Here is a 72,089-nt window from a genome sequence, read left to right as displayed (position 1 = left end):
ATCTCATAGATGTAGTTCCATTCATCTTTCTTTTATTTCCATTTGGTGTATGTTTAAATTGTTTAGTATTTTTAAATTAAAAAAAAGATGAACAAATGTTGAGGCATTTTATTGACCTTCTAGTCCTCCAAGAAGAATAGCTTCAAAATCACTGATTTCAATTATGGTGATGGATTATTTGGATGCAGGGGATATGCCTCACCTTTAAAGCTCCAAGCTACTGAAAAATGTCTGCCATGTGGTATCAAATTAAATATTTGTGAGAAAATGAAATAATGAATGACTAACATCTATAAATATATACTATAAAAATGCTTTCTTTTTGATTGCCATGTCTAGACAAGGATCTGGGTAAATATAACAAGCTATAAAAAGTCAGTAACAGGTATTTATTTAGAATACCAATATGCAGTGACCTCTGAAGTAGTATTAGTTGCTCTCAGTAGCACACGCTTATTGGGCAGAGGCCAAGTCTCTGGGAGCAGAACTTCCAGGTATTGGCAATCGAAAGTTAGCCAGCATTCTGAGGCCTATGCTCCACGAGATAAGGTACAACTGGGCTTGACTTAAGCTGAAAATGATATTCCAGATGTGTGTGGAGGCATGGTATTATATTAGTTATCTTCAAACAGTAGCACTCCATGAGCCTCTACTGTACCAGTATGCGAGAATGAAGCAGCAGCTTACCTTATCCATGATCTCCATACCACTTTTTTCCTTTATTCTCATTCAAATAAACATACCACTTTTGGAGTCTGGGGACTAGTTCAAACTTAAATGTTGGCATAGGTAAATTAGCTATGTCTTATTTCCTTCCTCCATATCCCAGGGTTATTGGGAAGATTATATGATATGGTATCTATGAGGCATCTGGCACAATTCAAAGGAGCAGGGAGGTACATAATGAATTTTAGTTTCTGACCCTCCCCTCATCTTCGAGTTGATGACATTTAGCTTAAATAATTTAAAGAGATTGAATTTTATTTAAAACAAAGAAAATAACAACAACAAACTGCTTGAATCTCTGAGAGTCGACATTATAGGGCCATTAAAATTTGTGAGCTGGGAAATTCCATGATACAATATGATACTGTAGGAGAAATATTTTGTCAGCATTATAAAAGGTAGATTGGAAGTGGACAAGGGGATTGAACATGAAGATATAGCAGTTGTAGAAATATTTGTAAGAATACTTTATCAAAAGAATACAAGTTTCTTAATTTCCAGTATTAAGAGGAAAGACACCATGAAGTTGTACATGTTTATTACTTAGACTGTTTTCATTAGTATTTATTCCAAGAAAGAAAGTACTTTGTCCTTAGATCAAATAAAGGAAAAGGAAATAAAACATTTTATTTTGGGGTAAATGCACTAACTACATTCAGAATAAGATGGAACATAGGTAAAAGCCAAGTATATAAGATTAGTCACTTCTAACATGTTAAGCCTTACAACCTAAAAATATTGAGAAGACACAAAAGAGTCAATGCATTGTACCTTCTTTAAGAGTCTAACTTAATACCCTTTTCCTTTGATGTAAGAATAATCAGATCCAAAAACCATTCTCAAAAGGATGTTACATGAAACTAAATAATTTTACCTTCATTTAATCACACTTATTATGGCTTTGCCATTTATATGGAATACACTCTACTATCTTTACAAATACCTTATTAATACTACGATAGTCTATAGTTCCCTCCGCTGTAGTGGAGTGGGTTGGGTTGGTGAAGAGAAAGGTACTACTGTTTCTTATTGGAGTACCGTTACATAAAGAGATAATTATATTTTCTCCTGACATTTATTACTGACATTAACAGTTGGTACTCATTTTTTTTTTGTAAAGAAACTTGAGTGCCACCACTTCCCTAAGGTTATTATATGCACAATGAATAGTAAAACATAATACAGCTGAACTGGAATACATATGCTATCTATACCTACCAAGTGACTGGCTCCCACACACTGGCTTCTTTGTCTGAGATTAAAATTCCTGTAAAATCATAAATCAATTTAGTTCATGGAGTTCTTGATTGCTCACAATGGAAGATGTTCAATTCATGATCCTCAAGGGTTTGCAAGTGCCCTTAATTGAAATGCTTTAAGTTGTACATAGAACAGGAACAGAGAATTCAGGTGCAATTGAAATGTTTCTGTATAAGTTCAGCTGAAATGGGAGCACATAGCATAATTGCATTATGATAGCAAAACATTATTTCATATCAATAACTAGATTTTGTTTAGGGAATAAAATTAATTGCTCTGCACTTCATTTGGTCTGGAAACATGAGCAAGTAACTTCGTTTTGATTGCTCCTTGGAAGGTGATTAAAAGTAGATAATCATTTGGTCACAAAGGCCAGTGTACAAGCACAACTGAATAAGCCATGAGTGGCGAATGTGAACTCCATTCTGATTGGGGGTTTCAACTATGAAATCCATTAGATTTGCTGCTCTTGTTTGAGCAGCTGTTGATCTGCAAATATATTCAGTGTAAATGTTTATATTAAACATTTAGACACAGTGTACAGTTTGCATTGTTTTAATCCCATAAAAAGGTATCCACAGGCACCCAGTTTTGTATCTATTTGCTCTATAATGGATCCAAACACATTGTCGGGAAGTTTTGTGTCCCCTCCCCCTGAAATGAGCATTGCATGCCCATATGCAAAAAACAATGACTCAAGTATCTTGGAGAATTGTTGGCAAGTTATCTTTCTGAAATTAAATTAAACCTTAGAATATATCCCTAGACATTAAATTCAGAGCTAGTCACTGTTCTCAGTGGTGCCTCCAAGTGTGGGGAAAGTGAAAATTATCTGGAATTTACTCCTAAAAGGCATACTTAATGGTAATTCCCTAAATAATATGTCATTGGGTGGTAAACTGATGTTCATGGTTTGAGTGTAATTTAGCTATTTTTGTCAGTAGAATGTAATATGTTAGCTCCATATTGGTGACTCCTTTAATATCTAAGATGTATATGGCAGTGGATCAGAAAAGAAATACACAGCCTGGGACTCCTGTTAATCACTTATTTTGTTTTGTTTTGTTTTGTTTTGTTCTGTTTTGTTTATTTGTTTGAGAGGTAGGGAGAGAGGTTTAGGGATAGGAAGAAGCAGGCTCTCCATTGAACAGGGAGCCAGACTTAGGGCTCAATCCTAGGACCTTGGGATCATGACCTGAATTGAAGACAGATGCTTAACCAACTGAGCCACCCAGATGCCTCAATCACCTTTTTAGTTTAAAAGTCTTGCTATAAAAAAAAAAAGTCTTACTATCACCTTAAGTATCCATAATACTTTTTCAGTATAATAATCTTAAAATTTGTTCAACATTGGGCAACCCGGGTGACTCAGCGGTTTAGCGCTGCCTTCAGCCCAGGGTGTGATAGTAGAGACCCAGGATCGAGTCCCACGCTGGGCTCCCTGCATGGAGCCTGCTTCTCCCTCTGCCTGTGTCTCTGCCTCTCTGTCGGTGTCTCTCATGAATAAGTAAAATCTTAAAAAAAAAAAAAAAAAGAAATTGTTCAACATTTATTAAGACTTTATTTCACTATAGCATGCTTGGGAGTTAGATGGAGGCTGTAAGTGTTTTTTTTGTTTGTTTGTTTTTTTGTTTTTTTTTTTTTAACAACCAATGCACTATGTTTGTTCTTGTTTTCTTTGAGGCATTTTTTTTCTTAATTTTTATTTATTTACGATAGTCACAGAGAGAGAGAGAGAGAGAGAGAGGCAGAGACACAGGCAGAGGGAGAAGCAGGCTCCATGCACCGGGAGCCCGACGTGAGATTCGATCCCAGGTCTCCAGGATTGCGCCCTGGGCCAAAGGCAGGCGCTAAACCGCTGCACCACCCAGGGATCCCCTAGAAGCTGTAAGTCTTATACTGTTATATCCTCTCTAGGGTTCACTGTAAACACTCATGAAAATTGTGTGATTTGTACCATACAGGCTTATTGTGAAGTTTGAACGGAACATTGTAACTGACATCACCAATTGGTGATGTGATACAGCAAGTGATACTGCATACTTCTTTAGGCAGTTTGAGTATAATCCAGGAGAAAGGGTTGGCCTGCTTGAGTTCCTGTAATTTTCTTCATTCGTCATTACTGGCAGGTAGCACTGTTTGTCTTGATAAATGAATAGACTAGAAGTAAACTATCATTAAAAATAATACTATAAAATAGAAATTAAAAAAATAATAATAAACCTGGAATCAATTGCATAAAGAGCAAAAACATAGGATCCTTAGGGTTTTTTGTTTGTTTGTTTGTTTTTATAACCTTCTAATGCACCATGTGACAGCTGGGGACAGCAATAGCCAGGACAGGGGCAAATGATTTTTGAAATGCCACCAGGTCTGTAGAAGAACAACTTGATGCAGTTTTCTGTCTGAAAGTGACTTTGACCCCATTCCCTATTGCTGCTGATAGAGACTTAAGGCACCTAATAGAGGAGGGAAGGGATGGTGAACTGAATGTACCACTTGGGTCTTCTTTGTCTATCTTCAGGTTATTACTTCCCATACCCTTGGTATAAGGCTTTTATTATTTGCTTTATAGTTTCTGTATTTCTTATTGTGTTTATCAGAAGGATCCCATAAGTTAAATGAATGACTTCCTAGACAAAACTAAGTGTTTTTCCAAAGCTATTTGAATGGTATCACTGATATACTAAACCTTTAACTCTGTCTTCAATAACTACACTTTCCTTCTCATTTCTTTTTAGAAGCCTCCATAAATACTTGGTGATAGGTTTAATAGAGGTCAAATGAATAGAAATTAGGATTTTAACCTTATTACTGAATTAATGGTATATCCCCAATACTACCATTGGAGAGACTCTACCCTTACTATATACTTGCAAAGAATAATTAGATGAATGGAGTCAGGAGATAATGATTGTAAAACCTAGCATTTGTATTTCACCTCACTCCTTTGCAGAGCACACATGAGGTGCATTAGATCATTTGAGTATTGTTTTATTTCAGTATATCAAGTGTTGTGCTCTGGATCCCACAACCCATTTGCCTTATGGGGAGAAAACTGTGTAGCTCTTTGCAATTTTTCTGCAGTCTAACTTCCAGAGTTTTCTCAAGAGAGGATCTTAAAAATAAGTTGAATTGATGCAGAACTATGAGAGAGAATATAAGAAGGAAATTAATTTTGTCTAAGGTTTCAAGAGAGGCACCCCTGAGGTAGCACATGTTGAGCTGTTCAGGATGCTACAGTCAACTGTGTAAGAGGTGGGAAGGCTTTTTTAGTTTAGGAAATAGCAGTAGGGGAGAATAGAGGAATAAGGGCCATTGGTGGAACTAAAAGAAACGGAGGGTATGTTGACAAAAGCATGAGAGAGACAGAACCACTGAGTGAGGTGACAAGAATGGGTGATGGCAGGCTGAGAGATAAGAGATGAGAGGAAAGGGGAAGAATGGAAAGTTAGGAGAGAGAAAAAGAAAGAAGGTGAGGGAAAAAATGGGAATTGAGTAAATGTAGAAGAGGATTAGGGACTCAGGGCTAGAACAGTCAGAGCATATTAAGTCACGTTCAGATCTTGGACAACCTCTAAGTGATATATAAACACTTGGAGTGCTAAAGATGAGCATGACTTGCTCAAATTTGGGAAGTATGATTCCTTAAAGGAAAGAAGATGATATTTCCGTTTAGAAGTTTAAGATCAAGGGACGCCTAGGTGGCTCAGTGGTGGAGCGTCTACCTTTGGCTCAGGGTGTGATCCCAAGGTCCAGGATCAAGTCCCACATCAGGCTCCCTGCGAGAAGCCTGCTTCTCTTCATGTCTTTTGCCCATTTCCTGATTGGATTGTTTGTTTCTTTGCTGTTGAGTTTAATAAGTTCTTTATAGATCTTGGATATTAGCCCTTTATCTGATACGTCATTTGCAAATCTCTTCTCCCATTCTGTAGGTTGGCTTTGAGTTTTGTTGACTGTTTCTTTTGCTGTGCAGAAGCTCTTTATCTCGATTAAGTACCAACAGTTCATTTTTGCTTTTGTTTCCCTTGCCTTCATGGATGTATCTTGCAAGAAGTTGCTGTGGCCAAGTTCAAAAAGGGTGTTGCCTGTGTTCTCCTCGAGGATTTGGATGGAATCTTGTCTCACATTTAGATCTTTCTCCATGTTGAGTGTTTGTGTCTGGTGTAAGAGTGGTCTAGTTTCATTCTTCTGCACGTGGCTCTCAAATTTTCCCAGCACCATTTATTGAAGAGACTGTCCTTTTCCGGGGGATAATCTTTCCTGCTTTGTAGAATATTAGTTGACCATAGAGTTGAGGGCCCATTTCTGGGTTCTCTATTCTGTTCCACTGATCTATGTGTCTGTTTTTGTGCCAGTACCACACTGTCTTGATGACCACAGCTTTGTAGTACAACCTGAAATCCAGCATTGTGATGCTCCCAGCTCTGGTTTTCTTTTTTCAATATCCCTCTGGCTATTCAGGGTCTTTTCTGATTCCACAGAAATATTAAGATTATTTGTTTAAAAAAAAAAAGATTATTTGTTCCAACTCTCTGAAGAAAAAGTCCATGGTATTTTGATAGGGATTGCATTGAACATGTAAATTTCCCTGGATAGCATAGACATTTTGACCAAAGAAGACATAGACATGGCCACAAGCACATGAGAAAATGCTCCGCATCACTGACCATCAGGGAAATACAAATCAAAACCACAATGAGATCCCACCTCACCCCAGTGAGAATGGGGAAAATTAACAAGGCAGGAAATCACAAATGTTGGAGAGGATGTGGAGAGAGGGGAACCCTCCTGCACTGTTGGTGGGAATGGGAACTGGTGCAGCCACTCTGGAAAACTGTGTGGAGGTTCCTCAAAGAGTTCAAAATAGACCTGCCCTACGACCCAGCAATTGCACTGCTGGGTATTTACCCCAAAGATACAGATGCAGTGAAACGCCGGGACACCTGCACCCTGATGTTTATAGCAGCAATGTCCACAATAGCCAAACTGTGGAAGGAGCCTCAGGGTCCACCAACACCGATAAAGAAGATGTGCTTTCTATATAATGGAGTATTCCTCAGCCATTAGAAACAACAAATACCCACCATTTGCTTTGACGTGGATGGAACTGGAGGGTATGATGCTGAGCGAAGTAAGTCAATCGGAGATGGACAGACATTATATGGTCTCATTCGTATGGGGAATATAAGAAATAGTAAAAGGGATTTTAGGGGAAAGGAGAAAAAATGAGTGAAATATCAGTGAGGGAGACATAACATGAGAGACTCCTAACTCTGGGAAACAAACAAGGTGTGGTGGAAAGGGAGGTGGGTGGGGGGTGGGGTGACTGGGTGATGGGCACTGAGGCGGCACTTGATGGGATGAACAATGGGTGTTACACTATATGTTGGCAAATCGGGGGATCCCTGGGTGGCACAGCGGTTTGGCGCCTGCCTTTGGCCCAGGGCGCGATCCTGGACACCCGGGATCGAATCCCACATCGGGCTCCCGGTGCTTGGAGCCTGCTTCTCCCTCTGCCTGTGTCTCTGCCTCTCTCTCTCTCTGTGTGACTATCATAAATAAATAAAAATTAAAAAAAATTTATGTTGGCAAATCGAACTTCAATTAAAAAATATATATATATATAAATAAATAAAAAGCCTGCTTCTCCCTCTGCATGTGTCTCTGCCTCTTTCTCTATGTCTCTCATGAATAAATAAATAAAATCTTAAAAAGAAAGAAGTTTAAGATCTAGGGGCACCTGAGTGGCTCATTCTATTGAATGTGTGACTCTTGGTTTCAGCTCAGGTCATGGTCTTACGGTCATGGGATCAAGCACCCTGTCTGACACCCTGCTCAGCAAGGAGTCTACTTGAGATTCTCTCCCTCTCCCCACCCCCTCCTCATGCACTCTCCCCCTTACTCTTATAAATGAATGGATGAGTTAATGAAAAATAAATAAATCTTTAAACAGTTTAAATTTTAACGGAGAGAAGAAGTAGAAAAAAGTATAACAAAAATACTGCAGACTGGGATAAGCATCATGATATGATTAAGTAAAGGGGAATATCATCATTTATAGAAAGAAAACCAATTCATACTTGAAGAGAAGATTGAATATAAATTGATATCTAAGATGAATCTTAAAGAATTAATAACTTTCTGGGATACCTGGGTGGCTCAGCGCTTTAGTGCCTGCCTTCAGCCCAACATGTGATCCTGGAATCCCAGGATTGAGTCCTGCATTGGGCTCCCTACACAGAGCCTGCTTCTCCCTCTGCCTGTGTCTCTGTCTTTCTCTTTCTATCTGTGTCTCTCACAAATAAATAAATAAAATCTTTAAAAAGAAAAGAATTAATACCTTTCAGAGGAAAATTAAACAAATATGTCGTAGGCAGAGGAAACAGCCTAGGATGGTCATACTAGAAGAAAGAAATAGACAAAGAAAAAGAAGTAAAAAAAGGAAGAAAAAAGAAAGCAAGCAAGAGAAAATAAAGGGATGAAGGAAAACAAAATAACAAGTGTTGGGGAGGATGTGGAACAAAGAGAACACCTGTGCTTTGCTGGTGGGGATAGAAAATGGTTCATAAGCTTTGGGAAACAGTCCCTCAAAAAGATAAACATAAAATTACCACATAATCCAGCAATTCCAGTCCTAGGTGTACGCTCAAAATAACTGAAAACAGATACTCAAATAGGAGCATACACATGTTCATAGCAGTGCTATTCATAATGGTCAACATGTGGGAACAACCCAAATGTCCATCACAGATGATTGGGTGAACAAATTGTAGTATGTACATGCAGAGGAATATTATTCAGCCATACAAAGAGAGCAAAGTACAGATACATGCTACAGTAGAGATAAACCTCAAAAATATGCTGAGTAAGAGAAATCAGACACTTAAGGTCCTATAGAATGTGATTCCACCCACATGAAAGATCTAGAATAGGTAAATCCATAGAAAAACAGATTGCTATTTGCTAAGGGCTGGAGTGAGAGGAAAAATGGCAATAATAGCCAAACGGTTTCCTTTTCAAGTGATGGAAAGATTTTGGAACTAGATTTAGTGTTTGCACAATATCATCAATGTACTAAATGCCACTAAATTGGTCACTTAAAGTGAATAATTGTGTATTTTGTTGATTTCTCCTCAATAAAAATAAAACTGAGAAGTTTAAGCTTCATGCTTAAGGTCATAGGGAGCACTGAAAGGAGAAATAATTTTTAAAAATGGAAGATAAAGAGGAGGAGAGGGAGGAAAGAAGAAAGAAAAGGAAGATGACATATGTGTATTTCTGAAAGATGACTGTGCCAAAAAAAAAATTAAAAAATAAAATGAATAAAGTCCTGAAGGGGAGGCAGTATCTTCTGTGTATTGAAGTTTAGATTTCTTGGAGACAGGTCCGGGAAGAAGTCTGAATCTGAAATGTGTATTTGGCTGCACTGTTTAAACCTTGTATACTAAAGAGCTGTTCCTTTAAAAATGATCTTATGAAGAACAGTTCAAGTCCACATTTTCTAACTAGCCATAGGTCTTATATTATTTTTAGGCTGAGAAGTTTTGGAGAAACTATAAGAGCAAAACTCAGAGAAATATCCTCAGGGAGGTCACATTGTATAAAGCATCTCTGCAGAGAGCTGGTTTCATGGAGTTAGGACACAGCAGAGCCAATTATCCAAAGATTTATGAGCAAATTGTTCTGACTGATAAAGACAGAATGTAATCCAATAACAATTTTTTTTTTAATTCCCAGACCTTAAAGTGTGTGTGTATATGTGTGTGTGGGTGTGTGCGCACGCATGCATGTGTCAAACCCTTAAAGATATCAATTCTAAGCCTAACCAAGTAATTATAAAATGCTGAATTCTGTGATTGACTTGACATCCTAGGAAAGAATAAATAAGAAGTCTTTCCTGATATTTGGGGTACAGACCATATTATCTGACAGATCAACTCACACTAAACAATTGACATGACAGAGTGGAACGATTTTGTGATTCCTTTTGGCCAAGTTCTATCCAAATAGTGCCGGGGATATAAATTGGTACAGCCACTATGATAAGTAGTATGGAGTTTCTTCAAGTAGCTAAAAATAGGAATATCATATGATCTAGCAATGCCACTGCTGAATATTGACCCTAAATAAGAAAACACTGAATTCGAAAAGATATATGCATCCCTATGTTTATTGCAGCATTATTTATAACAGCCAAGATATGGAGGCAGCCCAAGTATCCATCTATAGATGGGTAGATAAAGAAAATGTGGTATGTATATATATATATATATATATATATATATATATATATATGGTGTGTATATATATATATTTGAATATTATATAATGTGGTGTGTGTATATATATATATATATATATATATATATATATATATATAATTGAATATTATTCAAGCATAAACAAGATTGGGATCTTGCCATTTGTGACAACATGTATGGACCTAGAGGTTGCTATACTAAGTGAAATAAGTCAGAGAAAGACAAATACCATATGATTTCACTTATATCTGGAATCTAAAGCATGCATAGAGACACACACGCAGAAACAGCCTCATAAGTGTTGAGAATAATAAACTGATGGTTGCCAGGAGTAGGTCAGTGGGGGAGTGGATGAAATAAGTGAAGGGGATTAAGATGTACCAACACCCAATTACAAAATAAATAAGTCACGAGGATGAAAAGAACAGCAAAGAGAATACAGTCAAAGGTATGGTATGGCAACAGATGGCGGCTATACTCATGTGGTGAGCATTATAAAATGTACAGAATTGTGAAATCACCATGTTGCACACATGAAATGAATACAACATAGTATGTCAGCTGTAATGCAAATTTTAAAAAGGGAAGAAAAACAAATACTACTTGGAATAAAGAGATTAGGGAAGATAACCTTAGCTAAACAACTCAGTCTTGGGTCTCATTCATGCCTTTGTATCATGAGGGTGTTGAAGATAAGTAGTTCTCTAACCTACTTTGCATAAGGAATCACTGCGGGAGTGATGCCTGGGTGGCTCAGTGGTTGCCTTCTGCTCAGGGCGTGATCCTGGGGTCCTAAGATGGAGTTCTGCATCAGGCTTCCTGCGAGGAGCCTGCGTCTCCCTCCCTCCACGTCTCTGCCTCTCTCTTTGTGTCTCTCATGAATAAATAAATAACATCTTTTTTTAAAAAAGGAATTGCTGAGGGAAGGTGTTAAAATGCAAATTCTAGGGCCCCAGACAAATATACTCTAACACAGTAGTAGCTGATTTTGTTATTTTTAGCATGAGAAATACTGAAAGAGGCAATATTTAAGGTTTGCATTCTATGGTTCAATAATCTTACCTTGCTTCCTATGGCAAGAGTATCTTTACCAGCCGTGATGAATCACATCCATAGAATTTTTTGGACATGAGCAATTACACACATAGTCATGTTGATTTCCTCTTCAAGCAAAATACTTTCACGGTGTCTTTTCTTTAATCACTATATGAAAAATATAGAAGGAAAGAAGGAAGGAAGTAGTGAATTGAACAAAAACCCTATGACTTGTGGTTTCTGAGTTAAGATTTTTATAACTAAGTTCATTTCAACTCTGATACACAGGTGTCACTGCTTTTCAAAAGTTTTTGTTATACAACTTCACTTTTATGAAGCCTGTATCGGTACCAGTTTGGGCTAACAAAACAGGGAAATCCAAAAAGCAAAATTGGTTTTTAGTGTCTGATTTTGCAGCGAGCAGTTATAGAGACCCTCTGAGGAGGGAGAGCGGTATTGCCACGCTCCTCCCTGAGAACCGCACTCAGCATCAAGCTGCCATAGCTTGAACTCTGTGCCTTATCTCAGTTTATTTTTTGCTTCCATTAGCAAGATCTGTCCACAAGTATCAGGAAGGCCTAAGAGAGGTTATTTTTTGGGTCTGGGAACACTCAAAAATTTTCCCTACAAACTAATGGTAACTGCTTCTTTACTAGATAGCACTTCAGTTTACAAAAGTTTTCATAGGAACGTTCTCCTTTCAGATAGCCGAGGAAACCTATATTAAGCTACCATTTATCTATTACCTATGATAAACCAGACACAAGCAGAGGTGATTCAAGAATAATAGAGTATCAACTCATAATTTGAAGACAGACAACCTTGTAAAGATATAGTTGCATTAAAATGCAGTAAGTGTAATGCAATAGAGAAACAATACCTGAGAGAACTAATTAGTTTGTTACTGGAACTGAGGACTTTTAATACAGTATTTAGGCATATGAAATATTTAGTTAAGGAGAAATCCGGATGATATAGAGTTGGATTTCCATAGGTCAGAAATGTATTTAGAGAGAGACCTATGTTTTGTATTAAATTTTATGGACTAGGGTTCATGCACGTGGTTAAGTGCTTCTGTAAGACCTGCAGGCTGGAAAACAAGATAATCTGGGATTTAACATCGAGCATGTAAGCGACTCTAAGTAATGGGTTCCTGATTCCTCTTGGGGCAGCTAGCTGACTAGTGGACAGGAAGTAAGATGGCTATGCTAAGGGGAAGTAGAACATATTGAAGAGTGTCTGTATATTGAACATTTTGATACCCTCCTATAATTCACCTGTGTAGGATGGTGGCATCTTCATAAAGCCAGGGGGAAAAAAAGGGACTAGTGTTATTTGAGGGTCATGATGTGGCAGGCACTGTTCTGAACACTGTACATTTATTATCTAATCTGATTTTCTAAATTATCACATGAAGCAAGTGCCATAATTGGGCCTGATGCCTATTTTTATTTGAAACAAAATCTTTTGTCCCTTGCCTTGACCATCCTACAATACTACTTTCTGGCAAGCAATGGAGCTGTAAGACATAGCCTAGATTCAGATGTTGCATCTGCTTACCATTTTTAAGCTTCTCCCGAATTCCGGAAAATAAACCACAATGGAAAAGAAAGTAAGCTAATTAGTAGTTTTCTCCTGTCAGACAAAGACAGGACCATGAGAGTCTTCCACTCACGCTAAGAATCACAGTGCCCCTCTGAATGCTCCATCTATCAATTCACAGCATGACAACAATCAAATTACAGTCTTTGAGAGAAAGGTAAATCTAGCCGGGAGATTGATGTAATTTAAATGAGCAGAATTTGCTGAGCTAGCCTACAGAAAGTGCCACATTATTAGACAGTTGTAGCTGTAAAGGAGGAGAGGGTATCCTCCAGACATGTGTCCTAGTGAGATGTCTTTAAAGTAGAGGCAAGCTGTTCAGCTCACAGATTCCAAGGCTGGCCATTGTCCAGGAAGCTTAGTCACCCCCACATAGACACGATGGCTAGGAGGTAATGCAGCACACAGAATTATATGCCATTTCCCCGATTTACTCATTTAGAGATCACTTTCATAGCCTGACCCATTGCTACCATAAGAGGAAAAAAAAAATTTCTTCTGCTCTGTTATCATGAATATTAGTACTATAAATAAAACAGAAAATATTTAGGAAGGTAAGGTTGAGAGGGAGGAGTAACTGTGAATGACGGATTGAGTCTGTCTTAATAAGAGTGAACTACAGTTGACACATTCCAGAACAACGTTAGGAATTCAAAAGACTTGAAGGAACACCTAGTTAGGTGACCCCATTTTACAGTTGGAGATCATAGAAGGTATGTAACTTTGTCGAAGTCCATGAGAAAATTGGCGGCAGGGTCTCAATTAAAATCCTTGCTTTCTAAATCTCATCCAGTGATATTTCTGATTCAATATGTTGATGTAGTTTTTCTCTCATTTACATTTATAAAATGTCAATATGATACTCAGTGTATAATCCAGAGGTCATTTAGGTCAAGCAGTCCTTTGATATTGAGCCAAAATAGGATTAGGGTGTTACCTCCCATTCAAAGGAGAATTTAAGTCTCTGTCCCTCTTGACCATTTATGGATTTGATTGAATTTTCCCTTCATATTCCTGCTTCCAATTTCTTTCTTCAACTGATTGAGAGAAATTCTCAATTTTTTTTGTATATAACTCTCCCATTTTTAGCACTGCTTTGACCTTCAGGAAAGCAATTCTGTTTTTACCCCAAATACTTCTGCTATAGAATGTTTCGTATGTAAGGATCTTTTCTTGAAGGTTTGGGAACATCAGAATCAAGTTATATATCACAAGAGTAAAAAATGTAAAATATGAAATAATAAACATTCCTATTTCAAATATTTTGAGACCTCCTAGCCTTGGAAAATTTTTACTGGGTTATCTATGTCTCTTGGCTCCAGACTTGCAAAATACTTTATTTTTTTCCACTCTTCTCAGAGTTCTCTCCTCCTGTTTTGCTCCTGTCTATAGCAGATACTGCTTCAACTATTTTCTCATGCAGGCCGGTTTTTTGTTTTGTGTTTTTGCTTTTTTGCTTTTTGTTTTGTGTTGTTGTCATTTAGGCCTATGCCCAGAGCACTTCATCCTCAAGAGTAAACTGCTCTAACAGGTAGTTTATATAAAAGGAGGAATCCTAATACCATATTTGCTACTATAATACCAAAATGCTTCCCTATGTATGCCATACCAATCAAGCTTTGACTGAAGTAATCCTCCATTTGGACAGGATGTGGATTTTTAAGAAGGGTTTGCTTACATCATGTTGATCTAACTTCTCTATTACTATAAAACCTAATTCCATATTTATTTTTCTATTTTTATCCATACCCAAGGAGAAGGAGCCTTGTAAAACAGGGAAGCAGGGGTGTTGGAATACATTGATTCCACCCAATAAAAGCTAACTGAAATGCCCAAAGGAAGTGGAATAAGGGTAAACTTGGTTACATACTGAAATGAAGGAAGGGAGCCATCAGATGCCACACACCTTGAGGTCTCCCTGTTAGATATGCCTCAGATGGTATGGCCATCTGGAAAAGTAATATGAATTAACTATCAATGTTAACTCCCATTTTAAAAAAAAAATCCTTTTTTGTCTCAGTGATTAAATAAAGAATTTCTTAAGGGATTCTCTCCCACAATTTCCTACACATCCAGAGTTTAATTGATATAGACCAATGTTAGATGCAATCCCTAAAAGAGGAGATGTCTAAAATTAGTGTTTCTTTTTTCCATGCCTATCAGCCAGACACAGAGGCTGCATCAAATCACTTTGGCTGTGAGACAGAACATACATAATAAATGCATAAAATATATATCCATTTATGCACTCCTACACTTTCTTACTCAGTGATTTGTACCTCCTGAGTGCAGGGTGTTCACCCTCAAGGGATTGAAGGGATTGGCACCAGCTAGTTATATTTGAAAGGCCAGGCCTGGAATGTCATGGTCTGGCACTTAAATAATCTTAAGATCATTTTCTACCTTTAGTTTTCTAAACTTCTTTAAAAATCAAGAAATAAAAACATATCCAGAGAGCCAAACTTAAATGGGGCAAGATGAATGTGTTAAGTTGCAAAGCCAAGATTGTATGGAATGAAGAACTATAAGGGAGGACATAGGCATTTAAGTGTGTTTCTGGCTTTTGGTGTGATATGAAATATAGGATTTGGGGGCATAAGCTAAAAGAGAAGAATAAAAGTTGTATATAAATATGTTTTGGATGTATTTATGTGGACACTATGCAAAATTCAGGACTATGTTGAATATTGTGGGAGTTCCACAAAATGTTTAAAATTCCTATTTTCTTTAGATAGTTTTATTCCAGTTAGGAGCAACATCTGTATCTCTTATTTTAAGAAATTTTCCCATGTAAAACATAATCATCTTAATATTATGGAAACATTATGTTCATTTAACATTTCAAGTATTACACAAAGCAGAAAGCGAAAAGCAACAGCACCAAACACTGTAACTCGGAATTTATTAGTATTCAGATGTGATGCTAGCAGTGCAAGTTAGTCACTAGATAGACCTCTGTCTGTCCATACAGACAGGAAGGTGAATTGGTGCATGGGGGGTTGGTAGATGGCAGATGTATAAAAAGATAAATGATGGATGGGTGATTGGAAGGACAAAAAGGAAGACAATAAAATAGTCGAATGGATGGATGCGAAGACAACTAAATAGATATTTACTCATATTGGGATTTTAAATAAATGAACTTCATTTGTTCTACTTGAATTTAAGAGAAATAAAAATCTGAAGAAAAGCTAAAAGAATTGCTACACTTAACTTTTTTTTCCACATTAAGGAATCTAATTTATTTAAAAATCCCTAAGAAATTAAGAAAATACATTATTAAAATCATTAAGAGGTTAGACTCATTATTTTCCCTACATGTTTAAGGCAGCGTGTATTGACTCCCTTTTATGCAAATAAGATAATTAGCACTCAAACTTTTTACCCACATCCCATTTTTTATTGCTAATTATATTAGTGTTACTTTGTTAAGGATTACACAAAGTACATTCCGTTCTGAATCGATTATTTTGCAGTTGTCAAGACAGTTTTATAAACGGATTAAAATGAATGCCAGTTTTTATTAAGGAATATTAAAAAAACTCAAAAAGAGAGAAGATAGTATAGGAAGCACATTATTAGTTTGAAGCAAATCCTATACCTCATACCAAATTTAACATATTGGTACGTGTTACTTTGCAATTAGAGAGGAATACAAACTCAACCTCTAAATTGGCAGGCACTGTGAAAGATTTTGCCCTGTAGTGAAATTTGGCAAAGTGTTATCAGAGCCAGGCATGGGGTGCTATTGGCATTTAGTGGGTAGAGGTAGGGTTGCTGCTAAACAGGATAGCACCCACAACAAAGAATTCTCTCATCCCAAATATCAGTATACCAAGTATGAAAAACCCCACTCTGTTATAATTCATCATTCAATGTATAAATTTCCATATTATTTTCTGTCTCTGGTTTTCCAGAGTCTGCTTCAACACTTACAGCTCCTCCTGGGGGGTGAAAACTTTGACTTCTTCTGATAATTCCTCAAAGGACTTGATTTCCTAAAAACTATCACCATCTTGTTCCATGTCTTCTGAATGCCGGTCAAGTTTGGTTCAGACATCCAGAATAGACCACTTTCATCTGATTAAAATAGTTTTCTTCCTGATTCATTCTTGGAAAGCTACATTTGAAATTTCTGAACTGTAAGTAGTCCTGGATTAGACTCACACTTTTGGAAGACCTTTGGTCAAGGCTCTAATTTCTGCTGCCTGTTGACCTTGGTATTAAATACCATAAGCTACCATCTGTGCTCCACTGATGGCAAATTATTCTTTTTGCATAATGTATAATCATTGTGGACTTTGAAAACATCTTCGCATTATATTGAAAAAAATTTACTTGGGTTAAAATGTTTATATTTACATCATTAGATAATATAATTGATATATTTATCAATCATTTCTTTAGCTAAAATTAGATTTTAACAAAATCTGTGAATACACCAAGAATGTGATAGCTTTGTTATCAATCCACTCAAGTGGGCATTTTTCAGTGCTATTTCTGAGAAGTTAGTAGCTACTTATACACATATAGAAAGGTGTATATAGAGGCCCTACTTTTAAAACAATAGGGGTGTCTGGGTGGATCAGTTGGTTAAACATCTTACTTCGGCTTAGGTCATGATCTCAGGGTCCTAGGATCCAGCCCTGCATCAGGATCCTCCCCACGCACCAGGGAATCTGCTTGTCCCCCTCTCTCTGCCTTTCCCCCTGCTTTTGCTCTCTCTGTCTCTTTCTCAAATAAAGTATTTTTTTAAAAATAAAACAAGAACAAGTTAAAAATCAAGACAAATAATGAAAAGTATATTGATGTGGATAATGAATCAGAATAACTGAACAGAATAATTGCACAGAATAAATGAACACCAAATATATGGTTAGTGTTCTCAGAGTAGATCATGAGAAAGATGTGGGCTCTGAAGTCAAAATTCCTTAGCTAAAGTTCCCCCCTTAACTTCAGTTTCTTCATCTGTAAAATGGACATACTAAAACAGCACCAGATTCAGAGGGATTATACTACGGAGTATTTTAAGTAATTATTGTGAAACTCTTAGTTTAGTCCTTGTCACCTAGGAAACACCAAATAAATGATATTATTACCATTACTCATTGCTATACTCTAATCTGATCACATGTACCTGGTTTTTTCAGATGAGATTAATGGACTTTAGTGGATAAAATGACTTTTTCATTTCATCTGTTTCATTCAGTAAGTGGCATAATCAATATTAAAACTCTTTTGCCACTGAGTCCATCTGCTTTGCCTGATTTTGAAACTAAAACTGTTAACAAATCCATTATTTTTAAACACAGAAGCTTCTACGGGATACCCTACAGAGAAAGTAGGGAGGCACTTACGGAGCGCCTTAAATAACAAGTTAGCAAAACTCTACATGCCAGAAATAAGTTGTCTGGCTCTTAGTTTAGTTCTCAAGTTCCCATTTCCAGGTCCCTTCTTTCCATCTTTCTCTGATTTTATGACTTTAATTCAAAAGTCTTCCCTTCTTGGTTGGTGGCAATATCCCAGAAAGACCTACATGAATGAACCTTAACTTCACACCTCAATTCTTTCCTCCTTTTCTTTTTTTTTTTCTTTCCTCCTTTTCTTAATTAGATACAAAAATCTTAACAACTGTCTCTTCAGCACAGAAACCCTACATACTCTGTGGTTTGCTCATGTACCATCCTTGTGCATGGCCAAAAACCTATAAACCTGAGGTAGGGTCAGAAACATTTTGTTCAGGGCTGCCCAAAAAATGACAACGGGAGATTGTATCGGTTAGTCTCTGTGCACTTCCCTTCTGCTTGCTTATTTATTTATTTATTTATTTATTTATTTATTATTTATTTTACTTTAAGTGTTCTGTTATTTATTTCTGTACAAATAGCAATTGATTAGGGAGATCCCCAGTGACCTCTGACAAACCTACTCAATATTTATATGTATTTACGCTAATCGCCTCTCTTCCTCATTGCATGAGAGCAGGAGATATTGTTATCACTGATCTTCACTAATTCATTCATTAACTCACTCGTGCTTTTAGTGATTAATTCTAGAATTTGTTCAGTGTGTGGATTGAGTAGCTTGTACATGCTGGGAAACTATGCAAGGCCCACCACATAGAAGATGAACAATAAGATGATTGATCTCTTGTTATAGTAGGGACATTGTAGAGAATAAAACAATGTCTTTGTAGGGAAGTGAACGGAAGCTTTATAAAGAAAGTAGTCCAGCCAATGTTCAGAGGCTTACTAGAAACGTGCTAGAGATCAAAACAGGAGTGGCTATTCCATATAGCTAAAATGCAGATAATCAAGAAGAAATGAGGAGTTCTGAAACCCAACTGCTGTTTTATAAATCCCTGTCTCAAATCTCACAAAAGAGTGCACAGATGTGCTTGATGTCTGCCACTCTAAATGTCTCTATGACACTTAGCCACCCTACCTTTGTAACTAGAGAAACTCTTTTCTTAGTCCAAATAAAATTTGAGACCCTTTTTAGCAAACCCTAGAGAACAGAAGTATCATATATACACCACCTAATTTTAGTGGTCTTATTCCCTTTCCTATTTCCATGGCCACTTGCATTGCCAAATGATGGAGCAAATGGTAGCAACCGTTTGCATGCAGGAAATTCCTCTTGCCTCCAGGCAATAGTTGACTCCTCCGCTCCACCTGGGCTTGATAATTGAATCAGTGTGGTATCCTACATTTGGATTGTTAATAAACGGGAAGCCAATGTCATTTTTAGTTTAAGGAAAACCAAACAAAACGACTTTCTGTGTCTGCAAAACATTAATCAGATCCTAACAACCAACCAGAGTCACTATGTTCAAAATTAATGCAACAGTCTTCTCACTTTGTTTTCCCATATTCCAAGGCTTGAATGTCAGCCTTGTCAGCAACTATGACAGTATGGCAGTATGACAAGAGGGTGACATTAGGTAGGCTGCTAACAGTATAATGATGCTAACCCAAGCTAGACCTCTCTACTATTATATATGCAGTTCCTTCCATAGAAGTTATCCTCTTGGTAAAATGTTACAAATGCTTTCTTATTTAAGTTATTAAAGGCTGGGGAATTTTAATATTTTTGCAGCAAAACTTAAAGAGAAAAAAATAAATGAATAAATAGTCTATGTGGAAGAGAGTTAGGTACTTAGATTGAAACACAGTTCTTTCAGGATCTTTGTAGACTAAAAATATATTTGGTGCAGACAGGACACTGAGAATATTTTAGGATTGCGGGAGTATAAAGTATGAAGGAGGAAATGCATGGGGATGATAATGGAAAAATATGAACCAGATTATGAAGTATCTGGTAAAGTGATCAGAGGAGTTGAGATTCTTTCTTTAGCTAACAGGAAGCCTTGAAGTAATTTTGGACAAAGGAAGTACAAGATTAGCTGTATTTTATTATAAAATTTTAATCTAGTAGCAGTATTTCAGTGGATGAGTCTGGAAAAGGGAAAATGGTTAAGTAACTGAACAAGGACATTTGCCATGGCTTGGAGAATGATCACAAGACATATTTAAGAGTTAAATGCAGCTAAATTACTGAATTAATGACTGATTAGACACTAGGCTAAAAATAGAAAGTTACTTGAGTAGTATTCCGCTAAATGCAAAACTTAAACTGTTCTCTGCTTCCAGATGCCCTTCCCAGCATTTCAGAAAATATTCAGTTATTGCTCACCATGCCTATCTTCCCTTTACACCCAGACAGCACTGGTGTGGTTATTTATAAGTCTCCACATCTGGAGAACTAATTTGTTTGTGGACTGCTCCAGTTCCACAGAGTACTTAGCTATCACTCAGCTGCACCAAATTCATTCAACCCTGATAATTAAATTAAATATCTACCGACATCAAAGAGACAGCAGAAACTTACTAACAATACCAAAAAATTTCCTAGACCCCTAGAGAAAGCCACAGTGCATTATAATAGGTACAGATGACATATTCTATAGTGGAGTGATGGTCAATTTAATATTCCACTCATATTTTAATGTGTCTGTAGAGTAGTCTAGCGGAATATGGTCTCACAAGTGGAGTAACACATTGGCGGCTCAATATAATAGGACTGACGTTACTATGGAGTTCAATATTACATGGGCATGACCTTACTGAAGAAGATTTAATTACTTGAAATACCAGAAGGATGACACCATAACAATATCATTGCAAAGGTCTTTAGAAGGAAGAGCTTGAGAGTCATGCCTGCTGACTTCCACATATTCATTTTTTTAAGATTCTGCATTAATTTTCTGAGTTAAGGGCATCACCATCAATTTTTGCACAACCTACAAGTCATAGAATCATTCCATCCCTTAAACATTTTTTTTCCATTCTTTCTTTTTAGAAGATTGCATGCACTTTAAAAAATAATCAGCACAGAGTAGTTTCCCTGATATGCCTAAGCCTCAAGATGTGTCCTCTCTACAACTGAGTCAATCCTTTATCTATCCTTCCTATGATAAGCCAGGAGCATAAATGTATGCACGTGTGTGAGAGAGAGAGAGAGAGAGAAAGAGAGAGAGAGATTGTTGGTCTGTCAGGTTCTGCACTTTTATAATACATTATGATATTTTACTTTTCTATGCCTTACTCTTATTTATTATTAACTTTATTTCCTTATGCATCTTGGGAAGTGCTTCAAGTCAGCACCTATGGTTTATTTACTATGGCTGTATGTACTTCTTATGCAGATTCACTATGATTTATTTAAGTAGCACATTGATGGCTACTTAGGTTACTTACAGAATGTATTGAGCTAAATTGTGTCTTCCTCAAATTCACATGTTAAAGCCCTAACATCCAGGAACTCAGAATGTTACTGTATTTAGAGACAGGGACTTTAAGGAGGTAATTAATTGAAAATGAAGCCATTAGGGTGGGCCCCAATTCATTCCATTGTCCTTGCAAAAAGAGGGATTTGGGCCATAAAAAGGGACACACACACAGGGAAGCCTATGTGAGAGCACAGTGAGAAGGCAGTTTTCTGCAAGCCAAGGAGAGGCCTCAGAAGAAACCACATCTGTGACATCTTGATCTTGGACCTCTGGCCATCAAAACTGAGACAATGAATTTATATTGTTTAAGCTACTCTGTGATTTTCTTACGGCAACCATAGCAAAATAATTCAACAGTCTCTTGCCTTCACAAAAATACAGATATTAATTATCTGTATGAGGTTATCAATACGTGTCTCTGTATATTGGATATGTAGGATCTACTGATTCCATACAAGTGAATGTTAATGCTTATTAAAACCTGCACTAAAAAGGATTATCTTTATAAATAAGCAGAAAAATGGTATCTTTTTTACTTGGTTTAGTTTTTATTCCTTTAATTTTGAATTGGTGTATATATCTTTTATATTACCAAACAACAAACGCAGGATACTTTCCTAACTTTCTACTGATTATTTTCAAGTTTATTTTTCTCTTAGTGTATTTGTCTTTCAAAACAGAAATATGAATTGTTTTATGTTAGCCATTATCAATCTTTGTTGAGTGACTTTAGCGATTTCTTTCTTATTTAGGAAAATCTTCTCTATTTGTAATGCAGAGCATAATTTACAGTTACTTTACCTGATATCTTAATTTTTAATTAAAAATAAATCTTTGATCAATCTAGAATTTATTAGATATAAAGCTGCATATATATGAGTTTAATCAGTCAGCATATTTAATATAAATTATTAATTGGCCATATTATAGTCTAATAATTAATAGTTGAATAATTAATTGTAATATGTCAGTGATTGACTATCACTGATTAATTAAATATAACAGAATGGCCACTGGCATACGTATGTATACATATATACATATATGTAAAATCTACGTACATATATTTTAAATCTCTTTTATTACCTGACTATGTATGTTTTCCGTTGTTATTATTTCCAACTCTATCTCACTATTCCTACATGCTTATTATTTAGAATCAGCTCATTTATTTCTGATTACCAAGGTCTGCTGATAACCTATTCTACAATTGTGTTAAAGTTTTACATTGATTTAAGGAGAATTGACCTCTTTAAAACATTGAGTTTTATGTCAAAATAATGATTGTCTTTTTATATGTCTGAATATTACTTTTGTAATCACATAAATCTTGCATTTTTTTTTAAAGATTACTCAGAGTTAAAAAAAAAAAAAAAAAAAAAAGATTACTCAGAGTTGTATTACATTTCCGTGAGATATTAAATAGGATGTCTTTGTAGTCAGTATATTAGTCTTTGGAATTTTTTTTACATCCTAATTTTGTAACTAGTCATCTGAGTTAATTCTGTTAAAATTCTTAGTATTTTCTTTTTCAGTTGATGCTCTTGAATTAATTAGACTTGCCAGAAAAAAAAAAATATATATATATATAGGCTTCCTTCACCCTTGTTCCATTAACTTTTATCATTTCAAGTCACTTTCCAGGTTTTGCATTAGCTACTTTTTCCCACCTTGCCTTCTGTTATTTCAGTTCCTACAATGGACAAGGCTCTAGGTCTCTTATTTTTTTGGTACTGCTTATTTTTTCACAATTGCTCTCCACTGTCTTCTCAGCTCAAATCTCTTAACAGTCAACAATCATATTGGAGTCATTCTGCATAAAAGCACTAGCAGATTTCTACCCACAACCTGGAATATACACAGACGGGCACAGACATTGAGAGTCTGTTGCTCCTGCCACATGCACAGGCAGATGGAAATGGTCAAAGGAAAGTGTTCTAATTGTGGCAGAGGTGTTTGTATAGATTTTACGCAAATTCTTTTTGGTTATCCCTGTACAGTTAAAAATTAACCTGGGGAATTCTAAGGGTTCCATTGGTGGGATAGTCTATTTCAACTTTCTAACCTACGTTCGGAGCCAATGGCCTTATTTGATCAAACACAACTGAAAAGTCCAAAAGGAGACACTAGGAAGTAAACAACCTTGATTGTGACTCCTTTCCCTACCTTTTAACAACTGTCGCTCCTTGGCTCCAAGAGGTTGTGTGATCCAATTAGGCAAATTGAAAAAGACTGCTTTTATGCAAAAGCGTGAGAAAGTTAATTGAAATCAATCCATGTTCAGTGAAAATGCTACAGACATCACTGATAATTTAGAGCAATTAAAAGATGTTGTCCTGAAGCAAGGCAGAAACATTAAGTTTAAAAGCCTGTTAAAGGAAAATTGCCGAAAATATTTAAATGATATTATTCACCTAAGATGGACTAAGGACAGCTAAACCAATTAGAAACTGTAAGGTGTTTCATTAGTCAGAAGCTGTGTTTTTAAAACCATTGAGATGAGAATCCTTCACCTAGTATCCTTTGTTATTGCAAAATTATCTGTTAAAAACAATGCATTCACCCTAGTTCTGAGTAAATTTTTATGAAAATTGCTATTGCAGCTCAACCATCAGAAAATAGTTCTATCTATGAAATAAGGGCATTTTTAAGCCCGTTGTCAAGCTGTATTTTTCAGAGATCTAAATATTCTCGAGGTAATTGGGCATGTCTTATTAGGATAGGGTAAGGTAAGATAGAATAGAGAGCAAAGGAATAACCAGCTAGAACTCTGCAGTTCCTATCTCATGAGAAACACATGAACATCTCTTTTATTATATTGAACATACATGGAAAAGAAGGATATCAGACAGGTTTACAATGTCACCATTCCCTCGACCATTACACACATCACCATTCAGTCAGGTTTTCTATTCCCCTGAAGCTTGGATAGAGCCTCAGAATCTTTCCTAACACAGTGATTCAGGCAACTATCCCCAAATAATTAGTTAGCATGAGACAAATCTTAACATAAGATTTCACTTATAAAATGACTCCATCATAAAAATAAGTAACAGAAAAATTATTTTATATAAAAAACAAAAGGATAAGCCCATCTAGAGACTTGATTCTTGTTATGTTCCTTAAGCCTTGGGTGTACTGGCTTCTTTATTTCTAGATCCCCAATTGCCTCTTGCTATTCTTATCAAGTAAAGACCTAACATTGTGCTTGCTCATTTAATTCTACTGAAAAGTCTGTTAGGCTTTGCTCACAGGATACAGGTGACCACGTAGGAAGGGCAACAGAAGCTCTCCCTATTCTGGCCACATAACCAACAATTTCTTATAGATTCTTGCTCCTGGATTCAGAAACATATACTTTTCTAAATGTCTCCTGCAGTCCCTTTTGGCCCCTTTACTTTCACATGCTGGAAAAAGTCTATCTGGAATCCCTGGCCCTATCCTGAAACAAAATCATCCTATACCTTTCCAATCTTTTTTTTTTTTTAAACCCAAGGAACATGTTTTCCTTCTCTGAGGCCTTGCTCTGACATCTTGCTGCAATGTTTTGTTTTTTTCTTTTTCTGTATAGAAACCATCTTCCAACTAACATGAACTTACATTATGTTATTTTTTTAATTTAAATTCGATTAGCCAACATATGTACATATACATATACATATACATCATCAGTTTCAGATGTAGTATTCAGTAATTCATCAGTTGCATATAACAGCCAGTGCTCAGTGCTTTTTGAACCTTCTCCCTTTTATTTCTACCATGCCACCCAGTGAAACCCCACCTTGGAATTCCGATTGCCTGTGGGTTTTCATTTGTTTTAGTTTTGTTGCTTTGTTTTTAAGCCTATCTCCTCGACTAATCAGTGGCACTCTTGATAGGAACAGCAGTTCCAGATCTTTAAATAATCCCTCGGGACTCAGATTCCTGTCTATTACACAGTAAATGGTGAATGCATGCATCCAAAAAAAAAAAAAAAAAAATGTGTAATACAAAGAAGAATCTATGGATCTGCAGTATTCATTGTACTATTTAGGAACAAGCCAAGCAGAAACTTCTTAATTTTGAATAATTATTGCCTCTTCAGGTCAACAGCACTATGCTTTATTTATTACTGATGGTTTTGTAGGCCAGAATATGCATGTTCTTTTGATGGGATTGCTATGTTTAGGTCTTGATAGACTCTAAATATCTGAACAGAGACTAACCTTCTTAGGAAAAACGTGTTGATAGGCTGCAATTAGCATTATCAAAACCAACATTTATGGAAAGTCTACCATATGCTAGGATTTGGAATATATTCTTCTCCACATAGGCAGTATTTAACTACTAACATACCAATTTTATATCCATTGTCTTAAGTTGGTTTTCAGCCTAACCCCCAAAGCTGTCAGAAGCAAAGAGCATTGCACGCATTTTACAGATGAAGAGAGTGAGTTCCAAAGAGGGTAATGCATTTGTCTTAAACATAGGAAAATAAATAAGACCTAGGCTTTGCCTTCAAGGAACTTTGACTCTGGTGGAAAGCACAGATAAGCAAACTGATAATAAAAATTCAGTTTGATGAATGTTGCTAAAATTCTAAGAATATATGTAGCACCTAAACCCACTATACAAAATTCAGAGAATACTCCCTGGCAATGATAATGCCCTGCTGAGTGGGCCCTTAGAGACCATTAGAAGTTAGTCAAGGGAACATTTGGATCAAAGATGCTAACGACTCAGGGAATGATGCTTCCATTGTTTAAAGCAAGAGAAAAATATTCTATTCCAGGAAATGCCCTTGAGTCAGTGGGGCTTTAACACCTAAAGTGAGATTATAGCTCAGCAGGAGGTGCAATAAGAAAAACATCTAAGGATAAGATCATTAAATATCTTTTTTTTCTAGTTGGGCTTAATCCTGAATGAAGATATTACTAGCAGTATGAAGAGTACACAGGAGCAGGACAAATAATTGCAAGACCACCCACGGTACAGTAGTATCTAGGGGGGATATGTCCCAAGACCCCCAGTGGTCCCTGAAACCTAAGATTGTACCAAACCCTATATGTTCTGGGGTTTTCTCCTATATATACATACCTGTGATGAAGTTTAACTTATAAGTTAGACACTGTAAGAGATTGGCAATGATAACTATTGATAAAACAGAATAATTATAGCAATATACTATAATAAAAGTTATGTGAATGCAGTCTCTCAAAATATCTTATTATTCATACTTGGGATGATTTGAGATGATAAAATGCTCTACTACATATTCTGTGTGACTTTAGGGAAATTAATTTGTCTTTTTGAGACTTGACTATCCATAACAAGATAATACTGTTTGAAATACTAAATTCACGACTGCAAATAAAGCAAAAGTATTATGTAATCCAAAGTGGTTAATATTTCTACTTTTTAAGTGTTATCCTAAATTATCATTACTACACATTATTATTATTACTACACACAACTACTTTTGTTGCTGCTACTGCTATTACTATTACTATGAATATCACTAATAGTCTATTTACTGAAAAGAGTATAAAGTTATTGCTTGAAAATGTGCCCTATCATATGCCCTCAACATAAGAACTCAATTCGGGACATTCTCAGATAATTCCTTCCACTAACATTAGCCTTAGATCAGGGTGGGTGATCCCTTGTTCCAGGTATGGAAATTCTAGGGCCTCACACTTTGGAGTAAACTTCCTTGACATTTTCAACCAAGAAGTTAGAGCAAGCAGTGTGCACTAAAGTGGGATGTCCTGAGCCCAGAACACAACACATGTGGGCCTCAATCTCCATTTATTTCCTTTCTTCAGTATTCTTCTACCTTCCCAACCATTCCCTTACCTTATTTCACCCCTTACTGGTAAAGTGGGGTTTACCAGATGCCCTGATGGTATCCAGGACTTGCACCTATGCAGTTGTCCTAGAGCCATGACCAGGTGCAGTTTGCCTGATGAGCAGATCACTCTTGCTGATCAGGGGAGTATTTCTTTCACAAGATCAGATGGAGCTACTAGAACCTGGGTTGTTCAAATTATTTATATAAACAGGCATCTCACCCAAAGTATTTTATCAGGAGCCTGAATATTGTAGAGACACTTCTGTATAATGTAACTTTTACATTGTGCCACTTCCCTACACCCTGATTATGTAACCCGTTTTCCATCTACTGGCCCACCTTATGCATTGTCTTTGTCATACATCAGGAACTTCGCCACTCTCAAGCATCCACTTACTTAATCACTCAAGAAAATCTGCTAATGTCTCAGATTCTACAAATCTGACATGTTCTTTGACTCTAATTACCTTAAGTGTGTCTTTTGGGTGATGCCTTCACCTTGTATGTGGGACCCAACCAGCTCAGTATTTGGCAATTCTTCTCTAAGGCACTTAACCATCATTGTTACCATGCATCATTTTTTATGCCTAGATCCTAATGGAGACCAATTGATACACCTATGAATAAACGATTTCTCCTGCCCTTAAGAAGATTAATAGGAAATGCTATCTTCCCTAATAATCACCTAGAAATACCTTGAGTATGATATGGTCATAGTCCATAGCATGTGCATCTTATTTTAGGGGGTAATCATTTGCTATTTGGATTTATTTGCATTATCTGAGAAGCATAATATGGATTCTCTGGGAATTAACTAGCATTTGATTTAATATAGTAGCTGATGTCATATAAGCAGGTATAAAATATTGAGCCAAATAATTTCATATTATGTAGGGCAACTGTAGGAAGGTGAATAAACCTCTTACTTAAATGATCTGCCTCCAGAAAGTAGAAAAGGTGGCCCATGGAAGATTCTAATAATAAAACTGGGATCATCAGAGGTCTCAGGGCCTTCTGGCCAAAGAATTTGAGGAATATCTAAATGATAGAAGTATTGCCAGAAAATTTTTCCGTTGTCTTTCTTAATTATTCTGCTAATTATTTCCACCAAGATCTGCAAAACTGGTTCTAATTTTTAAAAGACTAAACTTAAAAAAAAGATTAAACTTTGTCTTTTCTATCATAATCAAAGATTAAAGTGTTCTGATAAATGAAACAGCACAGGAATCTAGATGCAGATTTGTAACTATAATTACTCCAAACTATTCACATCATTCAGTTTTCCCTTAAGTTTCACTGTGGGTTGAGTATTAATTTAAAAAGACAGAGAGAGAAAAAGAGTTAGAGAGAGAGAGAGACAACAAAATATGCATATATATATATATATATATATATATATATATATATATATAGCATGGCCATTGACATTGTCTTAATGACAAACTTTTTCAACTAAGGTACAAAAATAACATTTGTAAGTTTTTTCTTCATTTTCAGAGTCTTTTATGGTGTGCCATATTTTAATATAGCATATAATTATTAAATATATAACATATTCAGATATCTTATTTTCCCAACAATACTGGAGACCTCTCTGAAAAATATACATAGTATGCACTAAATAAATTGAAACAAGCAGATAAGCAGCTGTTAACGTTTTCATTTCATTGTATTTTCATTTTTAATTTTATAGATGAAGATGTTGATACTCATATTAACTCATGAGTATCAACATCTCATGCATTTCTAATGAGATGAGATTTGACTGGAAACCAGTTGCTAATTCTAAGTCCTTTGCTGTGTGTGTTTGTGTGTGTGTGTTTTCCTATCTTAACTGTTTTGATTTTTTGTTTTTTCTTATCTTCCCTGGTACCTGCTCTTGGCTCTATACCTACAATATTTCTGCTTCTTCTGAGCGTTCTCTCTGGGCATTGCAGAACTAGTACCCCCAGCCCTTGTGATGAGTCTATCCATTTATCCCACCAGATTAGAACCTTAAATATGGCAGCTAGTTACAAAAGACTGGGTTTGCTACTTACTTACAGGTTAATTACACTGATGCCTATCAGGAAATGATATCAATGAATAAGTTAATCCTTCAAACTTTGTATATAGTCTTTCCCTTGACTAATGCCCCTTCCCACTATCTTGACTTCAAAAATTCCAAGTTTGACCTGTCTGAAAAGTAACCTGATTTATGCACTGGTTTTCTCTCTTGCATAAACACAGGGGTTTGTTGTTAAGCTTCAATGATCAATAGCTCTAACCTCACTAATATGTATGACACCAAATTTACTATAGTTTTCGTTAAAATAAGATTTCAAAACATCTTAAATCTTTATTAGTTAAATAATCTCAAGTATAGGACTTTGGTGAAAGAAAGGAGACAGGTAGGGAGGGAGGGAGAAAGAAAACAGAAGAAAAGGAAGGAAGGAAAGGAAGAAAGGAAAGAAGGGGGAAAAGAGGAGGGAAGGATAGGGGAAGTAGAAGGAAGGGAAAACAAAGTCTACTTTATTGGCCTTTCTATACAGAGGAATCAATCATTCATCATTGGACTGATTTATTAAAGAGATAGGCATTCATTAGCACCTACTGTATGCTGTGTCACCTCTTCCTGGGCCACCCTTTTCCCTTCCATTGGCTTTATTTCAGTTTGTAATTCAGTTTATTTATTGGATCTCTCTTGTAGCTATAAGCTCCATGAGGGAAGGGACCAAAGGCCTCTATCCACAATGCCTAAGATGATGTCTGGGACATAGCAGACACTCAATATTTTATGAATGAATGAATAAATGATTAAATCAATTAGAGCATTACAGTGGCTGAATATAAAACAGCTCCCCTTTCAAGGATGCTCTGAGTGCTGTATTCCACCCTGGTATCCGACATTCTCCTTAAATCCTGGGTTTGAAATCTCCCAATAGGACTTTCTGCCTGTGTCTGGAAGCCCCCAGTTCTCTGCAGAAGATGCTGCAATTGTCATTACCCCAGTATGCTGGTATATCATTTTGTCAGCCCTGGATGTAGATCAATAAACTTTTCCAGCATATACTAACATTTTAAAGATAAAAAAAAAAAATCCATTCTTTTGCTGAAAATATAATGAGTTAAAAAACCTGATTTTATAGATGAGTTAAAAGGCCTGATTTTGTAGATGATTTGTTCATTTAACCTCTGTTAAGGAAAAAAAAATATATGATTTATTGATTTTGACTTTCTAATAAAAAAATCATGTCACTTTTTAGTAACCAACTTATTACCAGATGCTGGGGTCTTGTGTCCCATAAACAAGGATTATGGTTAAAACATATTGAAAGGAGAATTTCAATATAAAAATCAATAAAAATATGTAAAAAATAAAATGAATCAAGAGCAAAAGCAATTCCTTCTCAGGGCTTTATAATAACATTTATAAAAAATTTCCTCAACTTGTTGCCTAATCCCAAGTAGAGTACTAGAATAGTAATAATGGAAAAATTAACAAGTAACTATAGTCACAAAGAAATACTTTTTAGTAAATACAGTAGCTACTATTTATTGAGGACTCATTGTGTACCAGGTGTTGGTGTGGAAGCTAAATTACTACAAGAGAACTGTGTACGTAAAAATTGAATGTGTTGCAGGAAAGAGACTTAGTTCTTCTATGTAAATGATCATATTTTATACTCAGCAAATCCATGCAGTTCTGTGTTTTAATGCCTATATTTTAGAATGAATAGGTAGTTTCAGAGATGTTGATTCACTTTTGCCAAATCACAGTTAATATAATTGAGTTTAGATATTTGGTGATCTTTCCACTAAACTCTACTGTCCTCCCAAACACAGGAAAATACTAAAATAAATTCCATCAACTACCGTGTCAATTGGTGGAGATTTAATTATTTTTGAGGAGGATTGTAGGTTTTTTTTTTTTCTTAATGTATCATCCCCAAGGTGGTTCTCAGCTATTTCTCAGGCTAGGTTTAATAAATGCTGGCATTTAAATTTTTGCATATGATAGTGAGGACTGTACGACCGAACGCCAAGGCTTATTTTCTGTGAGCAATGTTTAATCAAAAGTGACCCATAATTTCAAGCTCCAATGCCTACCACCACCTTATTAACTTGATACGTATTCACTTTGGAGACTCCTCACTCAGTTTTAAAATATGGTGGATGATCCTTAGAGAGGCTCTTTCTACCCAATTCTCCTCTGGCTGCCCTTTCTAAGAGCTCAAGAAAGCAGCTTCTACACTTTGGTTTCTTAATCTCATTTGCTCATGACAGATGAGTCAAAAAATATTAAACTTGCTAGTGAAGGTTTTCTTAGACAAATTACAAAGTTTGTGGTACATTTGTATATATTCATGCACGTGTGTCTATATGTGTGTTCTGGGGAAGGAGCAAAAGAGTATTTAGTCTCATTATTATCCAAATGCAATCTTTTTTTCTAAATTGTATCTAAGCCATTCTCATCTTTAATCCAATATCCCAAAAGAATTTCCCAAAAGCTCAGGAAAGGGGAAATTGTAATTACCTGATTACAGTAGATTGGGGGATATTGTCCATTTAATCAATAAAATCAGTTGTGAGAAAAATGGTACTGATTCTGCTCCCTTTCTGCCTGATAGTATAAATTTACATTTTATAAATTTTTATTTTTAGTAAATTTATGGTTTAAAGAATAAGTATGTTTTATAAGAAAAAATAGAAAAAATAAATTAATCCTAAAGCCATAAAATGCTGCAATCACCTATGCTTTCAAATTATATGCCCATGTTTAGGCTGCTTCTTCTTCCTTTCTTCTTTTTCTTTCCTTCCATTTTATTTATATATGTAATTTTTTAAGTCACAGATCTGCTTTTATCCAAGGTCATAAGAGAGTGATTTTCACCAGGGAATGGGAAACCAATCAGAGGACTGGCTTTGAGAATGACAGAAATCCAGAAAGTCACATGGAGAGATGGTTGGCTATGTTTTGCGGAGCAGGGATTGAAGAGAGGTGGGGAGAAAGATAAAAAGAGCAAATAGAAGATAAACAGAGGAAGGGCAAAGTGACTTGTTGAGACTGTCCCTATTGATGTTGGCTTTTCTTTTCCCCTAATTGGACCATCGCATGTTAATTCTTTGAGTAGATTCATTGGGTCTGTACAATCAAGAGCAAGAAGCCTATTTGGCTTGGTACGACAAAGACACTAGCAGGAAATTGAGACCTGTGCTTTTTTTAAGTACAGCGTTTGGATTTAGAAAGCCATGGAGTTTGAATCCTGTTTTTGTAGACGTGACCTTGGATGAATTCTTAAGTCTCAGTAGGTCACCTTCATGAAACCTTGTGAAGCAATTACATATGTATAGGTAAATGGGATTAGATGGAGGGGATGCAGCAGGTACCAAAAGAAAAAGAAAAAAAAAACAACAACAACGAAGATCAGTCTTGAAGATTTATCAGAACCTTTGAGAGCTAATTGTGGCAAAGTGATATACCTTTATTTTCCTTATGCATGACTCAATTGGGCATTTAGTAATAGTGGATTAATTCAGACCCCTGTATTGTCATCCTTTGGCTCTATCAATATGGAGAAACCTAGAAAGCCACTTTTTGATTTATTTCATTTGTCACTTCCTGACACTTTTCAGAAGAATCTTCAGGCAACCAAATATAGTTAAAGTATAGTGGTGTGATGGTGTTAAAAAAAATCAAATATTCTTTATGCTATCATCCCTGGGTCAATCCTAGGCTTAAAATGAATTAAATTACTCTTCTAAATTGTGGTCATCCCTCAGGATTGACACAGAAAGTCTCCTGCCAGAAAATAAGATTTGAAAGTTAGAAGGTTTTTACCTATTGCATGCTTTTGATCCCAGAACAATTTTGTTGGTCCCAGTTAATGTTCCTCTTGTGCCCATTCCTTTTTTTCCTACCATGAAAGCAGTCAACCTTCATTTCTAACTCCCTCTCCAATCCATTCTTCTTACTCAGTGTTGAGTCAATAAATATTTGTACCCACACATATATATTATGGTGCTAATGAACAAGATTAATGATAGGATATTTCATATTAAAAGGAAAATATTATAAAAGGAGAAAGTGTCAAAAATGTCACAGCATCAGCCATTCATAGATAAATTTTGTCGAATAGTTACCATTTTGTTATTTTTTTCTGTTGCTTCATAATACTAGTACCTTCCCCAGTCCTATGGATAGGAAGTAGAAGTGAATGAACTCGGGCTCTTCCAAGCTCACTGGTATCAGTACTGGGTGGGAAGCTTAGATTATGCAGGCTGTTCAAAGGATAGGAGCTAATCAAGGGAAAAGATAGGGCCGAGAGAGATGGTAACATGCAATAAACTTTACTGAGTGGTATTTGGATTTGGATGTATGAGAGACAAAGTCTCTTAGAATATGAGGCCACCTAGAGGCTTATGGTAAGAGAACCAGAATGGAAGGAGGTTAGGGCACTCCTGGGAAGGATGGAGATTGGAGACAGGGTTTATATCTAGATGATAGCGTTCAACTCTAAGGCAGGGAGTCTGTGTCAGAGAGTTCCAAAGGGCAGGAATTATTTGGAGTCTTATAACCACAAGTCTATCTTATCAATAGCCAACAATGCTGGGTGAGGTATGCAAAGCAGGCAGGCTCTAAATAGCTAAAAATGTGCTGAATAGTTGCTTTTTAACACGGGGTATATGGAAATTTGAGTTTTGTATCTGCATGCTCTTGAACTGATGGGTGTCAATATGCAGTGAAGAAATAAATAACCTAGGGACCAGTATTTAGGGGCCATTTCGCCTCATTTATGTAACAGATTCTTAAAGAACTCAGAATACCAAAGGCTGAGACAGGTTCCTAGAAAAGGAGCATTGGAAAGATCTTTTGTTCCTTTCATTATGTAAATTTTAAGAAAAAAAGGGGGTATAGAATTTGGAGAAGGCTGGGGCTGACATATTAATACTGAATTTTGGTGAAGTGATCTTTTTCTGAATAAATATAGAGCACAATAACATGGTTTTCATGTTCTTGTCAATATTGTCAACTCCTAACACCCCCTAAAATTTTCCTAAGTAAAATAATCATGCCATCTATGCCCGATTTTAAAGAGGTCTATAGCTATAGCTATTAAATGTGTTTGGGAAGCAGAATCATAGGCTAGATACTGTGACCTTAATAATTTGGCCTCACATACTTTTTCAATTAAAATTCCTATCATTGTACATCACGCAACCAGTCTAAAATCGGTTTGGCTGAGACCGGCAACCTAGTCTCAAAACAACCTAGACAGGTTTGTTTGTCATTATTATTTTGGTTTTGGTTTTAAACAGTTTTATTGCTAACAGCCTATCAATACTGTCTTGGTGTATCAAGATAAACCTTTTAGTTACCTTCTCCTAAGGTTTTCTCTGAATATCCCCGACAAAATGAATACACACATCCTCTATGTATTCATAACATTTTGCTTGTGATATTTTTATAGAACGATCCTGCTTCATATTATAATCACTTTGTTATTTTCTATATTGTAGACCCCATCATCCCATTCCTTAAAGGTTTTGTCTCTCATAACTTTGACTCTTTATCATCTAACACAGGATCTGCCACATAGAGTCATTTAGGATTAGCTAGTTTAATAAAGTAAGTATAATACTATTTGGTGACATTGTAAATTATCCATTCTAATGATATATAACTACATAATAAGTTACACTAAAGAAAAGCTCTTAAATTATTAAATGGCTATAAGAATTATTATGACTTTATAAAAAGAATGTGCATACAAATTAGCAAGATAAGTTAAAAGAAATCCTTATAAATGCCATGAATGGATTCCAAAATATATAAGAAGTATGAGAATATTTCAAAAAGCTCTATAACTCACCTTTACTTTCTCTGGAGGTGATAGAACTAATTGCCCAGAAAGTTCTATCCCATAGTTTAGTGGGGGAGCTTCTTTTTGGATAATAATTCTCTGTCATGAAAAACCAATGTCATTGGGATTTGTCCTTGAGAGAAATTTGACAATTTTCAGAGTAATGAAAAAAAAAGTCACTTAAGGGCATAACTGCTATAGCATGTTATAGACCTGAGTGTGCTAACTTCACCTGCACACACTACTTTTAGATTTTCTTTTAACTTATACCATCTGTTGGTCTGGATCCTGTATTGATTTGTACATCCTTTTGGAAGGCAGAAGCAGAACACCTGCTTTCACAGGTGTTTCAAGACTCAACCAGATGCCCACATGTAAACCGATAAAAAGAGAATTGGCTAAACTTGGGGTGAATAAAAGAATTAAATGCAATTTAAAAATTTCCATCCACATATATGATAATTAGGAAATGGCTTATTAAAGGTCTTCAAGCCTAATTAATTTTTAGGCTCGGTACAGTTTTTTTTTTCCTATTTAGACTATATTTCCAGATCATATTTCCCCTTTCTTGATGTCAGAGTTTAAATCTTTGAGCAGATCCTCACTTGATAATACATTTATTATTAAATAAATAGTATTTTTGAATAGTTTCATTATATGATATGCGTGGCTATCATCTACCTGGAGAAATATGTGGTGTACTATGTGTAATCCCTCTCTTCGGGGTCCTGGTAGACATGGCTAATCAAGCAAACCACTTTAGACAGTCATTACTAGTTGATCATAATGTACATACATTAAAAACTAGTTATTTTCATATATATGATATGTGTGTGTGTATCAAACAAATTAGGAAAATAATGACACTCTCATTCTTCTCTATTCAAATGTCCCCTATTCATAGAGATGTCTTTGATGACACTATAAAGTAATCCCACTCACTAGGAGCCATCTAATATATCATCCATTCACATGCTATTTATCACAATTTGTAATTATTATTTTTGTTGGTTTCCTTGCTTTATTTTCCATATGCTTCATAAAAATTAAGCCCTAAAAGGGACTGACCTTATCTTTCTTTCTTGGTCACTTTGATATTCCCAATATTGAGAAAAATGGCTGATAACTAGCAAACACTCAATTAATGTTTGCTCTATGTATGAAGAAATGTAAAATAAAGTCTAAGAGTGTACACAAAAATGAGATGTGTCTAATTTATGTCAATTTGTTCTTTTTCTCTAGAAAAAACCTGTCTAAAATAAATATGTGATTCATATACGCAATTTTAAATTTCTAATAGCCCCATCAATAGAATGAAAAAAGAAACAGATGGTATTTCAATAATATGTTATCTGACCCAATATATCCAAATATTAACATTTAAATATGTAATCAGTACAGAATTATTAAATAGATATTTTACATATTATTCATACTAAGTTATTGAAATGTGATGCGTATTGTATATTCACAGCACATCTCAGTTTCAACTAGCCATATTCCATATGCTTTATAATCATATGCGGCTAGCCGCTGCCCTATCAGACAATGTGGATCTACAGTACAGAATCTGTATGGGTGTTTGTTGAATAATAAGACCAAAAAAGTAGGATTGTTGGTTACAATGTGGAAAGTCTTAGAATGACAGGGCAAGATATTTGAAACAAGCAGACAAATCACATTTTCAACCCAGAGAATGAGATGGTTGGCACTGTACTTAAGGAAAAGCAGTGCCATGCATGATGAATAAAGGGAATAATAAGGAAAAAATTGGAGTTTAGTTGCTATTAAATAAGTGAGAAATAATAAATATTTGAAGTAAGGTATTGACATAGACTGAGAGAAATTGGGCAGATAAATCTGACTAGATAAATATTTTCACATATGCCTCTATTCACTGTAACTTCACAAAATCTTCATGATTATATCTATTTTGTACCAATAAATATTTCCAGGTTTCATTTAGAATGATTTGCTATAATAACAGTTAAGAATTATGAATCTTATCACTCATAAAAGAAGTCTTCTTGCACCTTCAAATTATACTTTACTGACAGCCAACCTGCTGAAAAGCAAATTGATAGATAACAAATGAACATAGCATTTAAATAAACTTCACCTCATTATATAAAACTTAGTTGGAGCTCAAAGTACAACTCTTTTGAGGCTACATCTTTATGTTCAAGAGAAGATAGGATAGACTCTGTGGTGGTTGCCACCCAAATACTGCCCCTATCATCTCTGCTCCTTCAAAGCCAAGTCCATATAATTGGCTTAAACTCTTGTTTCCTCCATGAACATAGAACATTTTGTATGCGCCTATAATGTACCTGACAATGTGTTAGTACAATCTGTCACAGATATCCCAGCTCCCCCTCTATCATAATGTTTTTTCCTTTAAAGTCTTAAGGACTGTCCCTTTTTACTGAAAAAAAAAAAAGTTTATATACACAAAAGACTTACCATAAACCATTCCATGTATAAAACACTTAATTTATAGTGTTGTATTTATTCTTTGCAACAACCTTATAAAGTAAGCTCTCTAGTTCATCACATTTTCCAAAGAGAAAACTGAGCCTTAGGGGTGTTAATTAGCTTCCCAAAGTCATAGAATAAATAAAGTTGAGAAGGGATAGAAACACTATTGATCAGCATTTTTAAAACAACCATATCATATACCCTTTAACACTGTGACTTTTATACTTTTATTAATTTTTTATTTTTATTTTTTTATACTTCTATTATTAATCTAACTTAAAGTGGCCATCTTAAGGGGAATACCCATGAGAATGTCAAGAACAGTGTTGTCAATAATGTCAATTCCTACTGAGAAATTAAAATAAAGACTAAGGACATTTGTTTAATTCCATTTTCTGAAGAGGTTCAAGCTTATTTGGTAATGGGGAAGAAAAGAAATGGCCAATCATTGCAGAGTAGATGGTGATTAAGTAAGAAGTGATGTAAATAATGTATTCTCAATGGGAACTTCCAAAACCCCTTTCTCCATCTCTGTTCAACTGCCTAATTTGACTTCTCACAGAAGTCACTGAAGATAGTATTGGCAATATGATTGTGTTATCATCACTATCCATTTTATGCCTGATCTACTGAGTAGTCAAAGAACTTCAGAGTCAGAAGTGACATTAGGAACATTTAATTCAGCATTTAATATTGTAAACCTTACATTTTGTCTGGTCTTTTGGGGAAGAGCATGGAATTTGGTGTACTGGATTTTTTTTTTTTTTTGGTGTACTGGGTTTAAATGCTAATCCCTCCACCTTTTTATTGCTTTTAATTATTAGATAGACATAAAGATCTTTTAACTCTTAAAATGGATATAATATAACTTGTAGTGCTGTTCTCAGATTAGAATAATTATACATATATGTATTTATATATTGGAAGAGATATATATTTTCTTAATAGGTAGTGTTTTACCAATACAGTGTTACTTTCCTTTCCCCTTAAATAATTCCTAATAATGACATATTCACTCATAAAACAACGCTGGTTTTCAGATGTCATAGTTGTAATGCCTAAGTCTGAGTTGCTAAAAATACTTTAAAAAAATTTCCTTGTAAGAGAGAAAGAGCAATTCAATAACACCTATCCATTCATACCACTGAGATTCCTTCTTTGCAAAACACAGAGGGTCTCAGTAGCACCAAAGAAGTTTTTAAAGTTGAATTTTCTTATGTCCCCCAACCAACCCCAACTCAAAGTGTTTCCTGTCCCAAACCATTCAGAATAATTTCTGTTAGTTCAGAAGATACTCTTAGTTTTAGATTTAGTTCTCTTCTAGTCATTTCATATTGGCCACTTATTTTTAGTTTCTTCGAGTATTGGGTAATACGTGAGTTGACCCATTCTTAATAGTTTGGGACTATCATCTCCTTCACTTAAGGTACTAGCTTTTAATTAAAGCAAAAAACAAAATAAAACATAACAGTACAATTTGTCATGGGCAGCCAAATCAGAGTCATCCCAATCAATCAACAATTTTGAACTTTGAGGTATATACATACTTATTGAGTAGGAGCTAGCTTTCTGAAAATGTTACACATTAATATCTATCTCAGACCGATATACATTGGTGAACTTATATGAACGACAGAGTATTATTTCTTTAACAAGAATATAATCACTTATCTGCTTATATGCTAGACATACCTAAATCTTTATATATTAATTATTTTGTGATGCAGGACCTCCCTCATAGCATCACCTTGACCTATGGGGGCTTTGTATCATTGCTCCATCATTTACACGTTAATATGTCTCCCTTAGTCCCAATTACTTCATGCGCACAAAGTGATAATTATGGTATCCATCTCACAGGATTATTCTGAGATTCAAAAAGAGTCCACGTACTACTTCTCAGGACTGTAATTTGCTATATAATTATAAATATTGGCTGCCATTATTAATAGCTTTCAGAATCATATAATAATATGTTTGATATGTAAAAACATAGGAGATATAGCACAAAATTTAGGAGGTGTGGAATAAGAAAGGGCAATCATCATGAATGTAGCAGATCCTGTTGATGCCAATTCTCTGTGATTTAAATTATGCATTCTATTTTTTTTTTTTTTTTTGTCTACAAGTCTAAGTGAAATTGACATTTGGAAAAGTCACAGTGACTTGACACAGTGATTTAGATCAACGTTAAATAAGTTTCTGTATCGACAGAGACATTTTAGCCATTAGTAATAGTTTGACTATTCAAAGGGCCTGGCTACAAAAAAAAAAAAAAAAAAAAACAAAAAAAAACAAAGGGCCTGGCTACATGAGTGATTTACTTACAATGAACTTAAATAGGAATCAAACAGAAGCTGGTGATATATGTAGAAAAGGCAAAGGAATTAACAAATGCAGCTATCACTCCTCTTATTCTTCTATAACCAAAGCTAATAAACGTGTATTTACGTAAATTGATCAGTGCTATTATCACACGCTGGATGGGTTATGTTATGTGAGTGGCGTAACTGGTAAAATTCAAAAACACTAATCATAGTCATTAGCAAGATAGTCACATGGAAATCAATTAGCCTTTGCACTACAAGATATTACAGATTTAACTCATTATTCTTGCCTTTGCAATCAGTTCATTTCTGAACCTTATATAAAATAATTCCAATATGCAATGAAAGCAACTACAACCCTTAGGAAAGTTTTTTTGGGATTGTGTCTGGAACCAAGCCAAGGTCATGATTATGAAATGGTAACTTCATTGTGCTTTTTATCATTATCTGTTTTCCTAACTTGAGTTTATACAGATTTATACTTAATTTACCTATCAGATGGAAAATTGTGTGTGCTGTGATTTTTAACACTTTTAGTTTGCATCAATATGAATGCATTTCCTTGTATTTGAAATCTAAAAGATTCATAATATAGTACTGTGAGTGGCGCAAGAGGAGATTTTCAAAGTTGTAGTTTAGTTGCTCTTCTCTGGCACTAAAGAAATAATCTTTAACCCAACTTCTAAAGACTCCTTACATTTATATATTATACATCTCTGCCCTTTAAAGTTCATAGAAGTGGCTTATCAATTCTACAATGAAGATAACAATGTATAATCTCTCTCTCTCTCTCTATCTCTCTCTCTCTCACTCTTTTTGTCTCTTTCATAGAAAATGGCTATTCTTTTCTGGGGCAATTTTTGTTTGGCAATAAATTTAGAGACATTTTCAAAGTCAAAAAAAAAAGAATGAGGGGAGTGGGGAATTACGAAGTTATGAAATGCAAGTTGTCCTCTTGAAGCATAAAATGATTGCAGCACATGCCACTCCAGGGGAACAGTGCCTTGCCGCTGATTTTTGCTAATGGAAACGTTCTGAATGACTCCGAGGAGAATGTTGCTTCATGATTACTAGGGCAATGCTATTATTCAAAATATCAGTCTGATTTTAACACTAAGCACACAGTTTTAATGCCCAATGATGCTGAGTTCTCTTGGGCAATGAACAACTCTTAAAAAATTCAGATGTATCTGAAGGATCCCAGCCTTAAAGTCCAGACGCCAGTATATGAATCTTAAGTTTTTGTGAACTTGAACAAGTGATCATCCTCTTCTGAGCTTTTAAGGGTTCTGAAGTTCCCTCCTACTGACCCAACTAGATTTCCTAGGAACTATGTATCTAAGAAATTATTATTTTTGCTCGATTTCTTGATTTATTCATTCAGCAAATATTTGTATAGTGACTTCCATTAGATTGATAAGTGCATGGCAGTTGTATAAAAGTTTTACTACTGACTACAAGCTTTAGTTTAACTGATGAGTTATAAAATTTGCTTCAACATACTGTCATGTAACTCTTTGTTTTAACCCTAGAGTATGTATATCCTACAGCTGAAGTAGGAAGTTATTTTGCCCTGTGCCAAGATTATAGATTTATAGCTCACTAGAATAATAAGACTCCTTCCAATAGTTCATGCTTTTTTTTTCCTTTTTCATATCCTATTTTCACATTACTGATTCTGTGGTATTGGTTAGCACTTTAATAAAAATTGTGTCACAGTTTCTATTGAAAGCATCTTATATTATCTCTCTGATATACTGATATCCATTAATTTCCCGCACTCTTCTGATCTACTAAGTGCACAGTGCTGGGGAGCATGGTGATATATCCGACATTAACACCGATTCTCTTTCATTCTCCAAACAAGTACTGAGCACACTGTATGTTTTATTCTGGCCCTAGAGATATAAAGGCTAAATGAGTCAAGATCTGTATATTTAGAATCTCATAGTTTGAAAAGAGAAGCTAAGATGATAAGTCCATTACCACTAATGCGAAGAAGAATGTTTTATTTATATTGGGGGAAGTGTAAAGAATGAGGATAGTTCTATCAAAATAAAAATAAATTGCTCCTAAAAATATTTATATATTTATTTGACATGCCTCACACATTTTAGTCAAATATATCCAACCTAAATAATTGAAAGTTTATGTAACAAAATAAATCACAGTATTCACTTGTCTTTCTAAATAGGGAAGTATCCTGGAATAGTTCAAATTTAATGTATTCTAAACTGAATTACAAGTACCCTGTCAGTTTGTAAAGTCAGAGATTTTGGTATATTTACTGTCAATTTAGTTCAAATAAAGCTGTTTCGCTTATTTAGTACAGTATGAAAACCTCAAAATTATCCTAGGTATTTATTTTATTTTATTTTATTTTATTTTATTTTATTTTATTTTATTTTATTTTATTTTATTTATTTATTATCAGGGCTAAAACAAACTATATAAGGACCTAAATGAAAGGGAGATTTTAACAGAGGAGATGTTTTATTATTATTATTTGTTGGGCATCAAAAAATTTTAGCCCCATTGCCTCCTAAATATACCTGCAAATTCTAAGCTCTTATGTATTTTAAAATATTGTTTTAAATCATAATTACCGGGCAGCCCAGGTGGCTCGGCGGTTTAGTGCCGCCTTCGGCCCAGGGCCTGACCCTGGAGACCTGGGATCAAGTCACGTTGGGCTTCCTGCATGGAGCCTGCTTCTCCCTCTGCCTGTGTCTCTGCCTATCTGTCTCTCCCTCTCTGTGTCTCTCATGAATGAATAAATAAAATCTTTAAAAGTAAATAAAATAAATCATAATTACTGACATCGTTAAATGTGCACCATGTAGAGAGCTCTCTTCTAAGTATTTTTGAGGCTCCATCTCATTTAATCCTGACAATCATCACAGGAGTCATTTTTTGTCAGCTGAGAAATCTGAGTCATAGAAAGGTTAGCCAGCAGCTGTGCACCCACCATAGCCTAGCTAAATTTCACAGTCTGAGACATTTCTTCCCTGGTAGATGAGCCACAAGATAATAAGTCGTGGAGGAGTTACAAGTCTAAGTTCTTAACCAACTAAAGCTGTTGTGCATGTGAAAATTGACCCAACTACTTTGTAGCCAAATCAGCGTATTTCAAGTCCCTTCTTTTTTTGCTTCTCTCTGCAGAATCCTCACATGGCTCTGCTTAATGTTAAGCTACGCATGGAAACCTGGTTTAATTGCAGCTGAAATGGCACTCCCCACCCCCCACACACTCCCTCAGTGTTATTGCTACTGTAGTTTCTGTGGACTGTGACGTGCAGCTTATATTACTGCATTGTACTTCTGTGTCACAGAGTTCCAAGGAATTGACAGCGCGCGTCCGGATCTTTGACTTGGTCTGGGGATAGCATATGGGGTAGACTGTAATATAGCTGAACAGGTAAGGTCAAAGCAAAACTGTGCAAATAACCAATTCCTCAATGGATCTATATCATATCAAATTGTATATTCTATTACATTATTCCAGTTAAAAACAAAAGGGCAACTATCAAAATATTATTTTTTAGAGTAACTTTGTACTAAACTTAGAATACCATTATATTTAATATTTCTTGAGAATGTGCTTGGTAAAAAAAAAATGGCTGCATTTGTGGAATTATTTTATCCTTTATTTAAAATTTGGTGCCAAAAAATAATAAAATAAAATAAAATAAAATTTGGTGCCAGATAATTTCACATTAGCACTTAAGACTGTTCTAAAATCAGGAAAAAATATCAAAACATTATTTGGAATCTTAATTAAGAATCTGGGTACTTCACCACCTCTGTGTGTATATAATCTCTTTAAGAAAATAAATGATAAATATTCCTCTGAAACCATTTTTTGAATGGTTGAAATATTTTAAAATATGGAGCTGAGTTTAGGAATGTGGCATGAATGAATATCTCTAAAAGTACAAATTGAAACTGTCTGACTCCAAATAATTTGTTTAATACATAAACTTCATATATTCCTTTTCTACTTTAAAAATATCACATCTAAACTATTATCCAGACCCACCCCCCCCCTAAAAAAGAGGATACTCCTCTGAACTGAAAGGAATTATCTACTTATTTAACTATATTTGTATGTAATTCCATATGTAAAAAACCTATTTCTGGAAATATGTATAGTCATGTTTGTCACTTTTATCATTTATGTGTACTCATAGCTAGTTGAGAATATTCAAGGGGTCTTCACTTTGGTAATTGTATTCTTCAATTTTCACCAGGAAAAAAGGTTAGGTTGTTAAAAAAATAATGACTCAGAGTAGGTAAAAAAACACATAAATTGTCAGATACTGGAATAAATTCCCCCATTCAAAAGTGACACTCCCTGTCTCACTCCCTGGGGGAGGAAGGAGGAAACTGTAAACTTTGCTGCGATGTGAAGATCAAGCATGTGGGAGTATATGTTCCATCAGGAACCCCATATGCTGGTTGGTGCTGGCTCCTGTGGGAACCCTCCCATTCAGAACAATACATTCCGTCATGTCCCTCCTACATCAGCACAGTCTCAGATACTTGTCTAATTTACATCAGGAACACTGGAACTCAATCACAGCTTATCTTACCTTATCTTTTCTTCCCTGTTTAGTGGTGCTCTGCATTAGCTCTGGCTACCCCACAGGTGAGCATAGACTAATCATCAACATAAGTGATTGCTTTATATAGCCAGGAGATAAAGAGGTTTTATAATAATTATTAACCATAGTCATTTAGTCATGGCAGCCCATTGGGCTATGGGGTTTCCATTCCTCTCTTTTAATGTGCCTGCATCAATCTATGTATGCGTAGTTTATCCAGAATCAGCCATGACAATTGTGTCTTTCCAGTTTTCAATATATTTTTGGGAAAGTAACATCAATATAAAAGGATGAGTGAATCATACTCATTAGTTCTTGGTCTCTGGTTGCTCGTGCCAGTCTCCCTATCTGACTTAGTGAGTTCCTTTTCTTTCTTTTCTTTTCGTTTCTTTTCTTTTCTTTCTATTTAATTTATTCATGAGAGACACAGAGAGGCAGAGAGACAGGCAGAGGGAGAAGCAGGCTCCATGCAGGGAGCCCAATGTGGGACTCGATCCTGGGACTCCAGGATCATGACCTGAGCCAAAGGCAGACACTCAACCACTGAGCCACCCAGGTGTCCCGTGTTCCTTTTCTTCTCCTTCTCTGCTCACACCCTCCCCTTCTTCTACTGACAGTGGTTCTAACATTTTGGTATATATCTTTTTTAATGTAAACTTATTAAAACTTGTATACATATATTTGTACATATATTATTAATTTATATACATAATATTATATTACAGATTTTTTTCTGTGTACTATGGTTTTAAGATCTATCTGTGCTGCTTTAAGATCTATCTGTGCTAGATTTATCTAGCAGCACAGATAAATTTACTATATTACTATATTACCATTTACTATATACCATTACCATATACCATTTACTATATTACTTCCAGCAAACCTTTGTTTAACAATAGCTGCTCAAGAGGTGCATAGGTGGCTGAGTCATTTGAGCATCTGACTTGATTTTGGCTCAAATTGTGATATCAGGGTCAGGTCATGGGATCAAGGCCTGTATCAGGTTCTACACTGAGTGTGAGCCTGCTTAAGATTCTCTGTCTCTCCCTCTCTCCCCTCCCCCACTCCTGCGTGTACACACATGCATGTTCTAACTAAAGAAAGAAAAAAAAAAAAAAAGAATGGCCACTCAAGTGATGATTAATTCCTGCTGCACATCAAAATCTCTTAAGGAATGTTTGCTTGTTTTTTTTTGTTTTGTTTTGTTTTGTTTTGAGACATCTATGCCAGATACTCACCCTAGAAAATTCGTTTTGTAGGTTTGGAGTACCAGAAGGTTTAAGCCTTTGTAACAGTTGATTCAATCAAGATTAAGAACCAACAGTAGACTCTAATTACGTATAATTTCTTATGTCAAAATCCATACCCTTTATGCTATAATAGCTCAAAAATTCAACCTAATCTGCTTTCTCAAATATTATTAGCATCCAATCAATGCTAATTATTTTCTTAATAACGGACTTACTTGAACTCTCTGCAGGATCTGATATTAATTATTGCCTCTTCTCACTTAAAACATTACCTTACCTCACTTCTTTCTTCCTCTGAAGTGCCTGAAACATAGAATTGGGTTCAAGTAGTTTTCTGGTTTGTTTGCTTGTTTGTTTATTTATTTTTGAATAGAGTGAATGCATAAAGAAACTGATCAGTGGAAGGAAGAAAGCCAGTAAGGGGGCATTATTGAACAACTTCCCATCCTGAAAACTAGGACCCATCCTACTGTTGACCCTCTATGGAACCATGTAGAATGTCCAGAAACATGTTCCTTCAATTGATCAAAATATAGGACATTTATCCAATAATTCCTGTAGCTTATTGGTTACAGTTTACCTGTAGAGGTGATAAGTAACCTTCCCTACGCACATGCTGTCAGGCTGTGACTTTGCCATCAAATGTCAATTATTTGACATTGAAAGCCTAAAATCTACTACCATGTGTCCCTTGAGGTACCAGTACATGAGGTACTGGGAGTTTGCAAGATACTCCACCCCATAGCTCTACAGGAGCATGTTGTGAACCTCAAGTAGTGTTTACCTCAAGACTTTCTCTTCTTCCTATCCTTTTCTTCCTTGTCCTTTCTTTTCTTCCTGCTTGCACATGTAAATAGAATCCAGGTACTATGTAAAGTTCAAATAGTGGGCAAAATCCAACCACTTGCTACTAATGAATTCATGATTTACTGGGAATGGTAGATCATTTCGATTCAAAGTGTTAATGGAGGAAATAATGCAAACAGCACCATTGAAGATCCTGTTCCTAAATCACCTTGGGATAGTCATAGAAGGCTCTTTGGATGGGCTTATCTCTGAGATGCATTTTAAATGATACTTATAAGCAAGCATATGACAAAAACAAGCTATTTCATTATCATGTACTCACCCTTTACTTTTCATCTGACTGAAAAAATAAATGATTCTATCTTGGCTTTATCTCTTTACACATTTCTTCACTGTCGTTATGTACAATTTACCTTTTTTTTTTTTTAAATTTGAGTGATCATTTATTTGATTAATGTTTGGCTGCTATGATACACTAGAATTCACTAGAATAGAGATCACATCTTTTTTCCTCTTATTATCCTTGAATTTCAGGCCCTAGCCCAGTGCCTGACACACAGATGAATAAATAAAGGAACAAAAGAGGAAATGGAAGAGCAAAGAGTTCAGTGTTTTAGTTTTCCCTTTACTGTAAACTTATGTATGGCATTGGGGAAATCACTTGTCTGTCATGGGCTTCAGTTTTCTCAGTTTGTCATTAGACTTAATGAATCTAAAAGGAATCTTCTAACTCAGTCTTCTCTAACTGTAAATACTGTGAAAGCAACTTGGGTATTTTTCATTTAAGTAAGTTGATGATAACTATTCTTTGTGGAGGCATTTGCCTTGGAAAAGAAGTGACCATCTTATGTTTATAGGAGCATAGACTTTACTTCTTGTGACCGTAACTCACCTTTAAAAGGTTTTAAATCCTTTCTTCTCCAACACTCCAAATAAACTACACTTCTATATAATCTCACTCTAGAAAGGGAAACTTTTATTATTTGAAGGTTAAACAACATAAATATGAACACACTTCCATTTAGGAAAATCTTAGTTCTCTGGTCCCAAACATTCACCAAGTAGACATCTAATCAGAGTATATATAGATAGATAGATAGATAGATAGATAGATAGATAGATAGATAGATAGTTTATTTTCTATTTATATTTATATAGTTTGTTTTCTATTTAAAACTATTTAAAAAAAACATTTGTGATTACTATGTTAATATATATCAGACAATGTCAGAGTTGAAATGTAGTGTCTGGCCAAGTCCTCAGCATCTGGTAGAGCCATGGAGCTTCAGATTGCTGTCACTTGAGCCATGCATCCTTCAGCAAAGTTCGAGTTAAAAATAGACACCTTCTGATGACTTCACTGTAAAACATGGTTTTCAATATGAGGTCATTATCAGTACTGTCAATATCATTATCAACACTATCATTTTCAAAAGCAGAGTAAGCCCTTAGCAGTAGAAAGTCACAAGATGACAACCTGAATAGTCTTAATTCATGAATCCAGGCTACTGGCTCTTTTCCTGTAGATCCATTTACATATTTAGAAGAGAAGTCACGCATCCATACTGTTGTGTCTTGTCTTTACCTTTTACATAAAAAAGGGAGCACGCAACTCTACTGGGGATGCATCTACAACTAGAAGAGAAAATGCACTCTGATAAAAACTATCTAGTGAGCTAAACATTTTCTTCAAACTTTCTGAGTTGTCAGCAGAACACAGTGTCCCATGCTGAAAATTATGTCAGCCTTTCCCCCCAGAAATCATTCCATAAAAATTTAACTCTGTACCATTTCAAATTCATCTGAGGAAAAGAGAGATAAAGTACTCTTAAATCAAAGAGATTTATGTATTCCAATAAAGCTGCAAGATTTTGTTTTGATAGCAATAATGCAAGAGCCAACAAATTAAATGCTCTTGAGGAATGATTATGGCTACAGGAGTTATTTTGTTTTTATCAGGATTGAATAGCTGTGTAACTTGTCTCTTACAGTTGTACAGATTGCCGTGGTATTGATAAGTGGCTTATGAGAAATGGTGTTGAATTGGGAAGAAAATATAATTTACTTTTAATTTGATTTCATTTAGTAAATCTGACTTTACAGCTTGAGTTGTAGTTATTTATTATTTACCAGCCATGATACAAAGTAGCCTGCCACCAGGGACATCAATTATGCCCCTCGTGAAGATCACTGTCTTTGGGAGGAATGGCGCACACTCTGCCTGGGTGTCAGTGATGAGTAAATTTGAAATTGCCTCTGACCTCTGAGGGAGTTTCTGCTTCTACTCACCTCTGCTGCCAGAGGCTCCTCTGCATTGGCATTCACTACAGAGCCACAGAGGCAGAATGGACTGATCAAGTGATCCGGAGGCCAGTCAAGATAAATTAGATGCTTAATTTATACACCAGGCATTGCAGACAGACTAATTACACAAAGACAGTTTGATAAAGTAATGTAAGACTGTGCACATATTAGGCAGAGCCTGCTTCCGTGAAATTATTGCTGATATATGTGCTCTGGGCTTTGAGGTTTTGCACGCACAACTGTGCAGCCAGCACGACGAAACACGTTCTAGAAAGGTATTAAAACGAAGTGCTATCTGCCAACCTTTTCTGTTGTTCTACTGCCCACAAGTTGCCATTTGCCCCTTTGCATTGTGCCTTTTTTTAAAAAGTCCTCACTGAAAGTGACGTGAAAGAGTTAAACAGGAAATCCAAAGATATGGTTACTGAGAAAGAATCCGAGAATGAAGCAAAAGCAATATTCATAGGATCAATCAATAAAAAAATAAATAAATAAAAATAAAAAAATAAAAATAAAAAAAAAATAATGAGGAGAATAGGCCTTTTGGCAAAGAATGCTGGACCTAAAAGTTCTTGTCTTATCTTTTAAGAAATTCCGAGCCTGCGCTAGCGCTCAGAGAAACAGAGCATGGAATGAGAGCTGAAACACAGCACTAGAGGGAGGAGAGGCCCTCTGATGTACTGCAGAAGCACAGGATGAAGGACAAGCTTTATGTTCCAGAACTTTGTGTTTCTGTACAGTGGCTAATCGGGGCAGCCGATAGTTCATGTTCTTGGACTGGCTTTAAGCATAATTGAAATGTGCCTGTAACTCAGTAGCCTAAGGAGAGACTGGCAATTGACTGCAGCTAGTATAAATACCAACTTAAAGAAAAAGCCACTTTGAAATCAAGGGTGAGACACACAGGATAATTTGGGGAGAAAAGAGTCTCGGGTTACTAAGGAGACGTTTCAAGATCTAAATAGAGCTAGAACACAAAGGTTTCATAATTATAGGTGGGTAATGTTTTTGAAAGTTTCCTGATGGGGGAGTTACCACCAGAATCACACTGGGGGATCCCTGGGTGGCGCAGCGGTTTAGCACCTGCCTTTGGCCCAGGGCGTGATCCTGGAGACCCGGGATCGAATCCCACGTCGGGCTCCCGGTGCATGGAGCCTGCTTCTCCCTCTGCCTATGTCTCTGCCTCTCTCTCTCTCTCTCTGTGACTATCATAAAAAAAAAAAAATTAATAGAATCACACTGGGTATTCATGTCTACATGGTGCATGAAAGAAATGTCTTGATTGATTTTTAGAGAAAACGAACAAACAGTAAGTATGCAAAAGTATGCAAAAGCTCACTGTAGTTTGGTGTCCTAGGACATAGAATTTCTAGATGAGATAAGCACTACCTTTCAAGCAAGTTGAAAGGGAAATCTGAATACATTTTCTTGGGTTCTTCTATGTGTTTTACTTTCTGTCCAGTGGCTACTTCCAGGTGAATGGTGCCTGGAGCCTGGTATCTGGGTCATTGCACACATTCTCCCCTTAGGTTTCAAGAGACCCTTTCATACCTATCTGAGCCTGTTGGAGTTAGAACCTTGTTCTTTTCTGACTTCGAGTAGAAGGCTGCCTTGAGGTTCATAGAATTCTTGACATTAAAGACTCTCAAAACAGCTTTCTCTAAAATTTCAGAAGAGAGTTCCAGTTAACAATTTCCAATTTCTGCAGGGGGGTGAGGGTTGCGGGGTGGAGAGGGGTATGCGCTAAATTCCTGAACATGTAAAGTGAGCTCTGAAAACTTCCACTCACTCCATGATTTAGTCTTTCAAGTTGCTGCCCTTGCTATGTACACTGATCAAGAAAATCATTGTGCTCTTATGTCCCTGGACTTATGACATTTGGTTTGCCAATGGTTTCCTTGACAACATGCCTTAGTTATGTGTTCAACTCTATCTTTCCTCTATGACTTGCACTATATCACTATGAACTCACTTTAGCAACAGTAGCAATGAAATCCTAATTTTTTTTTTGTCTTTTTTTTATAATTTTTTTTAAGATTTATTGACCTATGATAGACATAGAGAGAGAGAGGCAGAGACACAGGCAGAGGGAGAAGCAGGCTCCATGCACCGGGAGCCCGACGTGGGATTCGATCCCGGGTCTCCAGGATCACGCCCTGGGCCAAAGGCAGGCGCTAAACCACTGCGCCACCCAGGGATCCCTGAAATCCTAATTTTAATCCTTTTTTGGGCCATAGATTACTAATTGCAAGTGCATGCAGGGAGACAATGTAGCATCCTCAATAAAAGGTCTGTAGATTTTGGAGTCAGACATATTTATTTTTTAATTTTTTTAAAGATTTTATTTATTTATTCATGAGAGACACACAGAGAGAGACAGAGACATAGGCAGAGGGAGAAGCAGGCTCCCTGCAGGGAGCCCGATGTGGGACTTGATCCCAGAGTTCTGGAGGCGAAGGCAGATGCTCAACCGCTGAGCCACCCAGGTGTCCATGGAGTCAGACATCTTTAGTTCAAACTCTGGTACTCAATTTTATCACAATATAATCTTGAGCATATTATTTTAAAAGCATCAAATTTTCATTTTGTCAGCTTATTTGCTTACTTGGTCAAATGGCAATAATGATCCTTATATCATTGGACTATATAAGGGGAATTAAACGGTGTAATATGTGCAAAAACACTTAGCAGGATGCTTTGATGCATCATTAGTATTTACCAAATTTACAACTGCTATATACTTCTCACTAAACCAAACTTCTCTTTCCAAGAATATAGATGGCTAATCTTGAAAGTGAAATAGTGCATTCTCTGTGATCTCAAACGCACAGTGTTTGTGGTTACACAAAAACTTTCCAGTTCTGTGTACTAGATAGATGGATTTGGCATCTCTGGGATATTTTTCCTTGCAATAGACACAATCTTTACTTCAATAATATCATTTTCTGTCTCTGTGTTTTGGACATTATCTCCATCCACGTAAAGCTCAGGTGAGATACCTAAAGTTCTCAATCCTTGCATTTCCATGCGTGTAAACATTTGTCCTCCAAAACTAAAATGAAATACTGTGACTATGGAGTACTATTGAAACACTGTATATTGCAATTCTATGACTTTCACTTACCAGAATCATAAAACCCTCAGGTTTTTTAATCTGTAAATTAACTTAAACATAGTATTTTATCAATTACTAAAGTATTTTCATTCTTAATGTATTTCCAAGATGAATTTCTAGCCTAATGACATAGAAATAACTAATTTCTCTAGCATAAGAAAGCAATCAAAGATTAAAAATTCTTCTGCCTGTATTTCAAACCTAAAATTGCTTGTTGGAAGTAAGAATTGAATGAAATACTCAATTACAATCTTTAGTACATTTATTTGTTCATTCAGAACTTATTTGAGTACCTATATGTACCAGATGCTACGGTAAGAGTGTGTGTGTGTGTGTGTGTGTGTGTGTGTGTATAAAAATTTATAGTTCTATAAAGTGCTTTTGATTAAGATTATATCATTTAACATTTACAATAATCCAATAATAAAGGTGAATAATGCTCTATTTTAAGATACACTGAATATATGAGTCCAAGTGATTTTCACATCATTCCACAATTGAGTAATGAGCAGAAATTGGATATAGCCTGTTAAAACTTTATGTCTAATAAAAACTATACTCATTTTAGGGTTTTTGTTTATTTGTGCATTTTACCACATAGTCAGAAAACAAACAAACCCTAGTTCAATACATGTCTTTTTCAAGACTTAAACCTTAAGATAAATAAAGTCTCCTGCCATTGCCTGTGTCAGCCTTAGGTATACTATATTTCTGAATGATAAGTTAAGACATGGAAAATCAATATGTTTTGCAGAGTTGGAGGTCCTGGGAAAACCACTTGGTTTCTTTTAGCTAATATATAATGATTTTAGGTTGTCTGACTAATGAAGCATAGAATGCTATGTTTCTCTCTAAATGGTGTTATTTCAACACTCAGTCTGGAACTTTATTAGAAACGTAGATTTAGACAGAGTTTTCTGTGCATCTGCTGAGTTGAATGGTCTCTGTGAATGCTTGTGCATTCCTTCTTTCAGCAAACCTGAGGCTTTGAGAGCTAGAAAAGTCGTCAGGATCGCATATTAATATAGGATGTGACTGACTTCTGAACCATCACCTCTCCTATAGAAATCTGAGTCTCCTGATTGGTTTTCATCTCCTTACAGAGAGAGGGGACTCTTCATCTCTGCAGTCTCAATACCAAGGGCATTGTGTGTGCTCAGCAACTGAGTATTGAATTGTCTGTGTGGTGAACTTTTCTTTCTAGCACCAATATGAGCCTCTGCACCATAGATGTTCCATTTCATGGGGCTGGAGGTTTTAAACTGGATGAGCTAGTCATGGTTGCCTTGAGGTGCCACACTGGATTGACTTTAAAAGCCTGCTTATAGCAGCCTAATCCAGTAAGTGCTCCATGCTTAAAAACTTCTCAGTGAACCCATGATATCTGATGTAGCCAATTCCGTTTTTTTGTGTGCCTGCATCCAAATGCACACACACATGGGTTTATGGGTATTAGTTTTAATATTATGAACTAAGAGCTGCCCCTTAAAATTTCCATTCCTTTACCTATTTTTTTTTGTGTTGGAAGAGACAAATAGTTTTATCATTGCAAACATGAATATATATATATATATATATATATATATATATATATATATATTCTACAATACATGTTTTCTAGTTATAGGCATTTAAATACAAGGCGATTGAGGTACTTTCTTCTACTAAAAATATCCTCCTTCTACCCCTATAAGCAAAACTAACACCAAGACCAAGGACATCTACTGTACAAGTCTTCCATGAAATTTCAATTTCAATGAAAAAAAAAAAAAAGATAGGAACAAAGGAGAATTACCTAAAGGGCATGTTAAATATTTAACTAAAGCATTCCTTGGTATATGTAGATAACTGCTAATAAAAATTGGTGAATATTTAAAAGTTCAATTGCCTAGAATTTTTCTAAGCTAAAAGAATATTACAATGAATTTTCTGCACTTAACAAATTTATTACTATTAGATATTATTCAATGTAAAATTACCTATTAAAATCACTAAATTCTCCATAAATGTATTCTATTTTGTATAAATTCATTCTACTATTCTCAAATATATGATCTATATTTTACATATATAGATCATATATAAATATAATACTTCTTTCTCTTAAAAAAGATCTCTTACTAGAAAGTAAATTCTATGAGAGCTTTGATATTTTTCTCTTTTGCTTACTGTTGTATCTTCAGTGTCTTAAATATGCCTGGCATGTAGTAGGTAATCAATATAGGTTTGTTGAATGATCAGTGAAACTAAACTTAAGGATTTCTCATGACAACATAGCTTTATCCTAGGCACTACCTTGGCGCTGGTGATTTGAAGATGAAGTTGGCCTATTCTCTGTCCTTAAGGACCCAACAGAGTGTTGATTTTCATAAAGTTCTATAGAGTAGCAAAGCTTTCAAAAATACCTATGTCCCAAACGTGGAAACCAAGGCTAATGAGACTGGAGGATTTGTTCAAGTTCATATGCCTAGGTAGCAGAACCAGGACTGGAACCCAGGATTTCTACTGGGAATTTCCTCTAAAAGTTGTCCTGTTTGCCAAAGATTAAAATGCACGTGCTTTGAGCCAGAAACCTAAATGAGTAAACCTGAAGCAACGCCCTAGTGGTCTCAGCCTCTGGCATGATTCCCAGTAAGGGGCCAAGTGGATAGTTGGGAGGGTCCCAAAGAAGTCACACCTGTCACATGACATATGAGCATTATGAGTTCTAGGGGAAGCATTTATCTTCAGAATCTACAGAATTCTTGACATTATGAGTAGGCATCATGAGGAAGCCACTGAACCAGGATTTTTAGCTCTGGAAGGTCCTGATCTTGAAGCCCAAAAGAGGATCATGTGGTTTTATTGATCTATAAAGATAAGCAAAAATGACAATTATGAGCATTGTATATTGGATTATTACTCTTGACACTTGTAGTTACATCAGTACGGCTTTATGTCCCAAAGGAAAAAGATGCTGATAAAATATCAAAGACTGGAACAACTGATATGAAACCATACTTCTATAAGTAAATATGTTAATATATGGTAAATGCCTTATAAATGTAAATAATTCTTTACATTGTGTGTTTCTACATTTAGGAACATATTTTAAAGACACAATCTCAAAGACCAAATTTTTTAAGAAAATGGTATAATTTTATCTGCTATTTAAAAATAATGAAAATAAGAAAACATTCAATTATTATGGCCTTAGTGGTCTATAAGAAGTCTGTGTTTGTATACATATGTTCATTTCATGACTACCTAACAACTACCTGAAACAGTTCATCTCTATAAAGGAAAGGGATTTCTTGCACAGTGATCATTTGCAGTTGAAAATGATTTCATTAAATGAGATTTCACTTTCTCAAGGTATTATTTCTCAAATAGTAGGTTCCTAAAATCCAAAGGAAATATTTTCACCGATTCTGGGAAATTATTTCCTTTTGGAAGAGAATTGCATTACTTAAATTTGAGAAATACTGTTTATTACAAAGTGTAAAGTTCCCTCTATATGGGCCTGCTAATACAGAAAAAAAAAATCCTAAAATGAGATAAACAAAAATATTGACTGCTATTTTCTTTATAGGTTCTTTTTTTATCTGAAAGACTGTATGTTCCCCTGCCACCAAACAAACAGAAGCCAATAAATGTCATATTCAAGGCATATCAAATTTGCTGATCATTCTCTAAATGAGGTTAGCTAAATACATCTTATTTACTTTTACTGTATTTTATGGTCACTTTTAACTGAAATTTTCATGTATCAGTTCTTGTAGCTATCAGCCACCAGTTTTCCAATTTCCAATCCAGTTCTGTGGAGAACATTTTAATGCTTTTGAGATCTTGGACATATACTCCATAAAATTGTAATAATATTACCTGATTAACTTCATGTTATTTTCACACAGAATAAAATATTCCCTATGGTCTAAATGAAAAGTATAAAATCCAAATTATTAACTCTATTGGGATTAATAATAATTTTAATTATCCCTTGAGTAATGAATGAGTCTGGCTCTCTTCGGGAAAAAGGAAAAAGATAAAAAATAGGAAGAGGTTGTTATGAATCATTTAACTTTTTATAACATTTTATTTGTGACATTGGTTATCTTTATCTGTACTTTTAAGTAAGAAAGTGAACAGAGAGAGATTAGCAAATTGGATCAAGACTACACAGAATGTATGTAAATGACACTACCAGAATTTGAATTTAGACCCTCTGTCTTGAAATCAGTCCTTTCAATCATTACTCTGTATTCTACTTCTCGAATCTCTTTGAAAATAAAGGCAAGTGTCTTATATTGCCCCATGCAGCCTCATTATTCCTATTGTGGGTTCTTCTTACCATATCTTTCCTTTCTCCCCAGATAGTTCCCACCCAAACCAACTTCCTCATGCACTATCAGGAGACCCAAACTCACCTGACTTTTTTCTTCTCTGTCTTTGACTCAATTAAAAATAAAATTCATTTATTTTCTGATCCAGTTTTGTCACTATAGCCCATGTATGTTCAATGCTAAGATACATTGAGTTCGGGCACGGATATTCTTCAGAGACATTTTTATTATCTGTTTTTCTTAAAATCCTTTTTTTTTTTTTTGAGAGATTTTGTTTGAAAGAGAGAGCACATGAACAGGGAGGAGGGCAGAAGGAGAGGGAGAAGCAGACTCCTTGCTTAACAGGGAGTCAGCCAACTTTGGGATAGATCCCAGGATCCTGAGATCATGGCCTGAGGCTAAGGCAGATGCTTAACTGACTGAGCCACTAGGCACCTCTAAAATTACCTATTTTAAATATGCTCTGAAGATGAGTTGAATGTTTAACCTGAAACTTATAAAAGCGGGTCCTCCATTCTGAATGACTAACAGAGAAGGAAATACCTATAATTCTATCTCTATTTCTTTATTTCTAGCTTTGCAGGCTTGTATATCTATATTTTGCCATCAAACTCACAAAGTTAGAAAGCAACACTGGCTTCTAGTGAATGTTCCTGTGGCATTATTAGCAAAGTCTCATTTCTACTGCCTCAGTGCTTATTCATATGGGCCAGCAAGACCATGTCCTCTCATGCTATGAGCGTCAGTGCACAGCAGAGAGCAACTAAGGCCTTGTTCACACACATCTGGGTACCTCGCCACAGAGGTTACCTCATGAAACCAAAACTTGGGAACGGGATTATATTCTTTTTATATCTTAGAAGGAAGACCTTTCAATGTCTGCTTAAGGGATGAGAGTTTTGTTTTGTTTTTGTTTCTTTGTTTTTTCTTTTGTTGCCAAGACAAGAATCTGGCACAAACCTAATTTAAAAAAAAAAAAAAAAAAGTAACTCCATGGTACTGTCACCTCATCAGAACTTTCTAAGGTGACAGACAGTATTTATTGTCAGTGCCAATTCTGTGCCGGGGGAGAATTACCAAAACCCATGTACTGAATTTGCATGGGGGAACCACAGAGGGTGTGGGTGTGGGCATTATAGATAGGCAGGTCTTGATTTGTATCTGGTACAAATCAGATAGCTGGTGTCTGGTGGAAGCAGATACAAAAAGGATTTGAGCAAAGGAGATCCCAGGATGTGCCCGTAGGGAACTTAGTAAGAGAGATTGGCAAGTACAAGAAAATAACAAACAAAGCATTACTCAACAAGTACAGTCACTCACAGCTGAGACTCAGTTCCACTTGGAAGCAAAGAGAATGTAGAACATGCCTCAGTGTTGTCCCACCAAAACAGCAAAGAAGCTAGAGTTTTCCTCACAGTTTCCATCTGTTGTAATCTGAGTTCTCCTCCTGAGACTGTTAATTCCTGAGCACTTGTGACGAACCCACCAAACAGGCAAAACACACACACACACACATGCACATGCACACACCTCAAGTAAGGAGTTACTGTAGGATCCTATCAACACAGAATGGACACCTGAGTATAATGTGGGTATGGGTGGGACTCCTCCAGGGCCGCTACAATAAGCGGAATATTTAATTTCTCTCATCTTCATCTGAAAAAAAAGGGCACAAAACCCATAGTGTTTTCAAAGGGTAGGTGAGATAGCATGAATAATATCCCTGAAACAGTGCCTAACACCAAGGGGCACACACACAGAAAAACAGCTATATTTCACTGTTAAGGGATAGTTGACAGAGGATACCTTTAAACATATTGAAGACACTCCAAAAATGTTTTAAGGCAGTCAGTTCTCTGGGCCACATGAGGAAAGTTCTTGCAAAATAATACTTGAAGTGCTTTTATCTAGGGAAGGAAGTGCTTTCTTTGCAGGTGGGGTTAGGGGTGGGGGTGAATTATGAATCCACTTACTAAGTTGTAAATGTGCCTCAGCTCTTGGGAAAGGAAAGGTCAGGTAGGAGGGAGGAAGTGAATTAATTACAAAGCATCCTGCTAAGTAATTGTAAGAAACTAAGAAAAGACTAGAAGAATTATTATGGTGCCACATTCTGATTAAGGCCATGTCTACATGAGCAAGGAGGTCAACTTACTTAACCAAGAGAAGAAATAAAGGATACAAAGAAGAAGAGAGGGCTAAAAACAATGAAATATTTATTTGCTCTCTCAAGAGTATGGACTGCATATATATCCATTTATCTAACAGTTATTTGTGTATTGTATTAGGTACTCTGTGTGAGTGCCTGTATGTGCAATGTCTGTCTATGTGTTTTTTTCTTAAAGTGAAAATAGAACTCTGTGGGTTCCAGTTAAACCTTTCCATGTACAACAAAACAACAAAATGCACAGTACAAAATAAAAATAAAGCCAATACAATAAAGCCCAATACAAAATAAAAATAAATTTAATACCATTAAAGTAGAGCTTTATTTGATATAACTAGGTAAATGAAATGCTCATTTAGGACTTTTTCAGATTCAAACTTAATTTAAGGCTTATTTTAGGTTTAAAACTTAATAACATATAGTTTTATGTGAAATAGGAAAAAAGAGAGAGAGGCCTGACTTCAACTTATGGTTGTATCTTTAATAGAAATGAGACAATCACATAAACTCTGCAAGCCTCAGTTTCCGGCTTACATTGTGGGAGTAACAATTTTTACCCTGGATGAAATATGTGTCTCCCATTCCAGTAAGCGCATTTCAGATCTCCCTGGCATTTATAGCTCATAATTCTGAGATAATTCATTTAATCAGTGCATCTATAGGATTTTTCATAGTCTAATGCATAACACATGGATAGTTCTCACATATGGGCTTTGCTGAACAAATTACTATGTGGCATAACTTTATAGCGTTTATGTATAGATTGCCAGAAATACCATATATGTATTTGTTCATTCACAGTACTTATTAATGACTATCATATATGGAACACAGATTTTCAAGAATCTTAGAAAAAATATACTAAGACCTTGTCATAGCCCAGAAGTCGACTGTTTTAATAGGAAGTATGTGTATGTAATTAACTTTTAAGCTATAAAAAAAGAAAGTATTGTTGGGAGTATTTGGAGAAAAAAAATCAAGAATGAATGGTTATAATTAATATCTGCAAGTGACCCTAATGGAGGGTATATGAAGGTAAAAAAGAAAAAAAAAAAAAAAAAAGAATTCAGTCTTTGGGATATAAGCCCTAGTCTGCTACTTACAGTCAGTATGGCTTTGGAAAAGCTGTTTAACTTCTAGGTACTTTAGTTCCCTCTTCTTTAAAATGAGATTGTTGTGAGGACTAAATTTTTCTTTAGCACAAGAAAAACAATACATTGTATGGAATGTGGCAAAGGCTGATTGTTAATCTTTATTACAATATACTAAATTTTGGGTGAAGGCCTTTGTGAAAACTGTTTAATCCTGTCAGAACTATGAATTAAGGCTGGTGTCAACTTTCTTTTATATATGGGTGAATTTGGTTTCAAGACGTTATTTTTAACTTGCCTAATTTTATACAGATAATATATGGCTGAAACAGGTTTTCTTCTATATGACTCCAGTACCAACTCTTAATCATATTGCTCTTTGAAAAAACAGGCATAGCCAGAAGTAAAGTCAGGATAATGTGTTTGTTGAAATCCAGACTTGGACAAATAAAGGATGTTGGCATGAAAGAGAGAGAGAGAGAGACGGAGAGGGAGGGAGAGAGAGAGGAAGAAGAAGAGGGAGAGGGAGGAGAGAGGGAGAGAGAGAGGCAGAGAGAGAGAGTTAGTTTATAGTCTTATAGCTATGTCTGAAAAACAGCTTGCTAATTCATTTGGAAGGTTGTTTTATGTTTGGTGTGATTGGTAATGTAATCATGGTTAGAGATAAATTTTATCTGATAATAAAAAGAGTTGGAGGACAGCCCCGGGTGGCTCAGGGCGTGATCCCAGGGACCTGGGATCGAGTCCCACATGGAGCTCCCTGCATGGAGCCTGCTTCTCCCTCTGGCTGTGTCTCTGCCTCTCTCTCTCTCTCTCTCTGTGTGTGTGTGTCTCTCATGAATAAATAAATAAAATCTTTAAAAAAATAAAAATAAAAAGAGAAAAAATAACCCCTCTTTTTAACAGGGGTTATTACCTTGCTTTATGTATGATTTAGATACATACTTAAAAGGATATATATATATTTTTTTTTTAATTCAAGATTCTGAATTAGCATAAGTTCCTAAGATCAAGAGATGACTCAGGATATGACATTTGACAAGCCTCTGAGTTCTAAGCAATCTGCTATGGGAGTCCAGAAAAGCAAGGATGATTCTGATTGGGTGAAACTACAAAGATAATCATGGAAGATTAGCTTTACTTTGAGCTGTGAAAAGATGTATCAGCTATCATTCTGCTATAATGAGTGTTTTATTAATAGTAGATTTAAAACCTTTTCCTCAATTACCTTTTATTTTACTTCCTTCCAAACTCTCTGTTCTCTAGGTGGCAATCTACTCTGTTACCTGTTCCAGAAACAAGTCATTAAACATATCCAACAGTAAATACTAAATACACTCAAACTGGCCCATCTTATGAGAAGTACATAATCAGCAAGTAAAGATGGGTTAATGGGACCTCTTGAATCTTGAATGGGGGTTTTCCTTAGCTGTAGCAATTAACATGTTTGAAAATTAGAATTAATAAATAATCGTAGCAAGTTCAACCTCAATTACCATTACAAATGTTTGTATTTATTTTTGCAGAACAATTGACACCTAATTAGCATGTTAAGAGCTACTTGTGTTTAGATATTAATCAGCTATCCTTAAAAAATCTTATCAGAGTTATTTATTTAGGTAAGGCAGGCATATGCATAATTGTAATTAACTTATACCTCTACATGACTCACCTCTCAAACAATTACTAGAACCATAAACATACACTCACTTACTCATTTATTCATTCAATAGTGTGATGTATTGGAAACCAATTATTCTCTAAAATATATGAATATTAACCTCACCTTTCTGGAATGATGTCTGTGCTTCTATATTACTCCAAAACTCAAAAGTTAAATTTTTTCCAGTATGTGTCAGATTAAACAAAATTGCCCTTTCCTATAAAGCTTCTTTCAACTTTTAATACTCCTATAACACTCTGATAAGACTTTATTAGTTCTTAATTCTTTGTGTTATCATATTTACTTACAAGTTCATCATTCCCAGTAAACTGTGAACTTCCCAAAAATGATATTGAAGATTTTTAGTTTGTATCCCCAGTTCATAACAAGTCTGGAAAATGATAGACATCCATAAGAATTATATAAAAAAAAATACCAACTGGAATGCCCAGTTGTTAAAATGCACACTTTATATTCCTTTTAATAGAATTAATTTGCTGAGAATTTAGGCTTTGTTATTAAACCAAGGGTGAGAAATATGGCTTATTCCTGCTTTAGCAAACATGAGCAAATTGTGTATCTGATTCTCAGACATCTCATCCCCAAAACAGGAATTATAGAATGATAGTATTTCATGAGACAAATATAAAAGTCTCCTAGCACAGTTTATGGCATGGAGTGAGCACATGGGAAAAGGAAATTTCCTTTATTTTTTTTTTTATGTACCTCAAAAATGAGATTGCATTTGCAGAAAATCCACACCAGTCTTAAGTATTGGTTCACTGCATTAGCCCTCATCCAGCATCTGCTAAAAAGAAACAGTAAAGTGAAGCCATTCCTTACGTCCACTTGGAATTTCCCAGTTACATGGATCTGGGGAGCAATTTCATTGACTGTGGAAGTTTCTTGGCCCTGTCTACATGTGGCTTAGAGAAGTTACTTGGGTTTCAGTAGCGTAGTCCTGTTTCTTGTGTCCCAGGAGTACAGTGTGTTTTTTCTGACTCAGAACCAGCACTTGGAAGGAGGTAAAAATAGTCTGGAAGGCAGTTTCTGTTTCAAATGGAAGAAAGTAGAGCTGAGCCAATTCCTAAACTGAAATCAGAAAGCAACCAAGGGCAAATGCTAATATTTTTGTCGTTGCCCTCACTGGGGAAACAGCCTCTTTGCTGGCTAAGAAAAGTTAACAGAGAAATGTAAGAGTTCATATCCAGATAAGACTTGACTTCAGTGCATCATAGCACAGCTGCCTTTGAGAGAGAGGTTAGTCTGTATGTTTAAATTACTACCGTGACTAGGACCTCAACATCCCCCTTTTCAATGCCTTCTGGTTTTGGTTTGGTTATATGTTTACTTATTCGTTTGTTTGCTTGCTTTTTGTTTCTGTGTTCAACAACAACTTCTAAGCTGCCTCCCAGTAATGCCTGCCTTCTCATATCCATGCCCTTGTGTGATCCCCGCCCCTAGAATCTAGGCTGGATCTAGTGGTTTGCTGCTTAAGAACAGAACACAGAACAAAATAATGAAATATGACTTCTGAAACTAGGATGTAAGAAGAGTCTGGCTTCTGTCTTCCTTTCTCATTTGCTTATTCTACTGGAAGCCATCCTCCATATTGTGTGCTGTTCTATGGAGAAGCCCACATGGCAAGGAAATGGGAATGCATACAGCTGATGATCAGGGATAAACTTAAGGCTCTCAGCTTAACAACCCAAAAGGAACTACATCTTTCCAACCAAAAAAAAAAAATATTTTCAAATAAGCAAAAATGAAAATATAATATGTCAAAATTTGTGGGATGTAATCAAACAGTGCTTAGAGGAAAATTTATAGCATTTAATTTTTATTTTATTTATTTATTTATTTATTTAATTTTATTTTATTTTTTAATTTTTAAAAATTTTTATTTTAAATTTTTTTAATTTTATTTTATTTACTTATTTATGATAGTCACAGAGAGAGAGAGAGAGAGAGGCAGAGACACAGGCAGAGGGAAAAGCAGGCTCCATGCACCGGGAGCCCGATATGGGATTCGATCCCGGGTCTCCAGGATCGCGCCCTGGGCCAAAGGCAGGCGCTAAACCGCTGCGCCACCCAGGGATCCCTAAATTTTTATTTTAGAAAAAAGATCTCTAATCAATAATATAGGTTTCTAAACTTAAAAAAATAATTTAAAAAACTTAAAAAGAGAAAAAGTCAACTAAAGGCAAGTAGAATAAAAATATAAAATATAATAAATACAAATACAGAAATCAATGAAATAAATATAGAAAATAATACCAAGAAAATAAATAAAAACCAAAGCTGGTTCTTTAAAAAGATAAACTGGTAAATATCTAACAAGTCTGAAATCAAAGAGAATAAACAATTTATCAATATTAGCAGCAAAAATGCAGTTATCTTTTTGAGATCCTAATTCTTTTGGAAATATACCAAACAGTTGGATTGCTGTGTTACATGGAAGTCTTAGTTTTGATTTTTTTTTTTATTTTGATATTTCTTTTTATTTTGAGTATAGTTGACACACATGCTACTTTAGTTTCGGGTGTACAACATAATGATTTAACCTCTCTATATGTTATGCTGTGTTCACCACAAGTGTAGCCACATCTGTTCCCATACATCTCTTTTTACAGCATCATTGACTACATCCCTTATGCTGTGCCTTTTATGCCCTTGACTTACTCGTTCCATAACTGAAAGCCTGAATCTCCCACTACCTTCTACCCATTTGCCCACCCTCCTACCCATCCCTACCCTCTGGCAATGATCAGTTTGTTCTTGGTATTTATAGGTCTGACTCTGCTTTCTGGTTTTTTTTTTTTTTTTGTGTGTGTGTGTGTGTGTGTGTATTCACTGTTTTATTTTCTAGATTCCACATATGAGTGAAATCATATGGTACTTGTTTCTCTCAGTCTTACTTATTTAACTTAGCATAATACTCTCTAGGTCCATCCATGTTGTTGCAAATGACACAACCTCATCCTTATTTGTGTGTGGCGGGAGCTGTGTAAAATTCTGATGTGTGTGTGTGTGTGTATGAATGTGTGTGTTAGCCCCACAACTTCCTTACCCATTTTTCTATTGAGGGATATTTAGGTTGCTTCCATATCTTTGCTGTTGTAAATAATGCCGCAACAAACATACGAGTTCATAAATCTTTTTTTTTTTTTTAGATTTTCTATAGTTATTTGTGAGAGAGAGAGAGAGAGAGAGAGAGAGCATGAAGGAGGGTACAGAGGGAGAGGGAGAGGGAGAAGCAGACTTCCTGCTGAGCAGGGAGCCTGACACAGGGCTCCATCCCAGGACCCTGAGATCATGACCTGAGCTGAAGGGAGATGCTTAACCGACTGAGCACATCAGGGGTGCATATTTCTTTTCAAATTTGTGTATTTGTTTTCTTTGAATAAATACTCCATAGTGGGTTTATTGGATCATATGGTATTTCTATTTTTAAATTTTTGAGGAACCTCCATACTGTTTTCCACAGTGGCTGTACCAATTTACATTCCCACGAAGAGTGCATGAGAGTTTCTTTTTCTCCATATCTTCACAATTCTCGTTGTTATTGTTTGAATCTAGCCATTCTGACATTTGTAAGGGGATATTTCATTGTGCTTCTGATTTGCAATTCTAGGTTTGATTTTTAAAGGAACTTTTATACCCTTTTCCATCCTGGCTACACGACTTTACATTCCCATCAACAGTGTATATAAGCTTTTCAATTTTGCTATCTCTTTGCCAACATTCACCTCTTTTTTTCTTTAATAATAGTCATTCTACTGGTGTGAGGTCATACCTCATCATGGTATTGATTTTTATTCCCTTGATGATTAATGATTTAAATAACTTTTCATATACATGTTGACCATTTGCATGACTTCTTTTGAGAAATGTTGATTGGGGTCCTTTGCCTATTTTTAACTGGACTACTTGTTTGTGTGTGTGTGTGTGTGTGTGTGTATCTGTGTGTGTGTGTGTGTGTGTGAGAGAGAGAGAGAGAGATTGAGTTCTAGGAGTTCCTTATATATTTTGGAAGTTACTCATTATGAGATATATAGTTTGCAAATATTTTTTTCTCATTTTGTAGATTGCCTTCTTACTGTCTGTTGTTTCCTTTGGTGTATAGAAACTTTTTAGATTGATGTAGTTTATTATTGATCTTGTTGCCTGTGCTTTTAGTATCATACCCTTAAATCATTGCCAAGACCACTGTCATGAAGATTGTCTCTTATGTTTTCTTCTAGAAGTTTTACACTTTGAGGTCTTATGTTTAAGTCTTTAATCCACTTAGAGTTGGCTTTTGTATACAAGTGAAAGAGAGGGCTGCGTGGGTGGCTCAGCTGGTTGAGCATCTGACTGTTGATTTTGGCTCAGGTCATGATATCAAGGTTGTGAGATAGAGCCCCACATCCGGCTCTGTGCAGGGTGTGGAGCCTGCTTAAGATTCTCTCTCTCCCTCTTTGTCTTCCCCTCCCCCTCCTCTCTCTCTAAACAAACAAACAAAAGATAGAAGGTCTGATTTCATCCTTTTCATGTGGACATCCTGTTTTCCCAACATTGTGTTTTGAAAAGATTATCCTTTTCCCACTGTGTATTTTTTGACACCCCTGTCAAAGATCAGATGATTATATATGATTATATATATATATATATATATGTTTATTTCTGAGCTTTCTAACCAGTTCCATTGATCAGTTTTTATGACATAAAGCCTCTCTTTATGTCAATATCATACTGCTTTATTTATTGTAGCTTATAACATATTTCAAAATCATGAAGTGTGATGCCTCTAGCTTTATTCTTCATTCTCAGGATCACTTTGGGTATTCTAGATCTTTTGTTATTTCACATGAATTTTAGGATTGTTTTTCTATTTCTGTAAGAACTGTCTTTGGAACTTTCTTGGTAATTGAAATCAGGATTATGAATAGATATATGCACTGCTATGTGTACTGCAGCATTATTAACAATAGCTAAGATCTGGAAACAAGCCAAATATCTATTGACAGATGAATGAATAAATAAAATGTATTATATACATATAATGGGATATTATTCAGCCTTCAAAAAGGAAATTTTATCATTTGTGACAACATAGAGGGACCTGGAAGACACTATACTCAGTAAAATTAGTCAATCACAGAGGACAAATGCTGTATGATTCTACTTATAGGAGGTATGTGAAGTAGTCAAACTTAAAGAGGCAGAAAATAGACTGATGGTTGTTAGAGGATGGGGGAAGTAAGAACACAGGAGTTATTATTCCATGGTTATAAAGCTTCAGTTTTACAAAGTGAGTAGGTTCTAGAAATCTGCTGTTCGACATTCACCTGTAGTTAACAGTGCAGTGTTGTGCACTCAAAATCTAGTTAAGAGGGTGGATCTTATGTTCACTGTATTACTACAAAAAAAAAAAAAAAAAAGGAAAGAAAAAGGCACAGGAAGTCTTTTGGAAATGATGGATATGTTTATTATCTTGGTTGTGGTGATGATATTAAGGTCGTATGCATAAGTCCAAACTCATCGAAATTCATACTTTATATGTTTAATTCTTGTATCAATTATCACAATAGAGCCACATAAAATATTAAGACTAAAAGAAAAGAGATCACTACAGACTCCATAGACATTACAGAATTTTAAGGGACTATTAAAAACAGTTTTACATGCATACATTTAATAATTGAACTATTTCCTGAAATACCACAAACTATCAAAATCCCTAAGGGTGTAAGATAATTCAACATTGATAATTTGACAATTAAATTAGTATTTAAAATGTCATTTTATTCTCAGAGCTTTTGCAGATGAATTCAGAACTCTTTCCCATGTGTACTACCCAAAAGCCAGTTTAGAAACTAGCACTTGGTCATTGGGGTTCTTTATGGTCAGAGCCATGCAAGAACAGTTCATGGGTAATCCCACATGTTCCTAAACAATGGTATGTTGTCTGTTTTCCTGATTGCTCTCCATGCTTTCTGGTTTCCCAGGGCTTTCCTTTGGGTCTTTCACTCAGACCTGGGGCTTCACCCTTTCCTGATCTATACTTCCTACTAAAGGAGCTGCATTTGTGGACACATAGTAAGGGAAAAAGAAAGAGAAAAAAATGATCAGGGGGTTCATCCCACCTTCTTGAAATAAAAATTCCTCCAATCAGAGAGGAAGTTTCCCCACCCTGAAAGCTTTAGATTCCTATGGCTGTCTTGGGCACAAGGAAGAGAAAAGAATAGAAAATAACTTCTTCCACTCTCTGTGAACATTTGGAGATGTCTTATGCAATGATCATGAGAAGACTATATAGGGCTTCTGTTTCATCCCTTTCTGTCTGGGCAAAGGCCTACTTCTCGGTTTGGGACTGCTTTTAATCCATGCTGAAGGACATCCAAGGGAAGAACAAATGATAATTTCATTGTTTACTTTGAATTTTTTTCTTTCTCAATCTACCTGCTACTTTTTAGTTTTTAGGGTTTTCAAATAGATGCTATATTTATTCTGCCCAGGTTTTACAACTCTGCTCAGTGAGGGAAAGAAAAATACATTTTTCCTAAGATTTAAACATTCCAACTTCAAATACTTCCCAATATTGTTGTATGTTGTCCTTTGTGTTAAAATAGAGAAATTTCTATTATGTCACTATCCAAAAAAAATTTTAATATTTCTTCATACATATCCAGTTTTCAAATGAATATATCTTCTACTCCTAGGGAAAATGTAATACACAAATCCAAGATATGCACTAGTATGGCACAATGTAAAAATACTAGAAATATATTTGCAATATAAAAGTACATCATAGTGTCTGATAAATAACATGATATGTTTTGCTTGCCTATTTCCTTGTAGGATATAACCAGAAAATGTGGAACTAAAAGTGGAAAAAAAATGTATCACAAGACCTTTGATGAATGTTTGTTATTTTGAGATTTATGATCAAGGATTCTTGACTCACAAGAGGTCTGGCTCACCCACTGAACTGCAGTTACTGCTTGGATTGAGGCACCAGGCTTTAACTCAACAATAATATTCACCAGATGCTTGGGATATAAAAAAGAAAAGTCATCAAAATCAATATGAGCCTATTTTTATAGAAAACTGTACTTCATAAATAGCACTCTCTTCATCTCACAAGTTCAGACCACAGAAGTTTCTTCATTCTAGAGTTTGCCAAAGCCTTTCTCTGTCTCCCTCTCTCTCAGTCATATATCTTATTCTCCTCCTTCCACAAATTTAAAATTTGATTTCTTAAGGTTTTATCCAGGTCAATACAATTATGTAAGCAGAGTGAATCAAAAGTCATGCTGTAGAAAAGCCTGATATATGAAGAGATAAGATAATCTTCTAATTCCCTTCTTTGATTGCAAGAACCTTTATATATAAAATTCACTCAAACAACATTTACTGAATTCTTATTCTATACTAGATGCTGGCATGTGGCCTCAATATCTACTGAGAAGATATATAGATAGATATCGATTTTCAAATAAAGATTAAAATCAAGATCAAATTCATGATAAAATGGGATGCAAAGGATGAGGTATTGAACTTTATCTGATAACTTGCTTTCTCTAAACTAGTTTGGTTTGGATATGCTGTCACTTGTAATCACTGAGTTCCGATTTATATATAAATCTTCATAGAAGAAGTAATGTCTGACTAGAATGAAGGAGGAGATATCTGGGTAAGGGTATTTCCTTCAGGGAAACCAGTATTTGCAATGAAACATTTATCATAAGCTATATATATATATAACTACATATATATAGTTATATATATATAGTTATATATAGTTATATATAGTTATATTCATATTAAATATATTATAAATATATAAACATAAATATATTTATTATATATATAAATAGAAATATATATAAATATAACTATACATATAGTTATATTTTTGTATAAAAAGAGAGAAAAAGAGACAGTCAAAATAATAGAAATGATCAATGGTAATGGCATAAATGGAAAGGTAGGAAGAGAATTAATCATGAGACCCTTTTCAGACTTTTCACTATAAAAGGGTGGGAATTATAAGTATGTGTGTGTTGTGGGGGAGATATATTTTCATTCTTATTTTATTTTATTTTATTTTATTTATTTTATTTTATTTTTCATTCTTATTTTAGAAAGTGGAAATAATGTACTCGATGGGGAGATGCAACAGTTAGCCTGATTAATAGATTATGAAATGATCCAAAAATGGTGAGGGTGATCAGTTAAATTCAAAAGAATTTCATGCTATTTAAATGAACTTTTCTGATAATTTTTAAAATATTTTATTTATATTTTAAATATAAAATATAAAATATAATTTTAGAAGTATAGATCATAAAAAATGAAGGGTTTTTTTTACTATATTTATGCTTATTTGGGGGATTCTTAAGGTAAATTTTTACATAAAAATATCAGAAAACCTATTCTAGAGTCAGTGATTTTAACCCACTGAATTTCTGTTAATGTGTATCTCCAGTAAGGATAATAATATCTACCCATCTGGACCCTGGGAATGATGTCAGGGTTGTTTAGTTGGGATTTGAGTTTATGTATTTCTGAGATTTGCTTATCAGAGCAGGAAAAGGAAAAAAAAATCATTTGAATCTTGGTCATAGAGACCTTCAGGACTGATCCATGGAAATCAAGATGGGGACAACGTCCAAAGGGCAGAATTCAGAACAATAAATGAAACCACACCAGTGGTTCACTTAAGAAAGTAGAAACAAGGGCAACGCCAGAGCCCGTATTGCCCTGGAAATTGTTCCTGCTGTATTTTCCTCTAGAATGACAAGATCCTAGGCTTGCCCATTATTTTTACCAACAGGCTACCAGGAACATATATATTTTAAGTTATAATTAGAGGGAAAGCATTAATTATTCATGTCATTATGCAGATAAAATAAATCTTTGCTTATAGGTTTGATTCAGCAAAGGCAAGTTAAGGTTGGTTGTTGTAATCATTGTTATTTTTATTATATTAACCAGAAGAAACTATTTTTTAGCTATGAAAGCCCTCACACAGCCAAAGTGTTATTTAAATAAGTAAGTCAAATATATGTTTAGCTTCATTCATACAAATCTCTGGTATATTTATCAGAGACTTTATCATTGTAGGCATTTGATGGACCCTTTGTATAAGAACTTTCTATATCTTTTAAATCATGTATCACTATTTCTTTGGCAACACTTGCAGGATTTCAAGAGATTCAGTAGTATTTCTAAAGAGTATGACTGGGGCAAACTGGCTGCAATAACTATATTGTGGAATTTGGTTATGATTTCAGTTTACTCTGAGATCTTTGTTAAGAACTCAGATATCAGACTTGCAGAATGGAGACCTGCAATTAACATAAAAATGTGGCTTTGCTTTCTTTCTGTCAGGTAGAGGCCTGGAATCAAATGAAAAAAGACTTAAAAGCTATTAGGATAAATCTATCCCATGCATGTAGCACACTTGCTAAAATTTGACAGATACTTCTTGTACCTGGAAAGTGCTCTGGAGTTTCATTTTTATTGAAGAGTTATTAATCTGAACTCTGACTTAATCAGTAGCAAAGAATATGTTTGAATACAAGTTTTCTGCCCTTATTTTGTTGTTTCCCTCCCCCTAAGTCCCACCCTCATTAAGTCTTTTCAGTGGTGAAAATACTATACTTAATCACTTAAATCAATAAAAAGGACCAGCCCTATTCAGTCATTTCCTAGGAAACAACTGACATCTCCTTTTTACTTCCACTGCTCACATCTCAAAAGCCAAAATGTCCAATACCCTCCCTCCAATTGTTCATTAGCTAAAATACGGTTATGTCACTTCACTTCTTTATGGCAAGTTGGTGTTTTGCCAAGTACTTGGAATCTTGAGTTAGGAATAGAAAGTGTAGAGATGTTCACAATTCATTTTGAAGTGAGTACACTCACATCCGTTTCCTGAGATGAGAAGCGTGGGCAGAAGCAGTGATGGAATCTGCAGTGACTAGACCAGCCTCCTTTGGTTCTCTTACTTCCTTCTATTAATGGACCTTCTATTAAACTTAATCTCTTAAGTTAGCTGGTTGTCTTTTGTTGTTCACAAACAAGAACTTGATACAAATACGTTAGCTCCAGTAGCATCATATGCTGCCAAATCATTCCGTCTAGGAGGAGATATATTTTCAGTGCTTTGGTGGCACAAACATGATTAAGATACATCCTTGCCATTGACTTCCAGAATATTGTTTTTATCCCAAAGTTTTGAGTTTTACACACACTGAGGATAATATACACATCATTTCTGATTTTAACATATATATTGCACAAACTTTTAATATACATGGTGCAATGTGACATGACAAAAAAGAAGTGAATGTCAAATTACCATGGTTTGTTTAAATGCTTGAAGAATATATGCCTCCTTTATAAAAATATTATGTGGTAGAAATTTATTTTCAGTTGTGCTCCTCAAGCATATTACTTTTGGATGACAGGCACTAGTGATTTGAGTTATATCATTATTTTAAAGAAATGATTAACACTATTGACAGAATTGTAAACATAAAACTCTTCCACAATTTTTTTTGTAACCAAAATAAACAGTGCTTTCCAGATGACGTTGTTAAAATTATTAACTAATGGGTAT

General features: G+C 35.4%; 1 long non-coding RNA gene across 1 annotated transcript; it reads left to right on the top strand.

The window, feature by feature from the left end:
- The first annotated feature begins 43,493 nt into the window (after positions 1-43,493).
- LOC111096132 lies at positions 43,494-61,226 on the top strand. Its single transcript, XR_005358959.1, has 4 exons — positions 43,494-43,572; positions 44,770-44,802; positions 55,809-55,917; positions 61,081-61,226. It is a non-coding gene; the product is annotated as an uncharacterized LOC111096132 (long non-coding RNA).
- Positions 61,227-72,089: the final 10,863 nt, after the last annotated feature.

This window comes from Canis lupus, chromosome 5 (assembly GCF_011100685.1).
Source record: "Canis lupus familiaris isolate Mischka breed German Shepherd chromosome 5, alternate assembly UU_Cfam_GSD_1.0, whole genome shotgun sequence".
Lineage (NCBI taxonomy): Eukaryota > Metazoa > Chordata > Mammalia > Carnivora > Canidae > Canis > Canis lupus.
Note: the sequence above shows the minus strand (reverse complement) of the source record. Positions and strands in the feature narration are given on the sequence as shown.